Here is a 72,089-nt window from a genome sequence, read left to right on the forward strand (position 1 = left end):
AGTTTGTTCATTTTCTGATGTTTGCAGGAAATACTTAAAATGATTTCAAAGTAAAAATGTTAAAATGTAAACAAAAAACAAACTAAGAAAACAAAACAAAACAAAATGATAACATTCTAGAGAAACACCTGCAGGTGAATGTTTACAGAACCTATTCATAACACAAAACATGAGAACAACCACAAATCTGCACACTGATTTTTTTAAAGTATATGTTTTATTTTTTTATTTTTATTTTTTTAAGATTTTATTTATTCAACATACAAAGATCACAAGTAGGCAGAGAGGCAGGCAGAGAGAGGAGGAAGCAGGTTCCCTGTAGAGCAGAGAGCCTGGGGTGGGGCTAAATCCCAGGACCCTGGGATCATGACCTGAGCCGGAAGCAGAGGACTTAACCCACTGAGCAACAAAGGTGTGCCTGCACACTGATTTTTATGCCAGTTTTATATAATGACCAAGATTGAGGTGACACAGATATCCTCTAATTATGTTGCATATTCATTCACTGGGATCTTTTTTTAAATTTCTTTTCAGCGTAACAGTATTCATAGTTTTTGCACCACACCCAGGGCTCCATGCAATCCGTGCCCTCTCTAATACCCACCACCTGGTTCCCCCAACCTCCCACCCCTCGCCCTTTCAAAACCATCAGATTGTTTTTCAGAGTCCATAGTCTCTCATGGTTCACCTCCCCTTCCAATTTCCCTCAACTTCCTTCTCCTCTCCATCTCCTCTTGTCCTCCATGCTATTTGTTATGCTCCACAAATAAGTGAAACCATACGATAATTGACTCTCTCTGCTTGACTTATTTCACTCAGCATAATCTCTTCCACTCCTGTCCATGTTTCTACAAAAGTTGGGTATTCATCCTTTCTGATGGAGGCATAATACTCCGTAGTGTATATGGACCACATCTTCCTTATCCATCCGTCTGTTGAAGGGCATCTTGGTTCTTTCCACAGTTTGGCGACCGTGGCCATTGCTGTTATAAACATTGGGGTACAGATGGTCCTTCTATTCACTACATTTGTACCTTTGGGGAAAATACCCAGTAGTGCAATGGCAGGGTCATAAGGAAGCTCTATTTTTAATTTCTTGAGGAATCTCCACACTGTTTTCCAAAGTGACTGCACCAACTTGCATTCCCACCAACAGTGTAAGAGGGTTCCCCTATCTCCACATCTTCTCCAACACATGTTGTTTCCTGTCTTGCTAATTTTGGCCATTCTAACTGGTGTAAGGTGATATCCCAATGTGGTTTTAATTTGAATCTCCCTGATGGCTAGTGATGATGAATATTTTTTCATGTGTCTGATAGCCATTTGTATGTTTTTATTGGAGAAGTGTCTGTTCATATCTTCTGCCCATTTTTTTTAATTTTTTATAAACATATATTTATTTTTTCCCCAGGGGTACAGGTCTGTGAATCTCCAGGTTTACACACTTCACAGTACCCACCATAGCACATACCCTCCCCAATGTCCATAACCCCCCCCCAACCCCCCTCCCCCCAGCAACCCTCAGTTTGTTTTGTGAGATTAAGAGTCACTTATGGTTTGTCTCCCTCCCAATCCCAACTTGTTTCATTTACTCTTCTCCTACCCTATTAACCCCCCATGTTGCATCTCCTCTCCCTCATATCAGGGAGATCATATGATAGTTGTCTTTCTCTGATTGACTTATTTCGCTATGTCTGTTTTGTGTGTGTTGAGTTTGAAGAGTTCTTTATAGATCCTGAATATCAATCTTTTGTCTGTACTGTCATTTGCAAATATCTTCTCCCATTCCGTGGGTTGCCTCTTTGTTTTCTTGACTGTTTACTTTGCTGTACAGAAGCTTTTGATCTTGATGAAGTCCCAAAAGTTCATCTTCGCTCTTGTTTTCTTTGCCTTTGGAGACATATCTTGAAAGAAGTTGCTGTGGCTGATATCGAAGAAGTTGCAGCCTATGTTCTCCTCTAAGATTCTGATGCATTCCTGTCTCACGTTGAGGTCTTTTATCCATTTTGAGTTTATCTTTGTGTACGGTGTAAGAGAATGGTCAAGTTTCATTCTTCTACATATAGCTGTCCAGTTTTCCCAGAACCATTTATTGAAGAGACTTTCTTTTTTCCACTGTATATTTTTTCCTGTTTTGTTGAAGATTATTTGCCGTTAGAGTTGAGGGTGTATATCTGGGCTCTCTACTATGTTCCGTGGGTCTATATCTCTGTTTTTATGCCAGTACCATGCTGTCTTGGTGATCACAGCTTTGTAGTAAAGCTTGAAATCAGGTAACGTGATGCTCCCAATTTTATTTTTGTTTTTCAACATTTCCTTAGTAATTCAGGGTCTCTTCTGATTCCATACAAATTTTAGGATTATTTGCTCCAGCTCTTTGAAAAATACCGGTGGAATTGTGATTGGAATGGCATTAAAAGTATAGATTGCTCTAGGCAGTATAGACATTTTAACAATGTTTATTCTTCCGATCCAAGAGCATGGAATGGTCTTCCATCTTTTTGTGTCTTCTTCAATTTCTTTCATGAGTGTTCTGTAGTTCCTCGAGTACAGATCCTTTACCTCTTTGGTTAGGTTTATTCCAAGGTATCTAATGGTTCTTGGTGTTATAGTAAATGGGATCGATTCTCTAATTTCCCTTTCTGTATTTTCATTGTTAGTGTATAAGAAACCCTTGATTTCTGTACATTGACTCTGTATCCTGCCACGTTGCTGAATTGCTATATGAGTTATAGTAGTTTGGGTGTGGGGTCTTTTGGGTTTTCCATATAAAGAATCATGTCATCTGCGAAGAGAGAGAGTTTGACTTCCTCATTGCCAATTTGGATACTTTTTATTTCTCTTTGTTGTCTGACTGCTGTTGCTAGGATTTCTAATACTATGTTGAACAAGAGTGGTGAGAGTGGGCATCCTTGTCTTGTTCTGGATCTCAACGGGAAGGCTGCAAGCTTTTTTCCATTGAGGATGATATTTGCTGTGGGTCTTTCATAGATAGATTATATGAAGTTATAGAATGTTCTCTCTATTCCTATACTTTGAAGCATTTTATTCAGAAACTGATGCTGGATTTTGTCAAATGCTTTTTCTGCATCAATTGAGAGAACCATGTGGTTCTTCTCTCTTCTCTTATTAATTTGTTCTAACACATAGAGTGATTTTCAAATGTTGAACCATTCTTGTAGCCCAGGGATGAATCCCACCTGGTCATGGTGGATAATCTCTTTAATGTGCTGTTGAATCTTGTTTGCTAGGATCTTGTTGAGAAGCTTAGCATCCATATTCATCAGTGATATTGGTCTGAAATTCTCCTTTTTGGTACGTTCTTTGCCTGGTTTGGGGATCAGGGTAATGCTGGCTTCATAGAAAAAGTCTGGAAGTTTTCCTTCTGCTTCCATTTTTTGAAACAGCTTCAGGAGAATAGGTGTTATTTCTTCTTTGAAAGTTTGGTAGAATTCCCCAGGGAATCCATCAGGTCCTGGGCTCTTGTTTTTTGGTAGGTTTTTGATCACTACTTCAATCTCATTACTAGATATTGGTCTATTCAGGTTGTCATTTTCTTCCTGGTTCAATTTTGGGAGTTTATAGTATTCCGGGAATGCATCCATTTCATCTAGGTTGCTTAGCTTATTGGCATGTAATTGTTGATAATAACTTCTGATGATTTTTTCCACTTCCTTGGTGTTATTTGTGATCTCTCCAATTTCATTCATAATTTTATGAATTTGGGCTTTCTCTCTTTTCTTCTGGATTAGTGTGGCCAATGGTTTATCAATCTTACTGATTTTTTCAAAAAACCAGCTTCCAGTTTCATTGATACGTTCTACTGTATCTCTGGTTTCCACCTCATTGATCTCAGCTCTAATCTTGATTATTTCCCTTCTTATGTGTGGAGTTGGTTTGATTTGTTGTTGATTCTCCAGGTCTTTAAGGTGTAGAGACAGCTGGTGTATTCTGGATTTTTCAATTTTTTTTTGAGGGAGGCTTGGATGGCTATGTATTTCCCCCTTAGGACCGCCTTTGCTGTATCCCATAGGTTTTGGACTGAAGTGTCTTCATTCTCCTTGGTTTCCATGAATTATTTAAGTTCTTCCTAGATCTCCTGGTTGGTCCAAGCATTCTTAAGCAAGGTGGTCTTTAGCTTCCAGGTGTTTGAGTTCCTTCAGAACCTTTCCTTGTGATTGAGCTCCAGTTTCAAAGCATTGTGATCTGAGAATATGCAGGGAATAATCTCAGTCTTTTGGTATCAGTTGAGTCCTGATTTGTGACCCAGTATGTGGTCTATTCTTGAGAAGGTTCCATGTGTACTTGAGAAGAATGAGTATTCTGTTGTTTTAGGGTGGAATGTTCTGTATATATCTATGAGGTCCATCTGGTCCAATGTGTCATTCAATGCTCTTGTTTCTTTATTGATTTTCTGCTTCGATGATCTGTCTATTTCTGAAAGAGGCGTGTTAAGATCTCCTACTATTAATGTATTCATATCAATATGACTCTTTATCTTGATTAACAGTTTTCTTATGTAATTGGCTGCTCCCATATTGGGGGCATAGATATTTACAATTGTTAGATCATCTTGGTGGATAGTCCCTTTAAGAATGATGTAGTGTCCTTCTGTATCTCTGACTACAGTCTTTAGTTTAAAATCTAATTTGTCTGATATGAGAATCGCTACCCCGGCATTCTTTTGAGGTCCATTGGCATGAAAGATGCTTCTCCATCCCTTCACTTTCAGTCTGGGTGTATCTTTAGGTTCAAAATGTGTCTCTTGTATACAACATATGGATGTGTCTTGTCGTTTTATCCAATCTGCAACCCTGTGCCATTTTATGGGCGCATTTAGGCCATTCACATTGAGAGTGATTATTGATAGATACGTTTTTATTGACATCATGTTACTTTTGAAGTCTTTCTTTCTGTAGATTTGTCTCTGTATTTCTGTTCAATGATATTCTTAAGATTGTTCCTCTTTTATAGAACCCCCCTTAATATTTCCTGCAGTGTTGGCTTGGTGTTTGCATAGTCTTTTAAACCTTGCCAGTCTTGGAAACTCTTTATCTCTCCATCCATTTTGAATGTCAGTCTTGCTTGAAAGTCTTCTTGGCTGCCTGTTCTTCTCCTTTAGTGCCCTGAATATATCTTGCCAGCCCTTTCTGGCTTGCCAGGTCTCTTTGGACAGGTCTGACGTTATTCTGATGGGCTTTCCCCTGTAATTAAGGAGCCTCTTTGTCCTAGCGGCTTTCAAGAGATAGTATTTACAATTATGATTCCTAAATTTGACTACGGGGTGACTTGATGTTTGTTTTTTTTTTTTTTTTTTTTTGAATCTATAATCTTGGGTGGAGACCGTTCCCCCTCTAGTACATGAACGCTGGTTCCATTCGTGAGATTGGGAAAATTTTCATGAAGAACTTGTTCCACTATATCTTCTAGACCTCTTTCTTTCTCCTCCCCTTCAGGATTCCAATAATTCTGACATTGGGACATTTCATGGCATCATTTATTTCCGTGATTCCGTTTTTGTGGCTTCTAAGCTGTTTGTTCCAGGCTTCCTCCTGTTCCTTTCTCTCTATCTGTTTGTCCTCCATATCACTAATTCTATCTTCTGTCTCAGTTACTCTATCTTTGAGAGAATTTAGATTAGACTGGAACTCATTGAGAGCATTGTAATCCTCATCCCTGGTAGCTTTCAGCTCTGCCCTGACATTGTGAACATCTTCTCTGGTCGCTTTCAGTTCAGCCCTAATCAATTCCGTTTGGTCATCCATGGCTTTCTCCAACCTAGCTATTGCCTGGATAATTGTTAGCCTGAATTCTTTTTCCGACATATTGTCTATGTGGATAGCCGTTAGCTCTGTTGCAGAAGGTCCATCCTCTGTATTTTTCTTCTGTTGGGCATTCCTCCTCCTAGTCATTTTGGTGAGAGATGACTGAACAGATGTAGCTTGATGTATTGATAGTGGTGCAGTCAAGGTGCACCCTGGAATGCTTCTGATCAATCAGGCTTCCCCACCCAAACGAGAGCAAAAAGAAAAGAAAAATGAAAAAAAAAAAAAAGAGAGAAAGAGATGAGACAGGAAAAAAAAAAAAGGAAGATAAAAGAGAAGGTTCAGCCCATTTGGGTCCCAAGGTAAGATTGATGAAGTATACAAACAAAAACAGACAAACAAAAAGACTGATAAAAGTATATGACAAGAGGAAAAAATATATATATGCAAATAAAGGAAGAACCTTGTCAAAAAGAACCCCAAGTAAATATTTATATATTATCAGGACAAAGGCAAAAACACAGAAACACTGGCCGAAGAAAAAGATGGGAGAGTGGATATAAATTCTGTGTGGGTGAGGATGGTTGTTTTGATTCTTCCTGGATGTATCTTGATATCTTTGTTAAAGGACTCAACTTTCCTAAGATAAAGGGGAATTAAAAGTTCGTTTACTATAAGGGTAGCATTGATTGGGGAAAGGGGATTACCTTGAAGTTTAACTTCATATGAATATTATAAAATTAAAAAAAAGGGAATAAGCTAGATTAAACTAAACTAAAATTTAGAAAAAAAAGTTAAAAAATAGAAATGCAAAAGAAAAACACAGGCGTATGTATAACAAAGTTCAGGTTAAGGTTATTATGGAATTTTCTGTACTGGACATCTCACTGTGATGGTAAATAGATTTAAATATTATCCATATAAAAAAATGAACCAGAATAGTGGGATCGAGTTAAAAATAAAAGTTGTCCTATGAAGTAGTGGTGTTTTTTCTCTTATCGTCCTTTTTTTTCTTTTTCTTTCCTGGTTGGTTTTCTGGGGGAGGGGCCTGCCACGTGGGTTTTCAGTCAATGATGTTCCCTGAATTCAGTCCTCCTGCCCCCCTCAGGGGCTCTAAGGAAACCGGATTTTTCAGGCTTTTGTTCTCTGGAGGTTTTTATGTTTGTTCACTTTTTTTTTTCTCTCTCTCTTGCCTTGACCGCTTTTGATGGTTTTTGTAGGTTTAGAGGAAAGGAAACTGAACCCTGACCTGCCTCTCAGAATGAAGCCTCAGCCTGGTCCTCTGTGGGTGTTGCAGAGTCCATATCAATTCCCCCTTGGCCGCTGTCAGTGCAGGTCTCGAGTCGCGGTCCCTGGGAACGCAGGATCTTCTGCTTGTACCCAAAACTACGGCAGCGGCAGCTTTTTGGGCAGCTCCAGACCACCAGAGAGGTTCCAAGCAGTGATCACACACTGAGATTTTCCCGATGGCCAGGGCTGGGAGTGCCTGGTCTTTCTGTGTCTAAGAGCGCCAGGCTTGTGCGCACCGCTCTCAGGGGAGGGTGTGGGTCGTGCACGCATCTCAGTCTCTGAAACAATGGCGAGGGTCTAAGAGCGCTGGGCTGGGCCTTCGTGCACCTCACTGGGGGAGGGTGAGGGGCGCATGCGTCTCAGGCTCTATAGCACCACTTGGCGTTCTGCCATCTGGCGAGGCTCCTAGCCCCACACAGGAGCCAGACCCCACACGTTCTCGGGCATGCTGGCAGCTCAGGGACCAAGACCTGGTTTCTCTGCTGCACTCTCTCTGGCTCAGTGCCAGGGGAGGCTGTCCTGGGTCTGGGGACTTAAGTTCCTGTCCCTAGCCACCCAATTCCCACAATTTCCACCCCCGCCCCCACGATCCTTTGCTCTTTCTGAGTGCTTTCAACCAGTCTCCAAGTTTATGCTGGTCCCCAGATGCAGGGCACTCTCGTATTAGGGGTATTACTTTCCAATCGGTCATGTCTGGTGGCTCCCTCCCCCTTTTGTTTATCTTCCGATATCAGTCTGACGTTCCCACTCTGCTTTACCTGTCCACTGGCATCTGCTGTCCCTGTAGAGATCCAGACATGTATAATTCTGATCTCAGGCTGATTTCATGGTTGATTGGAGTTCTTTGGTAGGTAATCAGCTCACTTTAGGGTACGCCTAAAATGGCGCCTCCTCCTACTTCCCCACCATCTTGTCTCCCCCCTCATTCACTGGGATCTTAATCAAAATTTAAAATTAAGTAACTTTTGAGTCAAAAAATATATATGGATTTTAAATACATATTTCTCAGGGAAGAAGAACTTATAAAAGGCTCATTCTTATCATTGTTATTATATTACATTTTGGAAGGGCAGGAATCTAGAAGTGTTATAAAGCTTAGTGATTGACAGAAGGTAGAGGAAGGTGGAGGAAGAAGGTGAATGTATGAAGCACAGTAATTGTATTTACGGTGGTGTCACTCTTGTACATGACACTGTGATGATGCTCACATTACACTGCTGCATAATCACAGCTCACTAAAATCTAGGGCAGAGTAACAGTACCTTAGCGCATGCATAAAAGTCATTTAGGATATGGGGGGGTCCATGATGGAGTGCACAGTGTGATATTATACCATCTGCTGCTACAAATTTGTGAACCAGCCTCACAGAAGGGCTAGGACAGAAAGGTCCTGACCTGAGGGACTTTGGAAAGGAGGGTAACCTGTAGGTCCAAAGAGAAAACTGATTGTATGAGAGCCCCTTACTCCACGTGAGGCAGTTGTGTACCATGGAGTAAGTGATCAATAATTGTAATGTTTCTGGTTTGTGCTTGCAATTGAACAATGAGGTCAATGGTCATAGATGGTGAAAGCCAGTGTTCTCCATTCAGGAAAGGAAGTTCAAGTTTTGTGTGGGTCTCACCTTCTCCATAGCCAATGACATGGTCAGATTCATGCTTGTGGTTTTATTTATGGTTGTAAATCACACTTCAGCTGCAAGCATCAAGAAATTTTGAACAATAAAGATTTATTACTTATAAGACCTGGAAATTACACAGCAGACCTAGGGCCACAGATGGATATGATAGGCAGAGGAAAAGCCAGCCTGAGCCCTCCCACCAGGAATGTAGAAAGAGACCCAGTGGACAGAATAAGGGGTTGGGGATGTGAGACACAGAGAGAGACAGAGAGACCAACTTTCTTGGGTCCCACACTGAGTGTTCACATGGGAAGGTGCACTAGTGTACCTGGTTCATCACCCACAGCAGTGGTTCCAACCAAGTCTGGGTCAGGGGTCACTTCCATTGGTATTTCTTCTGTCTGTATCTGTCAGTACCTGATTTTTCTCAGACCACTTGATCTAACAGTATCACATGCTTGTGTTAGTTAAAATTTAGATAAATCCATTGCTAGTGTAGTCTCACTCTGTTAATGTTGCACTGGATAAATTTCATACTCAGAGATAAACGGCTCTTAGTAAAGAATTTGAATGAGGATGAAAAAAATCGATTCAGGCCATGCCCTCAGGAGAGTGCAGAATGACTCATAAATGCTCCTGGTCTGAGTGTTTCAATTTGTGGTTGGGATTCAGGCCCCATTTGCAGGTTGGAATTGTGTTTTCTATTCTAGGATCAACAGCCAAATATGAAAATTAGAAGTAATGCTATTTACAATCGTGTTAAAAATATGAAACACATAAGGATAAATCTGAGAGAATTTGAAAATTTTATGGGCTAAAAACTAAAAAAAAATAATAAGAAACATTAAAGATATAAGTAAACTACAAATACATCTTTCTCATGGGTCAAATATTCAATGTGGTGGAGATAACAATTCTCCCAGAACTGACTGATACCTTTGTTGCAAAAACTTCTAGTAAATGCACTTACAATGGTGGGGAAGTTCTGAAAAAAAAAATAGAAACACTAAAAAATTCTGTGACTGAATTTTAGCCTGGGGAGAATCCTGCATTCCATCCACAGGGCCTGCCTGTGGCTGAGGAGAAGGACGCTCAGGAAGTGGTTTGAAGTCAGAGGAAGTGAATCTGGGTGTAGCATGGTCACACTGCTTCTGCCTACAACATAGATGGGTAGTGGACCCGCTGTCTTGAGGGCTAATTCACAGAGTATGGGTGCAGAAGACCTGGGAGTGGGGGCCCCTGGGCACTGAGCCTCTGCAGACTCCCACAATGTGCATCTGTGCTGACAGTTCTGTTCATCACCTCTACTTGTTGAAGGACCCTGGACTTGAGACCTGTTGGAGAATCGCAACCAAAAGGGCACTATACAGGGGTGCCTGGGTGTCTCAGTGGGTTAAAGCCTCTGCCATCAGCTCAGATCATGATCCCAGAGGCCTGGGATCGAGCCCTACATAGGGTTCTCTGCTCAGCAGGGACCCTGCTTTCCCCTCCTCTCTCTCTGCCTGCCTCTCTGCCTACTTGTGATCTGTCTGTCAAATAAATAAATAATTTTTTTTAAAGGCACTTTACTGAGAAAGGCCCGAGCTGATTCAGAAGCTTTGACTCTACTTCCAAGTGATCCAAACGGAACCTGCACCCATAATTCCTGAGAAGACAATCTGAAGAAACTGATCATAGAATAGATCACCTCCAACAAATGCCTTGGTCTCTGTCAAAAAAGCATGAGGTTGTATCCCTACAACATATGGGGTGTTGTTTGCCTGGACTTGTGGGTTGTATGTAGTGGGAAGTATGCTTATTGGGGAAATCCTGTGTTCCCTGACATAGGCTTCCTCAAGACTCACATTCTTATGGCTTCCGTTGGACTCAGGATTCAGATTCCCCTGTTCCCCAACACTTATCATAAATTATTTCAGAGAAAAGGACCCAGGAAGGGGCCAGAAAGTTGGAGCTAATGATATAGATATGGAGTAGAGAAATAGACTGAGACACCTCTGCCTTAGTTATGGGACCTAAGGAACAAGAGTTTGGATTGTCTACACCACATTCTGGATTCCCCTCTTCCTCACTATCCCTAACACAACACAGGTAAGGGATCCTGATGCTCATGCACATCGAGGCATCCCTCCCCAGGTGTGCCTCACTCCCTCCGCTGTGTGGACCCTCCCCTGTGTGGACCCTCCCCTGGGATCACAGCACCTCTCCCTGCTGACTTGGCCTTCCTCAGGGACTGGGATCCCAGAACAGAAAGTCATTATCTACTGCCCTGGAAGAAGCAACCACAATGTGGCTCATAGGTGTAATTTTGATTCATCAGCACTTGAGATATGTCCTCAAAACTCTGGGCCCATAACAACCACATACTCTTGGGATATTTTTTCTCTTTATTGTTTCCATGTCACTCTTGATTGCATCTTAAGGATGAAGCTGAACACCACTAATGGACACAACGAAAAGGTCCCAGTATCCTTCCTGTGCCTCAGGCATGTGGGGGGAAGTGAGATTCAAGCTTCATGAGCACAATAGCAAATTTCATCTCTATATGCGGACAATGTTAGGTTGATTGTTTCTCCTTTTTTTGTCAGTGCTTCCTCATCTGATCAAGAGAGGAAATGAAAAATTAGTTTATATCTGGGCTTCTATGAGTCCCACCCCCACCTACATACATACAGTGAGTGCAGGTACAGCTGGAAATTACTCTGTTTATACTCAGATTTAAGCGATCTAATACTCAGTAGTTCAAACCTTTCTGCAACCTTGTTGGTAGTCCCAAGTTTTGTTCTCTGAATCCTCAAGTGATACAGCCTTTGAATAAAGTGAGCAGAGTCCCCAAATCTCCCCTCTCCACATAGTTTTTCTTTTTAAAGATATATTTATACTTACTTACTTACTTATTTGTTTGTTTATTTATTTATAGAAAGTGATACTGTGAGGGGAGGGACAGAGGGAGAGAGAGAATACCAAGCAGACTCTTATGACCCTGAAATCATGATTTGAGCTAAAATCAAATACTAGACACTCAACCAACCGGGCCACTCAGCACCACTCTCATATTTTATATCAGACTGGTTCCAGTTTCCAGGCTCTGCAGACATCCATCAATAATTTGAGGGTCTGAGCTCCAGAAATTTATCATCTACAGCAGAAGAAGCAGCAGTATATGGATGAATATTATGGCCTGGCAACAAAAGCATCCAGATTGAAACCCTAAACACATATAAGAAACATGATTTGGACCTGGGAGTTTTTGTTTCATTTTCCTCCCAGTTAGATTCTCTGGCTTCAGGTCTATCAAGGAATAAATCCAGAAGGTCTCTTACTTCCTGTCCTAAGATGAAGCTGACCTCTGAGTGCAAACATGGGACAATGTGGCCATAATATTCCAGATGAATGAGGAATCAAGATTCAGTCTCCCTCCACTCCCTGTGTCCCCTTCACTTTCCAGATATGTAGTGCACCTAACTACACATCGTCTACAAACTGTCCTCATCCTCTCAATATATACCCCCAAATCTAGGCCTTGACAACTACACTTTGTGATACTGTCTCACACTCACAGAAATTCTTTGATGCCCGGGTGGATATAGGAGCCACTTGAGGATTTGACAAGAAGACACAGGATCTGATAAAGTTAATGAAAAAAAAAAAAACCCTCCAGATTCTTCACTGAACATGAATGAGGAGGAAGGTGGAAGGTGGTCCATGGGAACACATGCAGCTTCTGGAGGAGATTGGGCTGACTAAGCATGTTTGGGGGGGAAGGAGATACTGAAGAATGGAGTATGATTTTAAGGCTGCCTTTAGGAACTGGATGGAATGTGAGTGAGCCCTTGGGGAGAAGCTTTGTGGGTAAGGGTGTAGAGATGAATCCCCAAGCTCACCCCTATGTGCAAAGTATCAACAGCCTCAGTGTTGCCACAGGTCATTCCTCTTCAGATTACAAGGCGGGGGGTGGGAGATCTTGCTGGGCTCTTTCAGATAGTTATCCAAGATTTCCCATCTCATGACCCTCTTTTCCTCATGCCGATTTCCACATAGGGATAAAATGCCTCATTATTCCCACATAACACATCCTCACAAGATCTCCAGAATGAGAGAGCTGTCTTCCTGGACTCACTATGTAGGAATCCGGCCTTCTGGAGGACTCAAGCAGAAAATACACACCAACTTCTTTGATATCATGATGGTGATATCAGAAAGGTAATTGTCTGATTTCTTGGGTGAAACACAAAGCTCATCCCTGGAATTGGAGCTGGGGTCAATCACATGTTGACATTTATTGGAGATGTGGGCCCAGATAGGAGAGGGAAAGGTCAAAATATTTGCTCAAGGGTCCTCACCATAGACATCACTCATCACTCCACCAATGATGCCGTCCACCCTCATCACTTGTTCATGTTAGTATTATGCACTGAGAGCTAGCCAGGGGACAGGGACCATGGGTTGCTTTTTCATAAAGTTGTATTTCCTACACCCAGACATTTCTAATCTCTTTCAAAACATAAGACATCTCATGAGCATCTCTTACATCTATCCCCCTATCAGATGAGGACCAGTCTCAGAGGTCCAGCACAGATCACTCTTGACACATACTCCATGAAGAGTCCCCTTCTTCTGCCATCCCAGTAAGTGATCTTCCAGGTCACCTCAGAGTCATTGATGAGCATCTACACCTCACAGGAGGTGCTCTCATACTCACCTTCTTCTATGTCCTGGGAGTAGGAATCAGAGTTAGCCTGACTCAAAGAGCCATATATCTGAGTCTCATACAAATAGACAATGGACAAGTGTGAAATATTGAACTCATATGTTAGTGAAGATATCAATAAAATGGTGATGCTTAAAAAGCAGGTAAAAAATCAAAGTATGTGCAGTTCACCAAGGAAATAGGTTTTGAAGAAATATTTTGTTATGTTGGAGATACACTGCTAATTTTAACAAGTGAGAAATCACATAAGAGGAAAAAAAAAAGTTTTTCCTCCATGGATAGGGACATGTCTTCATGGGGGCAAGTCAGTGCTCTTCACTTAATTCTGACCTAAAAGGAATCTGTGTAGAGACACCACCTCAGCTCTGACCCATAAACAACCAAGAGAACCATAGATAAACTCATCCTGAAGAGTCTGAGTAGAGCATGCATTCTTCCCTGAGGTGATAGGAGGTGATATAGGGAACACATAGAGTCAGAAAGTTGAGGATCTCATTTGCATGGACTGGCCCTAATGCAGGGGACAGTGGGCAGAGGGGTGAGGAGGCAGAAGCTATGTTTGATGGGCTCTGGTCCCCTTCATACAATGGTGTGTCCAAGGCTGGACACCAGGGGACGCTCAGGGCCCATTTATGAGGGTTCACAGTGAGTGATCAGCACTGGGACCTGCCACCTGGCACTGCTTGTGACTTCAACTCAGGGTTCACATCTGTGACCACCCAGCCCACATCTTCAGGCAGAAGAACCTGACTCAAGGCCATTGAGGAAAGTTGAGGATCTCATTTGCATGGATAGGCCCTCCCTCTCCCATAGAATGAAGAGGGGTAGAGATTAGGGGAGGATATGTTCAGCTCTAGGGCCACAGAAGGCAGGATCTGCAATGACTTCCACCATGGTCTGGTGCCCTCTCCTCCTCACCCTCCTCGCTCACTGCACAGGTGACTGGATGTGGGGACAGGGGGAAGGGACCCTGGGAAGACATATGTTGTCCTATTTCCTCCTCTTGTCTCTATACTCCAGCATCATTCTCTCTGTATCTCTCCCCCTTGCAGTGTCCTGGGCCCAGTCTGTGTTGACTCAGCCACCTTCCGTGTCTGGGTCCCTGGACCAGACAGTCACCATCTCCTGCACTGGTAGCAGCTCCAACATTAGGAATTATGCTCTTGCCTGGTACCAACAACTCCCAGGCACACCCCCTAAAACTGTCATCTATTGGGATGATAGCAGACCCTCTGGGATCCCCATTCGATTCTCTGGCTCCAGGTCTGGCATCTCAGGCACCCTGACCATCACTGGACTCCAGGCTGAGGATGAGGCTGAGTATTACTGCTCAGCATGGGACAATAGTCTCAGTGCTCACACAGTGCTCCAGCCCTGTGGGGAAGTGAGACAAAAACCTGCCCTCCTCACAGTGATGGGGTTACCTTGTGCAGACACCACCTTCTGCCGCGACCACTGCTTCCTTTTTTGTTTGACGTAAAACTGGGGTCTGAAACCCGCCCCTGTGAACTTTCTTTAGTATGTATCCTCATCTTCTCAGTTCTGTTGCTGAACCCTGTCCATGTAGACATCTGTTTCATGCAAACTGAACCTTAATTTCTGGATGCTGGGGCAGGTTACTCCAGGAACAGACTCCCTGAAGATTATGCTAATGACTGAGGGCTGCCATAGTGTAATACCACAGCCTAGATGGCTAAATCAATGTATCATTATTTTCTCACAGTTCTGGATGCTGATTGTCCAAATTCAAGGTGTTGTCAGTTTTGATTTTTTTTTTTTTTTGAGATCCTCTCTTTGGTTTGCAGATACTCAAGTGCTTTTGGGTCCTCACATGGCCCTTCCTCTGCATGCTCAAATCTAGAGTCTCTACCTCTTTTTATAAAGACACCAGCCCTATTTCTTAGGATAGCAACTTTATGACCTCATTTACCCATAATTACATCCTTCAGTGCCTTATCTCCAAACATGACAGTATGAGTTAGGGTTTCCATATCAGATTTTGAGAAGACACAGTTCAGTCCATATCAAGGGGTGAGGACAGACTCCAGGACCACAGAGTCCACCTGTGCCTACCTCAGGATACTCAAATATCCAGATCTCTCACTATATTCCAGACTTGGGTCTAGGAGCTCATCTCACAGTGCAGGAAATACAGGGTGGGTCCCTATGCTCAGAGGAATTACCTAGGGGAAGAGAGAGGACACACAAGCAAAATATATTGTGTCTCAAACTGACTTCCCACATGGGGATGAAATGTCTCTGCATTCACAGGTAACAACCACAGAAAAAAGCTTCTGGATGAGAGGAACTGGCCCTCCCTGGCTCACAGATCAAGAACCTTAGCTTTCAGGATGACTGGACCAGATCACTCCACTATCTTCCTTGACAATATGGTGACCAGGGAGAGGATTGTCTGATTGGTTTGGTTTGGGTAATACAGGACATGTTTTTTTGACTAACCATGTAGCTGAGAGACTTGGGGTCCAAATAGGAGAGGAAAATGATGGAAGTTTCACCAAATAGCTTCTCACCATCTGCATTCTTTTCCCTTCACCTTTCTTCTTTTTTTTTTTTAGACAAATTAGATTTTATTTATTTTTTTATTGTATTTTGTTCATCCTCTTTGAAATTAAGGTTGGGATATAGGCTGTGGACTCTGGTATCTGGAATACAGGAAACAGGCCTGGCTGTTCCCACTCCATAAAACTACACATTGTCTCCCTGAGCAGTCTGTTGTCTCTGCACCCATTCAATTTCAGGGCAAGACACCCTCACTTCCAAGCACAATGTGCTGATCTGAAGTTAAGGCAGTCTCATGAGGGGTAGAAAGCAGAAAAAATGTTGCTCATAGGATGGCCTCCTAAGTTCCCAGAAACTTCAGTGTGGCCACTTCCAAACACACCACACCTGGCTCCTCTCCTCCACCAGTCCCTCTGTCAGGTGAGGACCAGACTCAGGTACAAGTACAGAAACCACTTCTTTTGTCCACACACTTCATACAGGCCTCCACCTGCTCCCAGGCTCCCTCGGTCACCTCTGTGTCATTGCTGAGTTTCCCAAACTCATAGAGTCCTGGTTACAGGGATTGAAATCACAGTCTTTCTGACACTGATTCCACCATGACTTTGCCCCCCTGGGACACAAAGCCAACTATTAAGAGTTATAATTGAACTTTCCTAGTTTTTCCCCACCTTGGGCTCACCTTGTCGGTATCTTTCCAGAATGCTCCCTTTTAATTAACGGTATGTTATATCTTCAGGTCTTGTGTCATTTATTTTTCCAAGTTCTAGTCTCTTCCTTATATTTTCAAACCCTTTCCACCAATCAGATCATGATCCCAAACAATCACCTCCTGTCCATTGCCACACTAAAAGCACATGTGGAATGGATTTCAGGAAAATGTTTACTTCCTAGGAATCACTCCAGGACCTAAGAAAAGTCATTCTGAGGTTAAATATTTCAGACTCAGACAAAACAGTGTGACTAGACAGGGTAGACTGAGTAGAAAGATCCCTGGGATATTTCAGTCAATATCCTCCAAATGTGACTGACTGTAATTTTCAAAATATTGCAATCATGACTCTCTTATAAATAGAGTATCAACATGGGTCACAAAATTTGACTCCTATTTTACTTATGGAGCCAGAAAAATGGTAAAGTATTTTAAAAATTATTTTTTAAATTCAGTAATTAGATTCCCCCAAGATAAGTCAAAATAAGGGCAATTTCTGTGTTGAAGATGAGCTCTTTCATGTTTTAAAGGGTAGTAAATTATGAGTTTTGCACTTGATGGAAGGAGCATTGGGTGTTGAATGTAAGTGATGAATCATGAAACTCTACCTCTGAAACTAATAAAAAGTAAAATAAATAAAAATGATAAAATTTATAAATAAATTAAAAAATAAAATTAAAAAAATGAACTTTGGATTTATCTCCTCCTGTAAGAAAAATCAGCATTATTTCTTCATGTGAAATGTTAAAGGAGGCCATCTAGACATTAGAATGCCCCATGTTAGACTTCCCATCTGATCTCCTCCAAAGGGAAACTAATTTCCCTCCATCCTCATGCCCCTAGCCTTCCCTGCTCCCCTTTTGCCACATAGCTCTGGCCTGTCTTCCTTTCCAGGAGCCTCCACACATCATGCTGATCCAGTGAGCAAGCCCATTGACCCAACCAACCAAAGCCCACGTTGCTGGGCTCCTCGGACCCTTCTCTGCCTGAGTCTCCTGTTTCTGAATGCTCATGCCCTTATTGCTGAGGTTCCTCTTCCCCTGGGTCATGTTATTCATCTCTGTCTCCCTCTGTTTATACCCACCAAGTGGACTCTTCATCTAAACCCAAGGGACCTTTGAGTCATATTCTTGCCCCCTCTTCTCTCCTGTTGTCTCAGGTTCCCTTTTCCTGGGATGCCATCAGGCTCCATACCCTGATCCATGGGTGCAGCAGTGCAGTCTCTGGTCTCTCTGCATCCAGTGGTGAAGGTGAGGTAGGGAGGTCCCTATTTGCCTCCCCTACTCTTGCTTCTTCTTCAGTGGAAGGTCCATGAGGCAGGGGGTGAAGCTGTCAGGCTCAGAGTGACTTCCACTGTCAACCACTGCAGCCAACACCAGGCAGGGGTTGAATAAATAGTTACCATTGCAGACATTCCTCTCACCACTCAGGCCACATGACGCTGGGCCAGGATGGGGACCTGAAGCGGGGAGAGTCAGTTGTGTACATGCTCCCTTCTCTGCCTGGACACTGAGAGGGAAGAATCCAACTCCACTCTCAGGCCTCTGAGCTATGATGATTTGTTTGCCCAGGGACCAAAAGGGGGCACTGTTGGCCTGTTCTGTGGTCCTTACACAGCTGCTCAGTGAGGACCATTCAACCAAAGGAGCCTATATTTAGAGGCTGGGCCCTTTGCTCCCTGATGAGGACTCAGTGGCTGTAACATCTCTGGTCTTGCTGAGTCCCCTGAATAGGGACCTGTGTGTGATCTCAGCAGTATCCCCAAGGCTGAAGTCAACTACTATCATTCTCAGTGTGTGGTGTGAGTTGAGCTCCAGCACTAGGGATCAAGGAGGGGTTGTGTAGTCATTGGATGGACCCCATGTGCATGGACAGCCCCTCCTGTGACAGAGGATTGAGGAGGAAAGGAGACTGGGGATAGCCCACCCAACTGTGGGGACTGGAGCCTGTGTCACCATGCCCTGGATTTTTATCCCTTTGTCCTAATCTGTCACTGCACAAGTATGGATTGGCCTCAGGGACACAGACCAACCTATTGGCCTATGTCGGCCACTCTGGCTTAGAAGTTTGGATAAATTTAATCTGGTCCCTGATGAATCACCCTTAAATGTGTTTGCAGGTTCCATGTCCCAGTCTATGCTGACTCAGCCACCCTCCCTCTCTCTGCATCCCTGGGGTTATGAGCCAGATTCACCTGCACCATGAGCAGTGTGGGGACTTCTGCCTTACCCTGGTTCCAGCAGCAGCCAGGAAGCCCTCTCGAGCATCTGCTGAGGTGATACTCAGACTCAGCATTTCTCTGGGATACCCAGCCACATCTCTGGCTCCAAAGATGCCTTGGTCAATGCAGGGCTTTTGCTCATCTCTGGGCTGCAGCCTGGGGATGAGGCTGATGATTACTGTGCTACAATTCCTGACAGTGGGAGCTGCTTTCATTACTCACAGTGTCTCACATAATGAGGAAGTTGGTCAAAAATCTCTGGACCCAATAATCTTGTTTTTGATAATCTTTTCAGTAAAGAAACTTACCTGAAGAGACATAGCAAGGTTGTCTCTTCTGCATGATGATCTATCATTCAACAGGGAAAGAGAGTGTAATATAATGCATGTAGAGTGGACAAATGGGGAGATCCCAGGAAGACACAGACAGTTGATGTATCAGACCTTAACTGTACATCATCACTCAATCTGGAGAAGATGAACAGGAATAAGTACTATGTCTACAACTGAACATGCACAATACAGAATCATTCATCCACAATCAGTTTCACTATCTCATTCCATAAAGTGTGACCTAGGGTCACTGCTGATGTATCCACAGCTGATACACTGATGATAACCCTGGTCACAGGCACACTCTTCTCCCTCTGAACCATCTACACGTGAACTTGGACCAGATCCTACAGATTCCCTGACAACCCCCACATACTCTCCTGCTCTTCTCCTCTCTGCTCCTGCATCCCTCAGGCTTCAGTCTCTCCCTCTGGATTTTTCAGTCTGAACTAAACCTCCATGTCAGGGTTTCAGGGAAAACTGGAAATGATTGTGTTATAGATTCCATTCTCCAGGGTCCATATCTAGGGAGAAGAATAACCAGAAAAATATTTTGCATGGAACCCTTCATATTATTCATTTTGTTTCTGTCACTCAAGAGGACCTGGACTTCTGATCCAGAAAATTGTAAAAGGGTCTGCTCTCAAATTAGTCATCACTGCCTAAATAAATCCTTCCCCGTGGAGAACATAGGGCCCCAGGTTCAGTGATGGTCCCCTGGAGCCTAAAGCACATGTTAATATGGGACGTAATCCCCTGTTTTCTCAAGGCTGGGCTGTCACTCACTCAGGCATCCCCCTGACACCTTGAAAGAGGCTGGACTTCTGCTGAGAGAATCCTCCATTCTGACAACGGGCCACAGGGCTGTGATATCAGGGACATGGTTCTTCTTATCTCCAGCTCTCCTCCACTTGGATATGGGAACTTGGACAGAAACTTCCAGTCTAGTTGATCGTGGATAATAGAACTTCATTTGTCATGGGTGGCTGAGTGAGCAATTGTTCTGTCCTGAACATGCTGAACTCAAGGCACAGGGACTACAGTTATGTGCTCCCCTGTGTCCAGTCTGACCCCAAATCTTCCCTTCCTGGAGGCTCTGTGTTTGATAATTCTGTCTCTGAGATGGCTCTGAAGTTTATAGAAACAGTTTCTTCTTGGGATTCACAGTGCACCACATCAGCTTTTTTGTTGCAGGACCAGATTTTAGGAACAAGTTTATAGGCTCCTACTCAAGTGAAAACAGAAGGCAATTATTTCCTCCTTTTTCCCCATCCAAGCTTTTAACCATAAATTCCATCCATTTTCTCTCTGTGACAAATAGAGATCTGACAAAAGTACACTAGTCATTGTACTTGCACATCTCATTGTCATTGCCGCTGAGTTTAAATCAATCTGACTGAGTTAAATTTGGATAAACTAACCTGCATTCATTTCAAGTGTACAACTGGCAAAGTGGTTACTAATAAATAACATGTGTCACTGCATCACTGTCACATCAGCAGTGTCACTCCTTCCTTATAGGACCTCCCACAGGTTTGTCCCTTGTACTCTATGGTCAGTGCCACACACACTAACGTGACACTGACTTGTGTCTGTGCTGGGAGGACAGATCTTAGGAGGGAATCACTGCCCAGAGTGTCTGGAGAACGTTGTTAGGAGCAGGTGGAAACGGTGACAGATGACAAAGATGTTCAGTGAGTATCACCTCTCAGAATGCACGTCATGATTTCTACACACAACCTGGAGACAAAAGCTCTCCATCTCCTCCTGCTTGTGCTGGAAACCCCAGAGGAGTCACATAAAAGAAAAGGCTCCTCATCTTCCACCCAAGGGCCCGTGAGTCCATGGGGACCTGTCATTGCACTGAACTTCATCCTGATCTAAGGGGAGTTTGTGCAGAGACACTGTTTGAGTTCTGATCCATGAGAGCTATGGACAGACTCACTCTGAGGTTCTGAGTCCAGCATAAAGTCTGTCCTATGATGATGGGAGGACACATAAGGGGAGGCCTGGCCTGGCTCTAATGCAGTAGACAGTGGTTGGTGTAGTGTGAATGCCACTCTCTGATGAGCTCTGGTCAACATGTCACACAAGGATGTGTCTGAGTCTGGACATCAGGGGGTGCTTGTGTCCCATTTATCAGGGCTCAGAGGTGATCAGATGTGGGACGGGCCACCCGGCCCTAACTGTGTCTGGGTTCACAGCTGGAACATCCCCACCCCTGGCCCCACACAGACCTTCCTCTGCCCACACCCACGACATCCTCAGGCAGATGGACTTGACCCAGGATGGGAGAGGGTTCAGAGAGTTGGGAGTCTCATTTACATAGATGGGCCCGCCCACTCTCACAGTATGAAGAGGGAGAGAGAACTGAAGAGGCTCTGCTCAGCTGTGGGGCCACAGAAGGCAGGATCAGTGATGACTTGCACCATGGCCTGGTCCCCTCTCCTTCTCACGCTCCTCATTCACTGCACAGGTGACTGGATGTGGGTATAGGGGAAGGGTCCCTAAGGAGGACATATGAGGCCCTATTTCTCCTCTTGTCTGCAGACCACATCATCCTCTCTGTGTTTCTTCCCTTTGCAGGGTCCTGGGCCCAGTCTGTGCTGACTCAGCCACCCTCCGTGTCTGGGACCCTGGGTCAGAGGGTCACCATCTCCTGCACTGGAAGCAGCAACAATATTGGAGGTTATGGTGTAAGCTGGCAACAACAGCTCCCAGGAACAGCCCCCAGAACCATTATCTATGCTAATACCAATCGACCTTCAGGGGTTCCAGATCGATTCTCTGGCTCCAAGTCTGGCAGCACCGCTACCCTGACCATCACTGGACTCCAGCCTGAGGATGAGGCCGAGTATTACTGTACAGTATGGGACAATAGTCTCAGAGCTCACACAGTGTTACAGGCCTGTGGGGAAGTGAGACAAAAACCTACTTACCCATTTGCAAAGTGAATGAACACCCCAGAAGCTGCCTGCTTAGTCTCCCCCTGTGATTCTCCTTATTCTTTTATTGACACCCTGGCCCAGGTTGAACCTGGGGCACCCCCTGGGAATGGTGGTTGCTTCTCTCCTTTCTGCTCTCACAGTCACTCAGAGGAACCCATTTGTAGACAAAGGGTCTCAAAGGAAATAGAAAGTTTTTCCTCATGAGTTGGAACAATTTACTTCTAAGCTAGTGTATATTCATTTATCATCTTCTGATTTTTCAGTAAATGGAACTCTTTCAGGTCATGAGGCCAGCATGATCTCTCAGCACTGCTCCTGCTGTAGCTCTCTGTGCAGCTGGAATCATTTCTGGTTTAGCTTTAACCATAAGACCAGTTCTAGTTAGTGTTTGATGTTTGTATGGAATACATAAAAAATGCCAAACTCAAAATTATGAAAGCCCAAGTGGGGAAACACACACACACACAAGAAAACCTTTCTAAGGAAAAACCGTCATGTGAATGCTTATGGAAACTATTCATAATCTCACCTCAAAGCAGTAAAAAATCTGCACACTAATTTTCATACCAGCTTTTCATAACATGACCAAGGCTTGAAGTAACAAAGTTATCCTCCAATATGACGGGATATCAGTCAGAATGTAAAGGAAATATGCTCTCAATTCTGAAAATATGCATTAATTTTAAAGGTCCATTTCTTAGGAAAGAAGAACATCTAAAAGGCTGCATTATATGTAATTGTGGTTGTATCATATTTTGGATAAAGCAGGAATCCAGAGGCAGTAAAGAAGCCAGGGATTGACAGGAGGTGAGGATGGAGGAGGAGGGTGCATATGTGAAGCAGCGACTGTATTTATGGTGGTTTCACTCTTGTGCAGGGCACTGTGATGGTGGCCGCACTGTGTGGCTGGGTTGTCACAGCCCAGTAAACTCTACAGCATAGTGAAAGCATCTTAGTGCATGCGTAGAAACTCATTTAGGAGTCTGGAGTCCATGACAGAGGGCACAGTGTACTTTATCCCGTCCTCTGCTCTAAAAATATATGAACTTGCCTCACTGAAGAGGGAGGGAAGCAAGGAGTGGACCTGAGTAGTTTGAAAGGTGTTTTTCCAAAGGGGAAAAGAAACTGCACATGAGCCTCTTATTCCCACTGACAGAGTTGTGTCCCATGGGGTTAGTGGTCAGTAATGTGATGTTTCTAGCTGTGCCCGGAATTGAACAAATAAGTCAATAATTGCAGATGGTGGGAGCCAGTGTTCTCCCTTCAGGAACAGAAGTTCATGTTTTGTGCAGGTTTCAGCCTCTTCATAACCAGTGTTGTGGTTGGACCCGCTCTTGTGGTCCTTGTTATGACTGCAAGAAACCCTTCTGCTATAACACAGGAAACTTTGAAAAATGAAGGTATATTATTTACAAGACCTAGAAATTATACAATATAGCCACAGAGGTCATGGGAGGACAAAGCGAGCCTGTGCCCTCCCCACCAGGAGTGTGGACAGAGACCCAGGTGACAGAGGAATGACCTGGGGTGAGACACAGAGTTCAAGACACAGAGAGACAGAGAGAGACCAAATCTCTAGGGACCCACACTGTAGTCCTCGGGTGAAAGTTCACTGATCTCTTTGTCTTTCTGCTCCCAGCCCTGGGGATATTGCTGACACCCTGCCTCACTCTAATAGTGGAGAAGCATGGAGCCATGGAGGCAGTTGGAGACAGCTCTTGGGGAGGAGACACAGTGGGGGATTCTGAGTCAAGAGAGGCCATGAAGCTGAAGCCTAAGGAAGGCTGAGTGTACCTGTCTTCTGTGGAGACTGGGCAGGGGAACCATACACTGGAGTCAAGGGTGGGAGACTCTGCTCTGGGCTCTTGTTCCCTCATGTCTGTTAGCGGGGACCATGGTTGAGGGCAGCATGGGCACTGTGATCCTATCCCTGGGTCCATCGTGTGATGGCAGCTATGGAAACAGCTCCTGCCTGAGTCTGGGCCCAGGGTCAGTTGCTTTCATCTCAGGACCTCTAGAGCTCATCTGGGTCCTCAGAGTCTCCTCCCCATGACAGACACCAAAAAGAGGAAGTAGGGGTGCAGACTAGTGACCAGAATTCAGTGCCCCTCCCCCTGGGGACTGAAGGGGATGAGAGAGAGCCTGTAGCTCTGCCTCCCCATGACTGAAGTTCCTGCAGATGTGCAGGTGGGGTGAGAAGTTGGGTTCTTCTTTGTTCCCATTTCTTCATGATGCCCACCGTCTCAGGCACTTCAGCCTGACCTTGGACATTCATACTCATTCTCCTAAATGACTCCCCCTGCCCCTGGCATGTGAAAGTCTGCAAACATCACCACCAAACTCATCTTCATTGTCTTCAGCCCTCCCAGGAACATTTATGTGGGAAAGTCAAAGAGGGGTTGGTCTTATCTTATTCTTTCACCCAGCTCACCACTTGAGAGCCTGAGTAGAAGGTAGGTCGTCTCTAACACACATGCTGCACGAATGATGAAGGGACTGAATATGGGATCCAGCCTGGACTGAGAAACTCTGCTTCCAGAACTCCTGTCACCCACTCTGTACATGGAAACTGTCCGGGTTTCTGTCCCAGGCTCCTGTCCCTCCTATGTGTCCACATCTGCTCCAGAGACTGGTCACCCCAGCTGGACACCAGCATCACTGAGGTCATTGCTTACTGCCACTGAAGGTCAGGGTCCACCATTTCTGAGCTTTAAATTCTGTGTTTCTGCTTGTTTCCCAGATCTTCAACTCTTTCATGAACAGATAAGCATCTTACTATCTAATTTTCCACTGTAGTAAACAGCAGCATCACCCAATGGGTCAGTCAAAGAAGAAACCCCCAGTTCGCACTAAACTCTTCCACCTTCTCTCCCCGAGTTCCTTCTGCTCCACAATCCTGAGCATGTCCTTTGAGCACAGCTGCCTTCATCCCTGCCTCTTGTTTCCTGCATCAATTGTTCTTCCCAGACCACACAGGGTCTTCAGTCTGTTCAGACTGACCATCCTCCCATTCTGGGTTCACATTGTCACCAGATGGATTTCCTTCTATGAAATTGCCATGTCTCATCCTGGCTTGAGTGTATTATTGGGCTGTTTGAGTTTTCCTTCTATGACTCAATGTGCAGGACATGGTCACTCCTCTCTTGAGATGAACTTGGAAGGCCCTTCCTTGGAGGAGCTCTCTCAATGTCCCAGGAGGTGAGATAATCTCACTCTTTTGTATGATTTCAGTTTTCTGGACATTCCCATCCTCCTGGGAGTGCTTATTTCTTGATGACTTACCCTCATGTTGGAAGCTTCTCAAATTGCAGACATTGTATTCATGTTCTTTCAATCAGACTCAAAATAGTGCTTCACACAGTTGTTTGGGTCATTGTCGAAGACTGTTTAGAGATCTGGATGTCAACCTCAAGACGCTGAGGCTGCTGCAGCCAGGAATGCAACCAGCAGGGGGCGTTGTGAATCTAACTGGGCCCTGCAATGGGACCCTGCCAGCTGGGGGAGCCTCTGGCTTCAGGGCTGGGCAGAGGCTGAGCTCTCTCCTGTGGTCCCTGATGAGAACCACTAGCCTGGTTCCTCAGGGCCTGATGGAGGCTCCTGTGCACGATTCTGTGGGTGTCCCCACAGTTGCTCCCTCCATCCCCTCCTGGATCCCACTCAGAGCAGGCCTTCCTTTAGACTTGTTCTCAGGTCCTATCTCTGCTACTGAATCAGTAATCAAGTGGGGTCTGTGAGGGTCTGGAAGGGGAGGCAAATTTGCATTAAAAAGCATTTTCATTTCCCTGGGAGAAGTAGGGAGGATAAGACAAGCCTGTGACAGGCCAGCTTCACTGTGGGTTTCAGAGGCTGTGTCACCATGACTAGGACTCCTTTCCTCCTCTTGATCTTCTCTCTCTGATCAGGTAGGGCCATCATCTGACTTCTCAGGGAGACTCCCAGATACTATTAATGCCTAAGCAACAGAAACTCCCAGCATAAATGTCCTATCACCAATGAGTGACAGCCTTTGCAGTCTCTCTGTCCCAGCCTGTGCTGATCCAGCCACCCTCCTTCTGGGCATCTCCAGGAACAAAGGTCAGACTCATCAGCACCCTGAACAGCGACATCAGTCTTGGCAGCTATATAATGTACTGATACCAGTAGTAGCCAGGGAGCCCTCCCAGGTTTTCCCCGTACTAATACTCAGTCTCAGACAAGCAGTGGGGACATGGACAGAGAGAGAAGATCAAGAGGATGAGAGGAACCAGCAAGGGAGAAGACTGATGCTCCCCTCTCTCCCACTTGGAAGGGCCCTGAGCCTGCTCTGGCAGGACTGGGAGCAATGACCTTTCCAAGTGTGTGACTCTCCTCCACTGTGAGCCTTTAACCCCCTGGAGAAACTAGATGCTGGTCTCCCTCAGCCCCTGGGGAAGCCAAGTCATCTCCTCCTTCTTCCTCTGACTAGAACCATCACCAACCCAGAGTGATGCAGGGATTAGACATAGGGGGTGGTGGAAGAAGCATATTTGCATGAACATATATTCCTAAGAACAAAGGAGAAGAATGACGGAAACTTTGTGTTCCCAGTCCCAGAATGGGCCTCAGGAGGCTGTGGCATTATATTTCCTGCATGGCTCCATGTTCCTTTGCAACATACAATCTGCATGAAATCACTCTGTTACCCAAGTGCAGCTCACTGAAGAGTGCCTTCCCTCACTGCAGGTGGTGTTGCCATCTGAGTCTTACCTGATGTGGGATTCCAGAAGAGTCACCTGCTCCCTTCTTGGCATCTGGAGCAGCAGGAACACCCAACTCAGCACAATTAATATCCCTGTCCAGCTGACTAAATATCAAGTACAGTGGGAACAAGGTTCTTCTGATGGGGAGAAGTGCTGTGGGGTGTCTGGAGAGGAGTAAGGGGGTGGAACTCCCACAAAATGGAAGACACAAGGTGTGTAACAGATGACAATTTGTTCAACTCACAAGGACATCTCTGAGCTGACAATTTCCTGACCAGTGCCTGGATCAATCTCCTTCTCCTCCTCCTCTTCCTTTTCCTCCTCCTTCTTCTTCTACTTCTTCTTAAGATTTATTCTTATTTATTTATTTATTTATCTGGAGAGGCCAGAGGCGAGGGCAAACCTGAAGTCAGGGCCTGAGCCAAAATCACACGTCACACAGTTAACCGACTGAGATTCACAGGTGTCCCAGTGACTAGGTCAATTTTCTTGCTGGTTCTCTGTGCCTGTCCAGCTTCCTCATGCCCTCAGCCAGTCATTCCACCACATTCCGCAGATTCCTCAGACAACTCCCCTCTGAGAAGCAGGTACTATATGCTGGGAACTTGCAATCAAGTTAGGCAGGAGTCCTTTCTCTACTCCTTAGATGCTCCTCTCTCCTCCTATGCTTCCTTGTTTCACCGTCTTCCTGTGCCATGGCATCCCTAAAACTCTGATAGCCTACTCCAAAGAGTAATTGAACAGTCCCTATCCCACTCTATTTCTCAGTGGATGGAGCAGGGGGTCCTACCTTCACTTGGAATTCCTTGAGGGACCTCTCTCCCCTTTTGCCAACATTTCAAGTCATAGCTCTTCCCTGGACCATGTTCCTCTCAATCCCTTCCGAGAATTTGTTCCTTATTTCTGTTTCCACCTTCCCCTTCTCATACCTACCCTTGTCCATGACCAGAACCAGATATGGGACCCACACGTGGAATCATATTTGGTCACAAACAACTTCCCCATACAGAGAAGACGCATCATCCCATGGGGGCCAATGTTCTGGTGAAGATCCATGTGTCTTCTTGAGTGTCCTCATTCAGTTCCTTCCTCACATGGAGATCTCAGAGGTGGGACAGACACACAGGTCTGGGGGAGAACTGATGGTTTTTGGCAATCTCCTCACCTAAGGGTTCACTTCAATGATCCCCATCCCCTCAACATGAATTACCCTCTAGCAAGCATCCATGAACTTTGGTCATGCACATGTCAGATCCTACTAATATCTATTTATTTTTTATGTTGGCCAAATTATTAATATTATATGTGAAAATGATGCATTGATGAATATCTGGCTCTCTCTGTAGAGGATAAATGCACTATAAGTTGTATAAGTTAAAAACATAACTGAAAAAGTCTCAGGTTTGGAGTATATGAATCAATGAAATAAAAGTATAATTATCTTTGGATAATTTATACTAAGCATTGTTTATGCTTTTAACTGCACAGTCCCAATGTAACTATAATATTGAATTAGTGCGGTGGAATGCATTTTTTCCTTCATCTTCACATAATCCAACTGTCCATGGTGGGTGTCAAAGCTTGAAAGGTTATCTTTGGATGTCACTGACCCTCTCAGAAAAAGAGGAGTCTGGGTCCACCAGGAAGTTGGTTGGAGATGATGGGGCCTGGAGTAGGGAGTGGGGAGCTGGTCAACCAACAGAGAGGGCCTGGGTATGGGGAGGTTGGTGTCCTCTCCCAGGTACCGCACCCTGAGGAGACAGAGAGCTGGAAGCAGAGCTCTCCTCTCTGTCCTGACAGAATCACTGGTTTAGAAGCACAGAGTGGACTCCTTCCTGAGCCTCCCAATTACTTCTTTACCTGCACTAGTCAGAAAATGGTGCTTCCAAAATTTGTGTTTCACAAATAACTACATAAGTTCTAGAACATATTAATGAGTTATTTCTCAAACTAAAAATTAAAAAAAATAAACTTTATGCATTTCTGATTTATCCATAAGTATTGTAGGCAGTGCAGGTTCAATTTAGTTTTTACACTCATCCTGTTTTCAGAGTCTGGTTCAGAGTCTATTTTCAGAGTGATTCAGAGATCACTCATTTCATGCTCATGGATTCAGAGCTTCCTTCTCATAGTCCTGCCTGCTAAATTACATGTTCCTACTCTTCCAAAAGATAGAACAAGTTCTATTATCACCCATAAGCTGTATCTGTCTAGCATCAACTACAGGAGTTCATGTAGTAAATTCCCTACAACAACCAGGCGATTTTCTCTACATTGACAGCGAAGCCCCCAAGGATATTAAATAATAACATCAACAGCAACAACAACATCATCATCAACAACAACAACAACCAATTCTGTTTAAGGTAACATCAAAAAGAATAGAACTTTTAGGAGTCAACTTAACCAAGTGGGGGAAAAGTCCTGTAAACTGAAAAGTGCAAAGGATTGCCGAAAATACTAAGAAGATTTAAGTAAGTGAGAGGAGCCCACATCCATCGGTTGGATGACTTAATATTGTGAACGTGTAATCAACAACACCCAAATCCATCTCCACATTCAATGCTGTCCTTCCATGAGCTTGTTGCCCCCAGTTTAATCCCACAATGTCTACTGCTCACCCCCTGCTTGTTGGAGGGTTTTGAATAAATGTCTGTTCTTTGGATTCAGATATTAGACACTCAATCCCCATGAGTTCCACATTAGTCCATGAGGGTTTTCAGTGTAGGAGAGATAGAAGAACCCCTCAACTGGGGAGGGCTCCCTTTACAGTAATGTTCGGTGTATACCAATCTTCATACTAATTAAAATTATAAAATTTATTTAAAAAGTATTAATTATATAAGAGAGTCAAATATGTAAGCATCTTTCAGGCTAAATTTCAAGGAAACTTTAAGCCCAGAAAAGTCAGCAGGAGTAGAAGAACCACTTCCCTGGCACCATTCTGTTCTCATGGCAGAGACTGGCTAATAAGTCCTTGTACTGCAGGCTCAGGGGACCTCACAGGAGAATCTAAAACCACACAACAGCAACAACTGTCAAACTAGATGATTAGTCCATGTAGAATTACTACAAGTTGTGAACCACCTCTAGCAAGCATCCCTGAACTTTGGTCATGCACATGTCAGATCCTACTAATATCTATTTATTTTTTATGTTGGCTTGGTTTTTTACTTGGTTCAAGATGACAGTAGATTGATTATGACCCAAGCTCCTGGAAGAGGTAAACCCCAATGTCAGGTAATCCTGAAATATCTGCTAACATAAGCAGTGTGCAACACACCATGTATTTAGCCATCCAGAGATCCAGAAATCATTACAGACCTGGGAAAAAACTGTCAGCCCAAACACCACAGAGGGCACCTCTTCATTCTGCTGCTCTGGGCAGTGGCATCATTCTACATCCAATTACACAAGTCTGGACACCTTTCCAAGAGCACTGGGAGGTGTCAGAGGCCCTGGAGAGCTTGGTGTCTCAGCCCAGCAGGTGCCGCTGTGGGACTGGACTGGTGAGGACAGGCTTCTGGTCCAAGGTAACTAGGGAAATACTCTAATAATTCTGGCACACTTGGCAGGCAGTGTCTTCACTGTTGTGTGACTGCAGCTCCTGTGTCCCCGCAGCAGCATGGGGACTCAGTTCTGACTCACTCCCTCCTTCCTGCCTCACTCTTTACCCCAAGGCATCCTTGCCCAGGCTGGTGCTCAGACTGACACAGAAAGGCCCACACCTGAAATTGGAAGGGGAGGTGAACAATGAGACTATGGACTCTGAAAAACAATCTGAAGGGTTTGAAGAGGTGGGGTGGTGGGAGGTTGGGGGAACCAGGTGGTGGGTATTAGAGAGGGCACGGATTGCATGGAGCACTGGGTGTGGTACATAAACAATGAATACTGTTATGCTGAAAATAAATTTAAAAAAATTAATTAAAAAAAAAAAAGAAAGGCCCACACCTGGAGAAGTTGTATCATGAAAATAACTCACCTGCCATGCTACCTGGGTCTAGAGCAATACATCTCTGGGCAGGGGAGGGGGAATGCCAACAGTGTGGCCTCAGCCAGCAAAACTCTGGGGCTTCTCTGTCATGCCATACTTCTTCTATCACCTCCTCCCTCATAGACAAGAGTTCCCTTTAGGCCTGAAGAGAAAAATATCCTGGGGTGGGGGAGGCATTTGCCCTACTTTGCTCCCAAACAAAGCCTCATTCTGTCTGTCACCTTATAACCTCCAGCTTTCCTTCCAGGGCCCTGTCAGACTGTGCTATCCAGGGCATTGGGGTCTTGGTTAGGGGGGAAAGGAAAAATTTGTATATATTTCATATTTATTATAAATTATAAGTAAATATAACATATTATAAAATATTACATTATATATAATATATATTATAAAATCTGTATAGTATGTATACATCATATTAACATACATTAAATGTTTATAATATATTGAATGAATATGAATATAATTATATTATATATATTCTAGTAAATATTGATATAATATCTAATATAAAATACTATAGATTATATATAAACATTTTATCATATGTATGTTACAAGTTGCATGGTACATATACATATCATATATTATCAGTTTTACATTTAAGTACTATAAGTTATATACAGAGGGCGGGAGAAGAAAGTGGGAATGCATGTGGGAATTAATGTGAGTTTGTTTCATCCTGAGTTAAATTTGGAGACAGAGCCTGGTGTGTACACACAAAGGAATCTGTACTTGCAGCAAATAAGGACATCACAGGGAATAACTTGCACAACCTTAACTCTGAGAACAGGAGAGAGTCAGTTCTTTTTATTTAGTATTTGGAATGAATATTCATAAGGGGAGCTTTGTCACCCCATGTCAAGGGTGGAATAAGGTGAGCCAGGAGGACTGAGAACACGGGCCTCTACAGGCATCCTCTGCTATGTTACTGGAGGCTGGGCTCTTCCTAGTGCAGAGACTCGCACATTATAATGAAGCAGAGGTGGCTGTCCCACAAGGGGAAGGGGGGAAGGGGAAGGAGAACCTGTTCCCGGAGCCAGATTACACTGGAAGTGTTTGGGTTCCTTATCTAGGGTAGGAATTGTGGAGCCTGGTTCCTTGGAAATAGCATTGAGGGTTTCACCACTGATTTTCTGTCTCTGATGTGGTTAGACTATTTCTTGGCCTGGGAAAGACTGCCAATTTTTGCATTCCCTTTGTTTCCTTAAGATCTTTAATTAATGAACTTTTTTTTTTTCCATTTCTTCTTAATTCTGACACCTCTTAGGAAGATCTACAAGATGTGTGCTGGGAAAGTTGATCTGCTGGGGCAAAGATCACGGGAAATAGCTGGGGGTCTTAACTGACTTCTCTTGTGTCAGGAGAGCTATATCCCAATTTTTGTTTGTTTGGTTAGTTTTGTTTTCCCCTGGGGACCCCTAGGTTTTTCTGCTCACACATGGATCCACTTAGGGGATTCCTTGTGTATCAAGATTGTCCTTTGGAAATGAAAAGCCCAGCCAAAAAACAGTTCTCTTCTGGGACAACCAACATCACCCTAGAGTCAGCAGGAGTTAGTGTGTGTGGGGGTCTGCTTCCTCCTTTCAACATTGTGAGGGGCTCCTGGATTCTGGGTCTTCTCCAACACCCAGTTTCCCAACCCTTGTGCTCACCACTGTCTTTAGACTTCTCAGTAAAAAGGATACTTCTGACTCATGATGACTTGAGAAAGTCTATGATAGTTTTTCAGGGTTCCCTTCAAGGTCTGGGATCCTGGCTAATTACTTGACTCACCAATTTATTCATGATGAAATATATTTCATTATTTCTCAAACTCAGGATTTTAGTTGCTCTTTCTAAGGAATATGATATTGGACATTCTTTCTTTTTTTTTTAATTTATTTTCAGCATAACAGTATTCATTGTTTTTGCACCACACCCAGTGCTCCACGCATTCCGTGCGCTCTCTAATACCCACCACCTAGTTCCCCCAACCTCCCACCACCCGCCGCTTCAAACCCCACAGATTGTTTTTCAGAGTCCATAGTCTCTCATGGTTCACTTCTCCTTCCAATTTCCCCCAACTCCCTTATCCTAACTCCCCTTGTCCTCCATGCTATTTGTTATGCTCCACAAATAAGTGAAACCATATAATTGACTCTCTCTGCTTGACTTATTTCACTCAGCATAATCTCTTCAGTCCCGTCCATGTTGCTACAAAAGTTGGGTATTCATCCTTTCTGATGGTGGCATAATACTCCATAGTGTATATGGACCACATCTTCCTTATCCATTCCTCTGTTGAAGGGCATCTTGGTTCTTTCCACGGTTTGGTGACCATGGCCATTGCTGCTGTAAACATTGGGGTACAGATGGCCCTTCTTTTCACTACATCTGTATCTTTGGGGTAAATACCCAGGAGTGCAATGGCAGGGTCATAGGGAAGCTCTATTTTTAAATTATTGAGGAATCTCCACACTGTTTTCCAAAGTGGCTGCACCAACTTACATTCCCACCAACAGTGTAAGAGGGTTCCTCTTTCTCCACATCCCCTCCAACACATGTTGTTTCCTGTCTTGCTAATTTTGGCCATTCTAACTGGTGTAAGGTGATATCTCAATGTGGTTTTAATTTGAATCTCCCTGATGGCTAGTGATGATGAACATTTTTTCATGTGTCTGATAGCCATTTGTATGTATTCATTGGAGAAGTGTCTGTTCATATCTTCTGCCCAATTTTGATATGATTATCTGTTTTGTGTGTGTTGAGTTTCAAGTGTTCTTTATAGATCCTGGATATCAACCTTTTGTCTGTACTGTCATTTGCAAATATCTTCTCCCATTCCGTGGGTTGCCTCTTTGTTTTCTTGACTGTTTACTTTGCTGTTGATTTTGATGAAGCTTTTGATTTTGATGAAGTCCCAAAAGTTCATTTTCACTTTTGTTTCCTTTGCCTTTGGAGATATATCTTGAAAGAAGTTGCTGTGGCTGATATCGAAGAGGTTACTGCCTATGTTCTCCTCTAGGATTCTGATGGATTCCTGTGTCACGTTGAGGTCTTTTAGCCATTTTGAGTTTATCTTTGTGTATGGAGTAAGAGAATGGTCAAGTTTCATTCTTCTACATATAGCTGTCCAGTTTTCCCAGAACCATTTATTGAAGAGACTGTCTTTTTTCCACTGTATATTTTTTCCTGTTTTGTCAAAGATTATTTGACCACAGAGTTGAGGGTCCATATCTGGGCTCTCTACTCTGGTCCACAGGTCTATGTGTCTGTTTTTATGCCAGTACCATGCTGTCTTGGTGATCACAGCTTTGTAGTAAAGCTTGAAATCAGGTAACGTGATGCCCCCAGTTTTATTTTTGTTTTTCAGCATTTCATTAGCGATTCAGTGTCTCTTCTGATTCCATACAAATTTTAGGATTATTTGCTCCAGCTCTTTGAAAAATACCGGTGGAATTTTGATTAGAATGGCATTAACAGTATAGATTTCTCTAGGCAGTATAGACATTTTAACAATGTTTATTCTTCCGATCCAAGAGCATGGAATGGTCTTCCATCTTTGTGTGTCTTCTTCAATTTCTTTCATGAGTATTCTGTAGTTCCTTGCGTACAGATCCTTTACCTCTTTGGTTAGGTTTAATTCCCAGATATCTTATGGTTCTTGGTGCTATAGTAAATGGGATCTATTCTCTAATTTCCCTTTCTGTATTTTCATTGTTAGTGTATAAGAAAGCCAATGATTTCTGTATATTGACTTTGTATCCTGCCACATTACTGAATTGCTATATGAGTTCTAGTAGTATGGGGGTGGAGTCTTTTGGGTTTTCCATATAAAGAATCATGTCATCTGCCAAGAAAGAGAGTTTGACTTCTTCATTGCAGATTTGGATACCTTTTATTTCTCTTTGTTGTCTGATTGCTGTTTCTAGGACCTCTAATACTATGTTGAACAGGAGTGGTGAGAGTGGGCATCGTTGTCGTATTCTCGATCTCAACGGGAAGGCTGCAAGCTTTTTCCCATTGAGGATGATATTTGTTGTGGGTCTTTCATAGATAGATTTTATGAAGTTCAGGAATGTTCCCTTTATCCCTATACTTTGAAGCGTTTTAATCAGGAACGGATGCTGGGTTTTGTCAAATGCTTTTTCTGCATCAATTGAGAGGACCATGTGGTTCTTCTCTCTTCTCATATTAATTTGTTCTATCACACTGATTGATTTTCGAATGTTGAACCATCCTTGTAGCACAGGCATGAATCCCACCTGGTCATGGTGGATAATCTCTTTAATCTGCTGTTGGATCCTGTTTGCTAGGATATTGTTGAGAATCTTAGCATCCATATTCATCAGTGATATTGGTCTGAAATTCTCCTTTTTGGTAGGGTCTTTGCCTGGTTTGGGGATCAGGGTAATGCTGGCTTCATAGAAAGAGTCTGGAAGTTTTCCTTCTGCTTCCATTTTTTGAGAGAGCTTCAGGAGAGTAGGTGTTATTTCTTCTTTGAAAGTTTGGTAGAATTCCCCAGGGAATCCATTAGTTCCTGAGCTCTTGTTTTTTGGTAGGTTTTTGATCACTGCTTCAATCTCGTTACTAGATATAGGTCTATTCACGTTGTCAATTTCCTTCTGGTTCAATTTTGGGAGTATATAGTACTCCAGGAATGCATCAATTTCATCTAGGTTGCTTAGCTTATTGGCATATAACTGTTGATAATAACTTTTGATGATTGTTTCTACTGCCTTGTTGTTTGTTGTGATGTCTGCCTTTTCATTCATAATTTTATGAATTTGGGCTTTCTCTCTTTTCTTCTGGATTAGTGTGGTCAATGGTTTATTGATCTTATTGATTCTTTCAAAAAACCAGCTTCCAGTTTCATTGATACGTTCTACTGTATCTCTGGTTTCTACCTCATTGATCTCAGCTCTAATCTTGATTATTTCCCTTCTTCTGTGTGGAGTTGGTTTGATTTGTTGTTGATTCTCCAGGTCTTTAAGGTGTAGAGACAACTGGTGTGTTCTGGATTTTTTCCATTTTTTGGAGGGAGGCTTGGATGGCTATGTATTTCCCCCTTAGGACCGCCTTTGCTGTATCCCATAGGTTTTGGACCGAAGTGTCTTCATTCTCATTGGTTTCCAAGAATTGTTTCAGTTCTTCTTTGATCTCCTGGTTGATCCAAGCATTCTTAAGCAAGGTGGTCTTTAGCTTCCAGGTGTTTGAGTTCCTTCTGAACTTTTCCTTGTGATTGAGCTCCAGTTTCAAAGCATTGTGATCTGAGAATATGCAGGGAATAATCTCAGTCTTTTGGTATCAGTTGAGTCCTGATTTATGACCCAGTATGTGGTCTATTCTTGAGAAGGTTCCATGTGCACTTGAGAAGAATGAGTATTCTGTTGTTTTAGGGTGGAATGTTCTGTATATATCTATGAGGTCCATCTGGTCCAATGTGTCATTCAATGCTCTTGTTTCTTTATTGATTTTCTGTTTCGGTGATCTGTCTATTTCACAGAGAGGTGTGTTAAGATCTCCTACTATTAATGTATTCATATAAATATGACTCTTTATCTTGATTAACAGTTTTCTTATGTAATTGGCTGCTCCCATATTGGGGGCATAGATATTTACAATTGTTAGATCATCTTGGTGGATAGTACCTTTAAGAATGATGTAGTGTCCTTCTGTATCTCTGACTACAGTCTTTAGTTTAAAATCTAATTTATCTGATATGAGAATTGCTACCCCGGAGTTCTTTTGAGGTCCATTGGCATGAAAGATGCTTCTCCATCCCTTCACTTTCAGTCTGGGTGTATCTTTAGGTTCAAAATGGGTCTCTTGTAGACAACATATGGATGGGTCCTGTTGTTTTATCCAATCTGCAACTCTGTGCCATTTTATGGGCACATTTAGGCCATTCACATTGAGAGTGATTATTGATAGATACGTTTTTATTGACATCGTGTTACCTTTGAAGTCTTTCTTTCTGTAGATAGTCTCTGTATTTCTGTTCAATGCTATTCTTAGGATTTTTCCTCTTTTATAGAATCCCCCTTAATATTTCCTGCAGTGTTGACTTGGTGGTTGCATAGTCTTTTAAGCCTTGCTGGTCTTGGAAACTCTTTATCTCTCCATCCATTTTGAATGTCAGTCTTGCTGGATAATGTATTCTTGGCTGCATGTTCTTCTCATCTAGTGCCCTGAATATATCTTGCCAGCCCTTTCTGGCTTGCCAGGTCTCTTTGGACAGGTCTGACGTTATTCTGATGGGCTTTCCCCTGTAATTAAGGAGCCTCTTTGTCCTAGCGGCTTTCAAACACTATACCTACAATTATGATTCCTCCATTTGTGTATCAGGTGCCTTGATTTTTTTTGGAATCTATAATATTGGGTAGAGACCGTTTGGCCTCTAGTACATGAACGCTGGTTCCATTCGCGAGATTGGGACAATTTTCATGAAGAACTTGTTCCACTATTTCTTCTAGACTTCTTTCTTTCTCCTCCCCTTCAGGGATTTCAATAATTCTGACGTTGGAATGTTTCATGGCATCATGTATTTCCCTGATTCTGTTTTCATGGTTTCTAAGCTGTTTGTTCCAGGCTTCCTCTTGATCCTCTCTCTCTATCTGTTTGTCCTCCAGATCACTAATTCTATCTTCTGTCTCAGTTACCCTAGCTTTGAGAGAATTTAGATTAGATTGGAACTCATTGAGAGCATTGTGAACCTCAGCCCTGGTAGCTTTTAGCTCTGCCCTAACATTGTGAACACCCTGTCTGGTCACTTTCAGCTTGGCCCTAATCAATTCTGTTTGGTCATCCATGGCTTTCTCCAACCTAGCTATTGCCTGGATAACTGTTAGCCTGAATTCTCTTTCCGACATATTGTCTATGTTGATAGCCATTAGCTCTGTTGCAGAAGGTCCATCCTCTGTATTTTTCTTCTGTTGGGCATTCCTCCTGCTAGTCATTTTGGTGAGAGATGACTGAACAGATGTAGCTGGTTGTTTCGACCGTTGTGCAGTCTGGGTGCACCCTGGAACACTTCTGAGCAATGAGGATTCCCCAACCAAATGAGAGAAAAAGGAAAAGAAAAAGAAAAAAAGAGAGAGAGAGAGAGAGAGAGAGACAGGAAAGAAAGGGAAGATGAAAGAGAAGGTTCAGCCCAAATGGGCCCCAAGGTAAGATTTAGGAAGTATACAAACAAAAACAGACAAACAAAAAGACTGATAAAAGTATATAACAAGAGAAAAAAATTATATATATGCAAATAAAGGAAGAACCTTGTCAAAAAGAACCCCAAGTGTAAGATTTCTATACTATCAGGACAAACACAAAAACACAGAAACACTGGTGGAAGAAAAAGATGGGAGAGTGGTTATAAATTCTCAGTGTGTGCGAGGAAGGTTGTTTTGATTCTTCCTGGATGTATTTTGATATCTTTGTTAAAGGACTCAACTTTCCTAGGCTAAAGGGGGAATAAAAATTGGTTTACCTATATGGGTAGTATTGACTGGGAAAGGGGATTACTTTGAAGTTTAACTCTATATGAATATTAAAAAATAAAAATAAAAAAGGAATAAAGTAGACTAAACTAAATAAAATTAAAAAAAAATTCAAAAAATAGAAATGCAAAAGAAAAACACGTATGTATGTATAAAAAAGTTCAGGTTAAAAGGTTATTATGGAATTTGATTACTGGACAGCTCGCTGTGATGGTAAATAGGTTAAAAAATTATCTATATAAAAAAATGAGCAGAATAGTGGGAACAAATTAAAAATAAAAGTTGTCCTATGAAGTAGTGGTGGTGGTTCTCTTGTAGTCTTTTTTTTCTTTTTCTTTCCTGGTTGGTTTTCTGGGAGAGGGACCTGCCAATTGGGTTTTCAATCAATGATGTTCCCTGAGTTAAGTCCTCCAGTCCCCCTCAAGGGGGTGGGCTCTGAGGAAACTGTTTTTTACAGGCTTTTGTTCTCTGGAGGTTTTTATGTTTGTTCACCTTTTTTTTTTTTTTCCCCTCTTGCCTTGACCGCTTTTGATGGTTTTTGTAGTTTTAGAGAAAAGCAAACTGCACCCTGACCTCCCTCTCAGAGAGAAGCCTCAGTCGGGCTACAGAGCCCATATAAATCCCCCCTTGGCTGCTGGCAGAGCAGGTTCTGAGTCACGGTCCCTGGGGATGCAGGATCTTTTGCTTGTACCCAAAACCAAAGCAACAGCAGCTTTTTGGGCAGCTCCAGACCACCAGAGAGGTTCCAAGCAGCGATTGCACACTGAGAATTTCCCGCTGGCCTGGGCTGGGAGTGTCTGGTCTTTCTGGGTCTAAGAGCGCCCCGCTTGTGCGCACCTCTCTCAGGGGAGGTTGTGGGTCACATGCGTGTTTCAGGCTCTGAGAGCGGGGTGCAGGTCTGAAAGCACCAGGCTGGGCCTTCACGCACCTCTCTCAGGGGAGAGTTTGGGGCGCGTGTCTCAGGACCTCTCTCAGGGGAGGGTGAGGGGCATGCCTGTCTTAGGCTCTGTAGCAGGGCTTGGCGTTCTGCACTCTGGCTTGGCTCCCAGCCCCTCATAGGAGCCAGACCCCACGCAATCTCAGGCACACTGGCGGCTCAGGGACCAAGACCTGTTTTCTCAGCTGCACTCTCTCTGGCTCAGTGCCAGGGTAGGCTGTCCTGGGTCCGGGGACTTAAGCCCCTGTCCCTAGCCGCCTGGATTCCCACAATTCCCCCCCCCACCCCCACCTCGTGATTCTTTGCTCTTTTGGAGTGCTTTCAACCTGTCTCCAAGTTAATGCTGGTCCCCAGATGCAGGGCACTCTCCTATTAGCGGTATTACTTTCCAACAGGTCGCCTCTGGTGGCTCCCTCCCTCTTTTGTTTATCTTCCGATATCAGTCCTATGTTCCCACTCTGCTTTACTTGCCCACTGGCGTCTTCTGCTCCTGTAGAGATCCAGACGTGTATAATTCTGATCTCATGCTGATTTCATGGGTGATCGGAGTTCTTTGGTAGGTAATCAGCTCACTTTAGGGTACAGGTTGATAAGGCGCCTCCTCCTACTTCCCTGCCATCTTTTCTCCCCGCCCCCCAACCAGGCTACAATATTTTATCACAAAAACATCATCATGTTCTTCTTCTCTGTCTTTGTCAGACACCTGAGGACACAAGGAACTGTGAGTTTTGCTGTGGTGTGTGGTAGGAAGATGGTATCTGTATGCTTGCCCCATGCCCTGTGCTGCTTGATAACATAAGACACGATAGACATAGGTCATGTGTCTGCAGAGATTAAAACAAAACAAAACAAACAAAGAAACAAAAAAGACAAATTTCTTGTCTCACAATAAGACCTGACTCCTGATTCAGTGAATTATTAACAGGTTTATTCTCACATCAGTTCTTGCAGCTGACATAAACCCCCCTTTTCATTAAAAGCCTTTGAAATGTTTACCTCTAAATGCAGGATACTGGATCTTGGAGGTTGTTTGCTTATTTTTTTTCCCAAAGATTTTACTTATTTATTTGACAGAGATCATAAGTAGGCAGAGAGGCTGGCAGAGAGAGAGAGGGAAGCAGACTCCCTGCTGAGCAGAGAGCCCAATGCTGGGCTCCATCCCAGTACCCAGGGACCATGACCTGAGCTGAAGGCAGAGGCTTTAACCCACTGAGCCACCCAGGTGCCCCGGATCTTGGAGGTTTTTAAAGGGAATTATCATAGAGAAATTCCTCAGAGTGTTTAAGAGCCTCACAAGGAAGAGGGGGCCTCTTAATCACATTTCTGTGTACACACACACACACACACACACACAAATTTACACACAAACAGCTCTTTATTCTCTGTATGTGACTAATGCGTTGGTATATGTGCTTCTGGGGTTCATTGTATCTCCAGAAGCCAGGGTCAACATGGGCTCACCCAGCCATTTTCAGTGTCACAATCTCCAGGAGGCAGAATCTTCATCAGCAGGAAAACCCAGGGGCAGGGAGTGTTACTGGGATCCTGTCATCACACAACCAGGATGTGCCCTGAGCCCTGGCTCTCTGGGATGATGCTGACACTCAGAAATCCCAGGAGGAATTTTTGTCACCATGGGAATCTCATCCCTTCAACACCTGTGGGCTAGAGTCAGCATCTGAGGCTGACCAGTACATTGATTATGAGACTAGAGCCTCAGTGTTGCTCCCAAGGAGTTTAAAACCCTTGGGAACAAGAGACAGAACCTCCTCATGTTCTCAGAGCTGGACTGTCACTCCATCAGTCATGCCAGTGACACCTCCAACCAGTTTGCACTCTGATGGAAAGTCATCTTCCCTAAACCAGGGTCAAAAGCTATGTGACCTCAGGGAAAACATCCTCTTATCTCCATCATTCCTTGAATCAGATGTGGGATATTTGACAGAAACTTAGGGGTCCATTTTGCCTAAAGTAGCAGAAATTCATTGCTGTAGTCATGGGTGGGTGAATGAATTACTGCTCTACCTTGGACTTCCTGGACACAAGTTGCAGGGACTAGAGCTGTGCCCACCACAGAGAGTGGTCTGACCCCAAATCTCTTCATCCTGTAACCTCTGTCTCTGTTTGGCAATTTTGTCAGTAGGATGGTTCTTAGTTTATAGGAAGAGGCCACTTAATTGGTTTTACTGGGCACGAGGTTGACCTTTCCTACCTGGGAGACCAGACACATGGTACAAATAAAAGATTTTAGAAAAAGCATATTCTACTGAGAACAGAAGACATTCCTGTCCCACTGTTCTCCATCCATATTTTTAACCACTCTTTCCACCAATTTTCTCTCTGCAATAAGCACAGATAAGGGAAACTACACTAGTGATGGTATCTGCATCTTCACAATAATTTTGTCATTTAGTTTAAATCAATCTTACTGAATGGAATTATGGAGAAAATAGCACACATTTATTTTAACTATGAGGTTAGCTCAGTGGTGACTGAAATATACACTCTTTCACCAGGTCTCTGTCAGAGCATCTGTATCTCTCACTCCTTTCTTCCTAGAACTTCAAACATGTTTGCCCTTTGTGCTCTGACATCAGTGCAACACACAGCCTCATGTGGCAAGGCTCCTGAAGACTTATGTCTGTGTGCTTTGAGGAGAGATCCTAGGAGGGAATTATGGCCCCAGTACGTGGTGAACTCTTGTTTCAAGCAGATGGAAAGATTGAGGAGCAAAAGAGAACAAAAATGTTCAGTATGTAACCATTGAAGGAATGCACATGAGGGCTTCTGCCTATAAACTGGGAAGACGAACTCCCCATCTCCTCAAGGCTGCAGGAACCTCAGAGGATGAGGAGCTGTGGAAATCAGGGAGCTGGCCGATAGGAGGAAAATCCATGAATCCTGCACAAAAGGGGCCATAAGTCCATTGGGAACTGTCAGTTCTTTGGTATTGATGCTTACCTATAAGGAATTTGTATAAAAGACACCGTATCAGTCCTGAACCACAGCAAAACAAGGAGTAGTTGGACAGAATAACCCTGAAGACACTTAGTAGCACCTATAGTGATCCCTGAATTAATAAGAATCGTCATATAGGGACACTTGGCTTGGCCCTAAAGAAGGAAAGAGTGGAGAGCATAGGGGAGACAGAATTGTCTGTTGGGTTCTGATCACCATTATCTCAGACAATACTGTGTCTGTGTCTAGGCACTAGGGGGCACTCATGGTTTGTCATTGAGTTTCACCTGTGATTAGAGCTCCTTTCCTGCCCACCACCCTTACTTGCTCAAATAGAAGGACCTGACCCTTGAGCACTTAGGGGCCAGAGACTTGGGTGTTTCATTTGCATGGTTGGTCCCACCCTCTCTCAGGGATTGAATAAGGGAAGAGAGAGATTAGGGGATGCTCTGCACAGTTGTGGGGCCCCAGAAGATAGGATCTGTTATGACCTCCACCATGGCCTGGTACACTCTCCTCCTCACCCTCCTTGCTCACTGCACAGGTGATTAGATGTGGAGACAGGGGAAGGGACCCTAAGAAGACAGATGGGGCCCTGCTTCCTTCTCTTGTTTCTAGACCCCAGCATCACCTCTGTGTTTCTTCCTCTTCCAGCGTCCTGGGCCCAGTCTGTGCTGACTCAACCATCCTCGCTGTCTGGGTCCCCTGGCCAGAGGGTCACCATCTCTTGCACTGGAGGAAGCACCAACATTGGTGGTGGTTATGCTGTGTCCTGGTACCAACAGCACCCAGGAAAGGCCCTAAATCCATCATATATAACACTAGCAGTAGACCCTCAGGGGTCCCTGAACGGTTTTCTGGCTCTAGATCTGGCAACACTGGCTCCCTCACCATCACTGGACTCAAGACTGAGGATGAGGCTGATTATTACTGTTCAACATGGGACAAGAGTCTCACAGGTCACACAGTGCTCCAGGTCTGTGGGGAAGTGAGACAATAACCTGTTGTTTCCCCAGCAATGGAGGTCCCCTTGCAGCCTACAGTGATTGGCCATATCAGCTACTTCCTTTGTTTATTCTAAACTGTAGTCTGAGACCATCTCATGGAACTTTGACTACAAAATAGTCCACATTTCTTAAATTCAGACCCCTGGGTTTGTCTTTTGCAGGAAATTATTGTAAGATTTTCTCATATTGAGGAGAAATTCCTGGGCTCCATGGGCAATCTGCCCTGGGGACAGATTCTGTGACTGGACAGAAACAGACACAGAAACAGGCACAGAGACCAAGTGTGCCTAACTAAAGATAAAATCCTATCCAGTTAATACACTTCCATACTACTTAATGAACATCTATTATGTGCCACACTTGAGTAGCTATACAGGACACAGGTAGACATGATAGGAAGGGTCTCCATGCCCAGGGCGCTGATGGTGTCTGGGGGAAGAAAGTGGCCACAGAACCCAAACTTGTTGTAAAGGAAAGCTTTATCACAGGAGCATGAGTGGTGAAGTTGTTGGAGTTGGAATGGAGTATTGCAGAGGTTGACAGGGAACCCGAGAATCTGATGTCCAGTACTGATATCCTGGTTTTGCACCAGTGATGAAGTAGCAGGTGGGGAGTGTGGAGATGTGACCAGATGAGTTGTGCCCCAGGCAGACTAGGAGTTCTGGACAAGGGATGGAGGAATGAGGAATATCAGGGTCCTTATGAATAGGAGTAAGCCAGGACTGAGAATGGGGATGTGGAGGAGGACAAGGTGGGATGAAGATTGGGAACATTGTGTTGAGGGGCTTCTCCAGCTGGGACAATGTTAAGACCCATCTGTGATTCAGGATGACTTCCACCTCATGCTAATAGGATTAGCCCCTACAAGGGGAATGTTTATCAGGACTCCTAGGAATGCACCTCTCTGCTTACTCTTGTCTTTGATGAAACTTCACCAGTGTCTGATTTTTGGGAAGTATTTCCTTTATTCTTCAAATCTATTTATCTGGAAAAAGGTTCAATTTGACATTTGTCAAATTAATAGGAGAAAATAAAATTTAATAGACAGCATAAAGGGAATCCATACAGATATGGAGAATTCCAAAGACAGCCAGCCAACATGGCACTTATTTGACCAAAGGAGACATTGGAGTCTGAGTACAATGAGGAGAAAGAGCATTAGCAGGAAGGTGAAAGATGTGTGGAAAACACATTGCCCTACTTTCTAGATACAGGAACCTCTGTTAATATCTCTCTTCCTGGTACAAGCAGGCAGTTTGGGGGAAGCTATAGAACTTTCCATAAAACAGCAGAACCATGAGAGACTGTGGACTCTGAGAAACAAACTGAGGGATTTGGAAGGGATGGGGTGGGGAGTTGGGTAAACCTGGTGGTGCTATTTTGGAGGGCACACATTGCATGGAACACTGGTTTTGGTGCATAAACAATGAATTCTAGAATACTGAAAAGGAATTTAAAAAATAAAAAAATATAACTCTAAAAATACAGTTGAATTTCATTTACTTTTTAAAAATTTAAATTCAATTATCCAACATACAGCATATCATTAGTTTCAGATGTCGTGTTCAATAATTTGTCATTTGGGAGTAACACCTGGTGATCATCGCATCACATGCCCTCTTAATGCCCATTACCAAATTACTCATCCCCACCACTGACCTCCCCTCCAGCAACCCTCAACTTGTTTCCTATAATTAAGAGATTCTCATGGTTTTTCTCCTTCTCTGTTGGATATTGGGAATTTTCTAATTTTTTTTTGAGAAAGGTTTGTATTGCTATATACTTCCCTCTCAAAACTGCATTTGCTTATCCCAAAGATTATGAGAAGTCATGTTTTCATTTTCTATTGTTTCCATGATATTTTTTTAAAGATTTTTATTTATTTTTAAGATTTTTATTTATTTTTATTTTAAGATTTTTATTTATTTTTAAAGATTTTATTTATTTATTTGACAGACAGAGATCACAAGTAGCAGAGAGGCAGGCAGAGAGAGAGAGAGGAGGAAACAGGCTCTCTGCCAAGCAGAGAGCCCAATGCGGGGCTCGATCCCAGGACTCTGGGATCATGACCTGAGCTGAAGGCAGAGGCTTTAACCCACTGAGCCACCCAGGCGCCCCTGTTTCCATGGTATTTTTAATTCTAATTCCTAGTTGACCCATTTACTCCTTTGTATGATTTTCTTGAACTTCCAAGTGTTTGAGTTCCTTCTAAATTTTCGCTTGTGATTAAGTTCAAGTATCAAATCATTGTGGTCTGAAAAATATACAGGAAATAGTCCACGTTATCTGGTACCACGTGAGACCTGATATGTGAACCAATATGTAATCTATTCTAGATAATGACCCATAGGAGAATAAGAATGTGGATTCTGTGGCGTTAAGTTCCTATGTTCTGTATATATCTGTGAAGTCCATATCGTCCAGTGTGTCACAGAAAGCCCCTGTTTCCTTGTTGATATTCTCCTTAGATGATCTCTCATTGTTCCAAATAAGCTGTTAAATCCCTTGCTATTATTGTATTAATATTAATGTGTTTCATTAATTTGGTTATTAATTGGTCTATATAATTGGCTCTTCCCATGTTTTCCAAAGTGGCTGTACCAGCTTGCATTCCCTTTAACAGTAGAAGAGGGCTCCCATTTCTGCACATCCTCTTCAACATTTGCTGTTCCTGCATTGTTAATTTTGGTCATTCTAACTGGTATAAGGTGATATCTCAATGTGATTTTGATTTGAATTTCCATGACAGCATTTACATGTGTCTGTTGGCCATTTGCATGCCTTCTTTGGAGAAGTGTATGTTCATGTTTTCTGTCCATTTTTTAACTTGATAATTTGTTATTTGGGTGTTGAGTTTGAGAAGTTCATTATAGATCTTGGATACCAGCCCTTTGTCTGTAGTGTCACATGCAAATACCTTCTCCCATTCCATGGGTTGCCTCTTTGTTTTGCTGACTGGTTCCTTTGCTGACTGGTTCCAAGAAGCTTTTTATCTTGCTGAATTCCCAAAAGTTCACTTTCACTTTTGTCTCCCTTGTCTTTGGAGCTGTGTATTGAAAGAACTTGCTGTGGCCAATGTCAAAGATGTTACTGCCTATGTTCTCCTCTAAGAATTTGATGGACTTCTGTCTCACCTTGAAGTATTTCATACATTTTGATTTTATCTTCATGTATGGTGTAAGAGAATGGTCAAGTTTCAGTCTCCTATACATAGCTGTCCAATTTTACCAGCACCACTTATTGAACTGTCTGTCTTTTTGTCATGAGCATTTTCCCTGCTTTGTCGATGATTATTTGGTCATAGAGTTGAGGGTCCACACCTGGGCTCTATTTCTGTTCCATTGATCTATGTATCTGTTTTTCTTTTGTTTTGTTTTGTGTTTGGGAGGGAACATTCCCATCCTCTCTTGGTGATCACAGCTATAACTTACCTATGTAATTTAGGTTTTAACTTATATTTCAAATATTATCTCACATTTAAAAATATACTCTTTATGAATATATGGCTCTTAGCATAAAGAATCAATACTGAATGAATTATATTACTTGTTAAATTGTAATTGAAAATATCTCCATAATGGAACATATTAATAAATAAAATAAAAGTATCATTAACCTATAATAATGTATGATCCGAATGATATAGGTTACTAACTGCACAACTTGATTGATCTTCCAATGAAAAGTAAATGATTGTACTGGAATATATATATTTTGTCTTCCTCCAATTAATCCAAAAGTCCAAGGCAGGCTTTAAGCTTGTGGGGTTCTCCCAAGATTCACTAATCTCAGAAAAGATGAGGGTCTCATGAGGAGGTGGGAGAGATGCCAGAGGCTGAGAAAGGGAGTGGGAGTTAGTCAATCAGAATAGAAGGGTTGGGTGTAGGGAGGTCAGTGTCTTCTCCCAGGAGCCACATCCTGAGGAAGCAGAAATCTGGAAGCAGAGCTCTCCTCTCAGTACTGACAGAACCACATGGTCAGGAACAAAGAGGAATATATTACTTCCTTCCTGGCACCAATCAGAAGATGCTTGGTCCTTGTGAAATACATGTTTCAAAAATGACTTCACAAGTCCTTGAACACATAAAGAAGATGTTTCTCAAATATAAATAGACCCCCCAAGGGAAAAAACAAAACAAAACTTTAGCTTGTCTTTTTCCACCATAATTAGATGACATAGCATAGTTATTTTCCTTCTCCTGCATAGTGTCCTCCCTCTGAGATGGCCCTTTTCATGGCCATCAATGCAGAACTTCCCTTTCATATTCCCTCCTGCTTCATTCCTTGTTCCTACTATTTCAAAATAGAGAACAAACTCTAGCATCAACCCTAAATGGGATCTATCTAATATCTCCTAACATGGTAATAATTAAGGAGCAATTCCCTACAACAATTATGTGGTTGTCTCTACACTAATATTGAGGATGTCCAAAAAGATACTTAAAAACAATTCCATTTAAGATAACATTAAAATGAATAACATGTTTAGGACTGAACTTAACCAAGTAGGAAAAAGACTTGTAAAATGGAAACTATAAATTATTGCTGAAAAAGATTTTAAAAGTGAGAGGACACTATAACCAAATATTGAATGACTTAATATTATGAAACTACAACCAATATTATTCAAGTCCATCTCCACATTTGGTGCCCTCCTACCATGACTTTTCTGTCCCTATCTTATCTCACAATGTACACTGTTCACTCCCTGTCATTCCTTATTTGGGAAGATGGTACATATAAATCTCTGTTTATTGGAAACACATTATAGACACCCCCATGAATTCCATGGAGCTCTGAACAAAACACCTTTGTTAGGGCCCAATGTGTGTAGAGGAAAAGGCAAAGAGGGTTTTCAGTGCAGGAGAGAGGGAAGAACACTTCAGAAGTGAAGAGAACTCCATTTGTAGTGATGTTCTATTTATATCAATTATCATACTGAGTTAATAACAAAAGTAGTCTGAAAACATTAAATATATCATAGAGTCAAATAAATAAGAATTCCAGGCTAACATTCAAGGAAAAAATTGAACCCAGTGAAGTAGGTGAGAGCAAAAGACACAATTTCCCTCATGATATTATATTGTCAAAGCAAACATAGGCTGAAAATTCCTTGCAGTGAGGGTTGAGGACCTGACAGGATAATCTAAACCCAATGAGAAAACAACAATTGTCATATTGTAATATGAGTCCATGAGAATTATTATGATGTTGGTACCCTGAGAACTTTAAGGCCTTTACTTTGTTCAAGATGATTGTAGACTGGTAATGACCCCAGGCAACTAGAAGAAGCAAACTCCAATGTTAGGTAATCCTGAAATATCTTGTAATATAAGCACTGAGCAGTCCATCATGTATTTAGCTGTTTGGAGAGCAATTTTTATTTGAAAAAAAGAAATAAATAAATAAATAAAGAAAGAAAGAAAGAAAGAAAGAAAAGAAAGAAAATATCTCAGCCCCAAACACCACAGGGGCATCTTCTCATTCTACTGCTGCCCTGGGCAGTGACATTGGCATTATCCTGTTGTCCAGTCTGGACGCATTTCCAGGAGTGCTGGCTGGTGTCAGAGGGGTTGGTGGACTAAGCATCTGAGTCCAGCAGAGGGCACCTGGCATAGGTGCTGTGAGAATTGTGTTCTGGGCCAGGTCACTAGGAAAATATACTAATTCTTGCACACTTAGCATGCAGTGTCTTCACTGAATTGTGATTCTGCAGCACAGGGGCCTCTGGAGCCACATGAGTGATCACCTCTGGCTCACTTTGTCATGTCACCTTTCATCGTCCATTCTCATGAAGTCAGTGTTCAGGATGGTGTTCAGACAGGGACAGAAAATGCCACACCTGGATGAATTTGCCTATTGAAAAAATCACCTGCAATGCTACCTGGGTATAGGACAAGAGACCCCTGGGAGGGGAAGATGTTAATGTCTACAAGGAGCAGAGCTCTGGGGCTTCTTTCTCCTGTCCTGATTTCTCCTTCACCTACTCCCTCATAGACAGGAAGTTCCCTTCAGGGCTGAGAGAAAAAATGCAGATGGGTGTCCTTTGCACTGATTTGCTCCCATCATCACACAGGATGGTCAACACCTTATTGTTTCTGTCACCTTGTAGTCTTTAGCTCTCCTGTAGAGTCCTAAGTTGGACTATGCTATTCTATCCCTCATAATAACTGAGTCTATGTTAGAGAAAAATAAAATTTACTTAACCACTAATCATTATTTATAAATGTTATATATTATAAAACCTTATTACATAAAATATGTAAACACTATACAAACATATATGTTAAGTATATCATGCATTATATTATATTTTGATTCATAAATTGTAGATGCTGCAATAATATGTAGGTATCACATATAATATAAAATATTTTATATTATATATAAATGCATGCACTATATTATGATAGGTATTGAGTTTTATATATGTCACTAATTATATATTATATATGTTATATGTATGTCCTTTACTTATTTAAAAGAGTGGGAGAGAGAATGTAGCCCAAATAGATATTCTGACACTAGGAAAACAATGAAATGTAAACCAGCATGCACAGCATCCTATGAACACAGCTGATAAGTACAAGTAAATCCATGGTATACAGACAGACATTCACCTAAACCCAGGGAGGACTGGAGATGACTAAAATCTCTTGATAATGTGCACGCAGACCTTGGGGAAAGCAAGTAAGACCCACGGAGTCATATGTCAGAAGCCTTGAGCAGAGAGAGAGCTTGTGAGTTTCCAGAGGTGCTTCCCTGACACAATGTGTGATAAGAACATGAAGTTATAGACCCAGTGAACCAGGATTCACTGATACTCTAGAGCCTGGTGAACATGTGAATCAGTCCAGCCCTCAGCAATGAAGAACACAGCCTAGAGAAAGCTTTTCCCTGGGTCCAGGTGACCAATCCAAGGGCCACTAGGAGTCTATCCTCTCTAGGGCTGGCTCAGGGATCCTTACAAATGTCAGGGAGTCTTGCTGATTACTGTGATCTCCCAATTTATTCATGATGGAATATATAGTAAATGCTTTAGCTCTCACACTGTCAGGATTTTCGTTGTTATTTCTAAATAATATGTTATTGGTAATTTACTTCTATACTTTATAGAAACTACGGAAGATGTTATTGTGTTATTCAGATATTTCAAATATTTTCTGCAATTCATTATTTTTCTCTATAGTTTAAAATTGTCCTTATTTTCAAATTTGATGCAAAAAATATTACATACTTTTCTACACTATATCAAAGAATCCTTTCTTTGAAGGATTAAAATATTTGATGAGAAATCTTTGTGTAATATGAATTCAGCTCTTAAGCACAATCAGAAATGCAAATAGTAAACTCATGGATTACATGAAACACACAATGTGCCAGCGATTCTTTTTTTTTTTAATTTCTTTTCAGTGTACCAGAATTCATTGTTCATGCACACACCCAGTGCTCCATGCAATACGTGCCCTCCATAATACCCACCACCAGGCTGACCCAACTTCCCACCTCCTGCCCCTTCAAAACCCTCAGACTGTTTTTCAGAGTCCATAGTCTCTCATGGTTCATCTGCCCCTCCAATTTCCCTCTACTCCCTTCTCCTCTCCATCTCCCTATAACCTCCGTGTTATTTCTATGCTCCAAAAATGTGTCAGTGATTCTTAAATTAATATAAAATAATATTTTGTTTCCCAATTTGATGAACACTGATTTTGTTGCTGAACTTCAAAGATAACTGGAGAAATGTTATCTTTCTCCTTCTCCTCAATCATAATACCCTCACTTGCTCTCCCCATTCCTTCTGCTCCATAGGATACTGTTCAACAAAGGGGATTTAAATGTTCCATGATGATCACACCAACTGATTCAGACACTATGTCATTTCTAATTCTGATTATGAGTCTCATGTTTTCCTAATTTATCATCTAATGATGAGAGAAATGCCCTAATTTATTGGTGAGATTATTACTTTTATTCTAAAATACTGCAGGAACTTTGAAGTGACCCACATTATTGATGGCTTCTTAGAGCAGAAGACAACTGGTATTCTGAGTCTGACAATGCAGTTCTGCATGTGAACTCCATCACTGGTCCCCCACAGCTACTATTGGAGACAGTTTCAAGGACTGTGTCAGTAGTGGACCATTTCCCTTCACACAGCCACATATGGCTCTGTGATTTTCCACTGGGTTTATGACTGGAGAAAAGAGGGCCCACTAATCTCTCACAAATGACAGAATTAGGGATTTCAGTGGGGAGGGAAAAGTTCCAGGCATGGGTTTAGATTTGGGATGAACTAGAAGCAATAACAGGAGGTTGAGAACACACCCATATCCTCATACTGTTTTCAGGATTTCCAGCAAAGAAACTTGATTCTGAGTTGACAAAAGTTCCAGGGGAGCCCCTTTGGTGAAGGACCACACCCTGTCATTCAGTATCCCAGTCACCCTAAAGGCACTGGTCTGTGTGAGCTCCCAGCATCTGCCTCTTTCATGATCTCCCCAAGGGGACATCATGGTGACACTGGGTTTTGGAGAAAGAGGATATTGTTTTCTATGAAATACATGAAAAGACCCCAGAGACACCCCGCACCAGCTTAGAAGTCCAAAAAGGACATGTACAGTGAGGGTCCCCATGATTGCCAGTCTTATGCACTTCTCAGTGTCCTCTCTAATGGCTTACAGTAGAGCAAGAGACTCTAGATCTGTGGGGGGCCACATAAAAGTAATTTCTCAGGGTGATTCTTGTCTCCCATAACAGGAACTATCTCTCTTGATTTTAGGGAAAGATTATCAGATTGTGGTGACCAAAGAGCCATCACTATCAATGTCTCTAAGAAAAACATCATACTCATTTTTGGTCCTACATCTGGACCAGTCACTACCAGTTACTAACCTGACTGATATTAACAGAGCCCAGACCAGGCTCTCCTTATCTGCCAAATAGCCATCCCTCTGAGGTCCCTGATCACATCTGTGGATCCATCTCTGGGAATAAAACCACCCTTAACATCATTGGGGCTCAGCATGAAGATGAGGCTGACTATTGCTGTATGCTCTATGTGGGTGGTGGTATTTACACAGTGGCTTAAATATATGGGAAAGTGCATCCAGAATCTCTCATGTGGTCAGAATGACTCAGCCCACAGAAGCAGGAGAGGAAGTATTTGGGGGGAAATTCACCACCACCATGGGAAGTGAGGATCCCTGGTCCAATTATCCGACTCAGTGGTTCATGGGCATGTGCTCCATCCCATTTATCCTAGGGTGTGTTACTCTCTCCAGTGTGACCCTTCAATACCAGGATTCCTCTCTTCCTCTCTGCCTAGATTGATGGGAAGGGGACTCAAACACGATGAGACTCAGAGACCTCACTGCTCATTGTGAGGTATTTCTGATTCAAATGCATCAACAAATAAGCCCTCTGAAGTATAGCACATTTCAGACATCAAGAAGTAAAAAAAGTCTCAAATATACAATATAACCTTACACCTAAAGAAGCTAGAAAAAGAATAGCAAATAAAGCCTAAATCCAGCACAGAAATGGAAATAAAGATTAGAACAGAAATCAATGATACAGAATTAAAATTAAAAATACCACAGAGCAGATTAACAAAATAAGGATTAGTTCTCTCAAAGAATTAATAACATTGCTAAACCCCTAGTCAGATATATATATATATATATATAGATATATATATATCTATATATATATATATATCTATATATATATATATATATCCCTAATAAATAAAATCATGAATGAAAGAAAAGAGAAAGCACTGAGCACTTTAGAAATACAAATAATTATAACAAAATAGTATGGCAATTATATGCCAATGAATTGGGCAATCTGGATGACATGGATGCATTCCTAGAAGCATAAGCTACCAAAACTGAAACAAGAAGAAATACAAAATCTGAACAGACCTATATCTAGCAATGGGTTTGGATTAGTAACCAAAAATCTCCCAACAAACAACAGTCCAGGGCTGCATGGCTTCCCAGGGGAATTCTACCAAACACTTAAAGGAGAATTAATACCTATTCTTTGGAAAATGTTCTATAAATTTTAAATGGAATGGAAACCTCCAAACCCATTCTATGAATCCAGTATTTCCTTGATCCCCAAACAAAGACAAAGGTCCCATGAAAAAAGAGAATACAGACCAATATCCCTTATGAACATGGATGCAAATATTCTAAACAAGATATTGGGTAATAGGATCCAACAGTACACTAAAAAAATAATTCACCACGGGTAAGTGGGCTTCAAGAGTGGGTCAACATCGGGAAATCAATATGATACACCACATTAATAAAATAAAGAACATAAACCATATGATCTTCTCAGTTGGTGCAGAAAAAACATTTGACAAAATACAGCATCCTTTCTTGACAAAACTCTCCATAGTGTAGGGATAGAAGGAACATACCTCAAGATCATAAAATGCACCTATGAAAAGCCCACAGTGACTATCATCTCAATGGGGAAAAACAAAGATTTTCCTCTCAGGTCAGAAACACAACAGGGATGTCCACTCTTACCACTGTTATTCAACACAGAACTGGATATCCTAGTCTCAGCAATTGATAATAAAAAGAAATAAAAGCCATGGAAATCAGCAAGGAAGAAGTCAAACTTTAACTCATTGCAAATGACATGATACTCTATTAGGAAAACCAAAAAGACTCCACCCTAAAATTGCTGGAACTCTTACAGGAATTAATTTATTTCATTATTCTATTCTCTTCTATTCTATTTTACTTTTTCAGTGTTTCAAGATTCATTGTTTATGCACCACACCCAGTGCTCCATGCAGTACATGCCCTCCTTAATACCCACCACCAGGAATTCATTTTCTATTTTATATTTTAATTATGTTCTGTTTGCCACCATTGGTTTCATTAGTTTCAGATGTTGTGCATCATTAGTTTCAGGTGTTGGAGAGGATGTGGGGAAAGGGGAGACCTCTTACATTGTTGGTGGGAATGCAAGTTGGTGCAGTCACTTTGGAGAACAGTGTGGAGATTCCTCAAGAAATTGAAAGTAGAGCTTCCCTGTGACCCTGCCATTGCACTACTGGGTATTTACCCCAAAGATACAGATGTAGTGAAAAGAAGGGCCATCTGTACCCCAATGTTTATAGCAGCAATGACCATGGTCGCCAAACTGTGGAAAGAACCAAGATGCCCTTCAACGGACGAATGGATAAGGAAGCTGTGGTCCATATACACTATGAAGTATTATGCCTCCATCAGAAAGGATGAATACCCAACTTTTGTAGCAACATGGACAGGACTGGAAGAGATGATGCTGAGTGAAATAAGTCAAGCAGAGAGAGTCAATTATCATATGGTTTCACTTATTTGTGGAGCATAACAAATAACATGGAGGACATGGGGAAATGGAGAGGAGAAGGGAGTTGAGGGAAATTGGAAGGGGAGGTGAACCTTGAGAGACTATGGACTCTGAAAAACAATCTGAGGGGTTTGATGGGGTGGGGGGTGGGAGGTTGGGGGATCCACGTGGTGGGTATTAGGGAGGGCACGTATTGCATGGAGCACTGGGTGTGGTGTAAAAACAATGAATACTGTTATGCCAAAAAGAAATTAAAATAATAATAATAATAAAATAAAATTAAGTAATTTATCAGTTGGATATAATACCCAGTGTTTATCACATCACATGTCTAACTTAATACCCATCACCCAGGTGCCCCATCCCCCTCCCCACTCCCCTCCAGCATCCCTCAGTACCTTTTCCATAGTTAAGAATCTCTCATGGTTTTTCTCCCTCTCTGATTTCTTCCTCTTCAGTTTTCAGCAATGTAGCAGGGTATAAAATCAATACACATAAATCAGTTGCATTTCTATAGACTAGTAATGAGACAGAAGGAAGAGAAATTAAGAAACTGATCCCATTTTCAATTACACCAAAATCCATAAGATAACCAGGAACAATCTAACCAAAGAGGTAAATTTTCTGTACTGTGAAAACTAAAATAATGATAATAATAATAATAATAATAACAAAAGCAAAAACAAACAAACAAATACACAAAAATATGAAAGTAATTGCAGAAGACACAAAGAAATGGATTGGCAAATGATGTGTGCTACACATAGAATCTACATATTCAACAAAATCTCTATCAATATATCATCAACATTTTACATAGAGCTGGAACAAGTAACCCTAAAACTTGTATGGAACAAAAAAGAGCCTGGATAGCCAAAGGAATGCTGAAAAAGAAAACTGAAGATGGTGTCATCAGTTTCAGGAATTAAGGTATATTAAAATGCTGTAATGATCAAATAGTATATTACTGGCACAAAAACAGGCATATAGATCAAAGGAACAGAATAAAGAACCTGGAAATGGACCCTCTACTCTAAGGACAACTAATCTTTGATAAAGCAAGAAAGATAGACCAATTGTGGGGGGAAGCTTCCTCAACAACTGATGTTGGGATAATTGGACAGTCACATAGGGAAGAACGAAATCGGACTATTTTCTTACACCAATCACAAAAAACAACCTCAAAATGGATCAAAGACCTCAATGTGAGATAGGATCCATCAAAATCCTTGAGAAAAATGCTGGCAACAACCTCTTTGACCTTGGCCAGAAGAAAGACTTCAAAGACAAGGGGAACAATTGCAAAAATGAACTATTGGGACTTCATGAAGATAAAAGGTTTTGCCCAGCAAAGGAAACAGTAATCAAAGCAAAAAGACAGCCTACGAAACAGGAGAAGATATTTGTAAATGTCTTACCAGATAAAGGGCTTGAATCCAAAATCTATAGAGAACTTACCAAACTAACCACCCCAGAAAACAAAGAATCCAGTCAATAAATGGGAAGAGGATATGAACAGACATTCACCCAAAGAAAACATAGAAATGGCTAACAGGCATATGAAAAAAAAAATCCAACATTACTGAGCATCAGGGAAATACAAATAAAAACCACAGTGCAATATCACCTCACAACAGTCAGAATGGCTGAAACTAACAGGTTAGGAAATAACAGATGTTGGAAAGGATGCAGAAAAAGGGGAACCCTCTTATACTGCTGGAGGGATGGCAACCTGTTACAGCCAATTGTAAAAACAGTAAGGAGGTTCAACAAAATGTTAAAAATGCAGGTACTCTAGGACCCAACAATTGCAATTCTAGGTTTTTACACAAAGGTTACAAACATAGTGATCCGAAAGGGCACCTGAACCACAGTGTTCATAGCAGCGATGTCCACTAATACTAAAATGTGGAAAAAGTGTAGATGTCCATTGACAGATGAATGGATAAAGATGTGATATACTATATATATATATACATATATATATATATATAATGTAAATTTTACCATTTGCAACAATGTGGATAGAACTAAAGGGAACTAAATAAGTAAAATAGAGAAAGTTATCATATGACTTCACTCATATGTGGAATTTAAGAAACACATCAGAGGATCATGGGGGAAGTCAAGGAAAAATTAAACAAGATGAAATCAAATAGGGAGAAAAACCATAGGGGGTTCTTAACTATAGGAAAAAAAAAATTCCTGAAGGTCGCTTCAGGGGAGGGAGTAGGAGGATAGGCAACTGGGTATTGGGCCTTAAGGAGAATGCTTAATGTAATGAGCACTAGGTTTTATATGCAACTGATGAATCACTAAACTCAGCCTCTGAAACTAATAATGCACTATAGGTTTTTTTGAGTTAAAATAACAAAGAGTCAGGAAAATGAATCCTTGAGAGAGAAAGAAGAATTTACTGTCACTAACACTAGGGTTACTCAGTTGCTGAAATTACAGGATATATATTTTTCGGCAACAATCCTAAAATCTATATGATAAGCCGCTACACTCTTGCAACAAATGGAGAAGAAATGTAGTATTGAATAGAACTCAGTGAAATAAGTCAAGCAGAGAGAGTCAATTATCATATGGTTTCACTTATTTGTGGAGCATAACAAATAGCATGGAGGACAAGGGGAGATGGAGAGGAGAAGGGAGTTGAGGGAAATTGGAAGGGGAGGTGAACCATGAGAGACTATGGACTCTGAAAAACAATCTGAGGGTTTTGAAGGGGCGGGGGGTGGGAGGTTGGGGGAACCAGGTGGTGGGTATTAGAGAGGGCACGGATTGCATGGAGCACTGGGTGTGGTGCAAAAACAATGAATACTGTTACACTGAAAAAAAAAAAAAACTCATCAAAACAAAAAAATGCAAATACAGAAATAAAAAATATAATAGGAGAAATTAATAAAGGAAACTCTTTGAACAATCTTAAAAGTAGGTAACACTTATTTATTATTTCTTTGTTTATTGAAAGCACAAATAAGCTACATCCTTCTGTGTATTTCCCAACATCATGGATAGTCTCCTGAGGATGTCACCAGGGGGCGCTATGAACCTGCTCAGTGCAGGCAAACCCTGAAACCAACTGAAATGGTTCCACCTGACTGGTGCCTGTGCACCTGCTAACTGCCTGAGTGAGAGGTGACAGCAGCTGCTTCCTCACAGGGCACAAATTCAGAGCTCTCGACCGCCCAGACATCCTCTTGGGGGCGGAGGGGAAGCTATTAGCTGGACTGAGGACCTAGAATCAAAGGGCATTATGGACTCATTTACATAATGCACTGCCAAACACACCCTTTACCACAAAAGCTCAGGAGGAGATAAAGGACACATCCCAGAGACCAGCAACAGCTGTAAGGTCAGGGGATCTGTGGAAAATCCATACCATGACCTGCACTCTTCTTTTCCACCTCCCGTCCTCACATATTGCCCTTTTTCATGGAGATTTCAGAGGTCAGCCTTTGGAGGGATCCCTCTGCCTTTATTCTCCATTCTTAACATGTATCTATTTTTTTTTAAAGATTTTATTTATTTGACAGAGATCACAAGTAGGCAGAGAGGCAGGCAGAGAGAGAGAGAGGAAGGGAAGCAGGCTCCCCACTGAGTGGAGAGCCCGATGCAGGGCTCGATCCCAGGACCCTAAGATCATGACCTGAGCCGAAGGCAGAGGCTTTAGTCCACTGAGCCACCCAGGCGCCCCACATGTATCTATTTTTATAATAGGGACACGTTCTCAGGCTGTGGTTACTTGGAAACCCTCACTGACTATGTTCCCCAGGAGGGACAGTGACTGTGACGTGTTTCTCCAGCACTGGAGCAGTTAGCAATGCTCACTATCCATACTGCCAGCAGATGCTTGCTCAAGTCCCGAGGACATTGGTTTAGGATATAAGCAATAAACAGTACTGGACCCCCACCAAGTTTTCAGGTTCCCTCTTTTGGAGCTAAGCTCCCCTGACTATTCTATGTGCTTTAGCCTGAGGACAAGGCTGAACACCACTGGTGGCTACTCTCAGAGTGGTGCTTGTTGCAGTGACAGACCCAGTGAGGAAGGAAGATAAAACTTCTTTCACCAAGTGTGGGTACAACTGTGATGGTGTGATATTGGCATCCCATGACCAGACACTTGACTTATCAGGATAAACTAACCGTCAATGCAGGGATGAGGTTGGGATAGGTCTGAACTGATTAATATTCATGTTTGAGTCTTAAAGTGGAGAAAAAATATGAACGTCTTGGCAGGAACTGGTACACAAAAGCAGAATTCATTTATTTTGTATTAGAGAAGCAACACTATCTGTTAAATCAGAACTAAGAATTTAAGCCAAATACATTTCCATCAGAAAAATCTGCAATATTTTTTGCCAGCTCAGAACAAATGACGGAAACCATCCTTTTGTGTGTTGATCAAGGTTTTTTTAAATTAGTTTCCATTTCAATGCAAAGCAAGTAAATCACATAATTTGTAAGACAATGAACGAATATAAACTTTTTTGGAAATGATTATTCTCTAAAATTCTACATGAAAATTGTCAACCCAAAGTAGGTATGCTGAGTTCTAAAACATTTAACCCAATAATATGACTTTATTTGAAAAAAGGATTGCTGTAGATATAATTAGTTAAGATGCTCGCCTCACAATCCTATGCAACTGGTGTCCTTATAACTATTCATCCATATGGAGATGAGAAGTCTACATGGATAGAAGGAGTCAGAGATTGAAGTTTGACCTGAAAGGCAGGGAAAGCTAAAAATTGTCCTCAAACCACTGAAAGCATGAAGGGACAAGGAAGGATTCCCCTATTAGTTTCAGGGGGACAAGTCCCTAACTTTTGGAATTTGGACTTCTAGCCTCTAGAAGAGGAAGATGATACATTTCTTCTGTTAAGATACCTAGTCTGTGTGTTTTGTTATGGTAGTACTAGGACAGCAATACACCCAATGTCAATGTACGCAAATATGGAAGTGTCCATAATAAGTGAAGAAATGCAGATTGAAAGTGAAATTATTTCTCATTTATAAAATTGGCAAATATTGTTTCAGACTGATGTATTATCTGTTATCATATATGGGCTAATAGAAAATCTTACACATTGATGGTGAAATGACAAATTGGTGAATCAATTCAGGAACTTAATTTTCAAAAATTTTAATCAAAATATTATTTAAATACATGGTTTGAATCATTATATTTAGAAAACAATTATTAAAGAAAATTACAGAACTATGACGCTTAAGAATGAATACACAAGTACGTCCTGTCAGAGTCATTGATAATGACAATTAACTGAAACTGACATGAATGGTTGTCATTGGAAAAGAGGCCAAATTACAATAAATCATCTTATGGAAGAAAGATGAACTATGAATCCAAATCATAGAAACCTACATGTACCTTTGAACAAAGATCACCAATTATATTTTATGTGGATATCCTGGTCATGGTCAAATGGAACACAAAATCAAGACCTCATAATGTAGTAATGTAGTAATAATATATATTATTTAATATATATATATACACACTAAATATATATATGTTTAGTGTATATATATATGTGTATATACATATATATATATGTGTATATACACACAGAGAGAGAGAGAGAGAGAGAGATTCTACAGCACATCCTTTAAAGTATGAACAGTTATCCATTCAGGAAGTAAGTGGCAGTGGGACAGGAGAGTGTGTTTTCAGTGGATGACATCATATTAATTTTATAGAACACTTAGACAAATGGTACTAAATACCAATCCTTGTACTGAGATGATTTACAAAATTAGATTTCCAAAATCTTAAATACATCACAGAGTTAATACAAAATAATTATGATAAGAATAAAAAATTATTAAAGGGTAAATGAGTATCCACAGAAGTTATCAAGGACAAAATAATGTTGTCTCACACAGCAAAACATTCTTTTGGCAAAGACAGATACAAATACAAGTCACATACTGCGGGGCCTGGTGAACATAAGAGGAGACCCTGACAACAAGAACAATAACCAAGTAAGTCCACCTGTAAGGGTAACCCAGATAGAATTATCTGGGATGGCATGAATAAACTTCTCTGGAAAAATTCAAGCCTTGAGCTTAAATCAAGTAAATTAGGTTCTAGTAATGAAACCAGGGACAAGGAAGAAGCAAAGTCAGGTAATCAGATAATTCTGAAATACCATTCAACATAAATATTTTACTTAGCTGTCTATCTGAGGGTGTTGATGACCTGGAAAAATGAATAGCTGAACTCAAGAGAACTGACCTGCTCATTCTACTGTCCTGGGGGTTGACGTCAGAAAGGTTCACCTGAAAGGTCAAAAAGTCCTTCCAGGACTGCTTCGTTGGAGTGTGACATGGGCTGGGGGCGGGAAGCTTGGTGTCTTAGGCCAGCAAAGGGCACTGGTGGGCTGCTTCTGAGAGCTCAGGGATTTGGTCACGTAGACCAGGAAAATCTATCACTGGACCCCTGAACACTTGGGCAAGTGGAGTCCTCACTGTGTGTGACTTTCCTGCACATGGGCTCCCAGGAAACACAACAGCCCTTAGCTCTGAATCACACATGCTTCATATTCCATCCTCCACTGTTTCACGGAGTAAACTGTCCTGACCTGATTTTCATGGAAAGATAGATGAATAGGATGATTCTACAACAAAAATAAATTGAGTTCCTGAACTTGATCTGCAATGGTCCCTGCAAAAATGGTAGGACTCAGCAGGGGAGGGACAGTCTCCATGCCAACAATCAAGTCTTGACAAGTAGAGTTTAAAGGCTTCTCCACCATGACTTGGTTTATTCTCTTCACTTGCTTACTGATTAAATAGAGAGTTTCCTTTAGGGGAAAGTGAAAGTGTGGGGAAGTGAGGAAGGGCATTGGCTCTGTCTTTTGCTCCTATGATCTGGGCACAGGTGACTGTCATCCCATTATTTGTGTCTCCTTCTGACCCTCGTTCCATGGTTTTGAGACAGATGGACCTGGTTCTGCCATCCACAGGGTCTAAATCTCTGTTTAAAATATGATTTAAGGGGTGCCTGTGTTGCTCAGTTGGTTAAGCATCTGTCTTCTCTCCAGGTCATGATCCTGGAGTCCTGCATCAGGTTTCCTCCTCAGCGAGGAGTTCGCTTCTCCCTCGGACCCTCCTTCCTCATGCTCTCTCTCTCATTCTCTCTTTCTCAAATAAATAAATAAAATCTTTAAAATATAAAAAATTAAAGATGGTTTAAAATATATATTAAAAGAGAGAACATGTATCCTAAACTCATATTCTCACTGTAGAAAATCAGCAGAGAGTGTACCAACCAATAGGAAGAGTATTGGATATGAAAATTAGGGGATAATCTCTTTCATGAACATAGCTGATAGTAGCATAAATGACTCAATACATGAGCCACTAGATTCATGTTATCTCAGAAAAAAAAATTACTTTGCTCACTAGGGAGGACCGTGACTGAGACTAGTTGTGTGCAGTCTCTAGTGATCAGGAACATGGATTATGGGGGACCGGATGTGAAGAGATACAGAGCCATATGTCAGAAGCCCCAAACAAGATAGAGCTCCTTCTGACCAAATACTGCTTCCCTGATACTCTGTGGAAAGAACAGTGAAGTCACCAGACACACCACAAGTGACAGTGATCTCTAGAGCTCATGATCAGACTGTATCAGCATGTCTTCTCAGATACAAACCCTGCCCAGAGAAAGCTCCTATTTGATTCATTCAGGACCACTCAGGACCCACATGGGGTGTTTCTCTATCATCCTTCTGTGTGTGAGGGCTCCTGGCATCCTGGGTTCTTCTCTCATTTCCAACCCATCAATCCAGCCATTCTTCTCTGGATGCAGATCTCCATCCAGATCTCCCTTGTGGGAAAGTGAATGAGACACTGGTGTCTGGGGAAAGCCGGGGATAATGTGTCCAGGTGGCCACCTTCAGGGTGCTGGCTGCTAACTATGACTTCTAAATGTGGTCTTGATGAAATCTGCAGTATGTGAATGAGCCCTTTATCTGCAATCATTTCATTTGTCATTTGGTATATATATTTATCATTTATGCCAATACTTTATAGTGACTTATGAAAGGATATGGTTCGTATTTTCAGTTTTCCAATTCATTTTTTTCTTGCGTATCAATACTGGCCCTCCCTTCAAAATTTGAATAGCTATGAGGGTACAGTTGGTCTCTAAAGTATCCAGTGCATTTAGAAAATTTTTAAGTATGAGTATTTTTCTGTTATATAAGCTGCAGTTCTCAAACACATTCAAAGAACCAGGGAAGGTATCCTGCAAGGTTTATCAAACCAACAATTTACTAGTGATTCCAAAATGACTGCCAATGATTTGTAACTCATCCGGGGATAAGTACCAGCCTGGAGCCTCATCCATCCCCATCACCCTCCTATTAGGCCTCCTAACTACTAGGCCCTTCTCCAGTCTGCTAGGTACTTCTGCTCCTCAGTTTGAAGGGAAAGGGAATGGAAAATGCACCTTGATAGTCACATCCACTTGTTCACACAGCATCCTCTATTTTCATTCTTTTTTTAAACATTTCATTTAGTTATTTTTTTAGGTAAATTTTATGCTCAATATGGGACTTGAACTCACGACCCTGCAATCAAACATCACATGTTATGTGGACTGAGCCAGTCAGGCACAAAGTGTCCTTCTCATTTCTGATCATAAGACACACATGTTTCTACTTGTTATATCCTATCAGCCTGGGTCACCATGGCCTGAATTCCTGACCTCATTATCCCCTATCACTGCACAGGTGCAGACAGGACTTGGGGAGGAGGACAATCCTCCAGCCTTTATCAGCCACACTATCTTAGAGGCATGAGGAAATGTACCTTGGTCTCTGTTCCACACAATCCATGAGTGCCTGTGTTTGCAGGTTCCCTCTTGCAGCCTGTGCTGACTCAGTTGTGTTCCCTCCCTGCATCCCTGGTATCATCAGCTAGACTCACCTGAACCCTGAGGAATGACTTCAGTGTTGACAACTATGCTATAACCTAGTTCCAGCAGAAGAAAGGGAGCCCTCCCTGGTATCTCCCTTACTGCTAAACAGACTCATATAAGTACCAAAGCTACTGGGTCCCCGGTCGCTTCTCTGAATCTAAAGATGCCTCGGCCAATGCAGGGCTTCTCTTCACCTCTGGGATGCAGCCTGAGGATGATGCTGATGATTACTGTGCTACAGCTCATGGCACTGTTAGAAGCTACCATTACTCACAGTGTCTTGGATAATAGGGAAGTGAGACATAAATCCCTATGCACATGGATAATGGTGTGAACTTTTTTTTTTTCCCAGTAAGAAACTTATCTGGAGTAACATGCAAGGGGGGGGGCACTTATCTGCAGAAAGATCTGCCATTAAATAAGGGAAACAAACATTTATTTTGAAAGAAAAGTAAGAGAAAATTGGGCATCCAAGAATTATACTAATGGATCAGGTGAGAGTCCAGATCTACATCCCCACAAGGTCTGGAGAATGAATACGTACTGCCCAGTGAACATTATCCACAATCAGTTTCACCATCTTACTCCAGAAAATGTGACCTTGAGTCAAACTGATGTTTCCACAGCAATGTATTGACAATAACCCTGGTCACAGACATAGTCTGCTATCTCTGAAAGAGTTATTCATTAGTTTGGACCAGATCTTACTGACTCTCCATGACAACACTCCCCACACTCTCCTTCCTCTTCTCCTTTCTGATCCCCTTCACCTCAAGCCTTCAGGTTCTGTTTCTGACTCTTGAGGTCTGAATTGATTTATCCTCACGGGATTTCAGAGAACACTGAAAATGATCTTGCTCTATTTTCCTTTGTCCAGTTTCCATCTCTAGGGAAGAGAATGAACAGAAAATAGAGCTGCCTTCAACCCATCATATACTCCTTCCTGCTGTCAACCCCAGGCTCTGCATTTCTGCTTCCGACATGCCAAGTCAGTCCTTTTAATATGAAAGTAAAATTAATACATTCTTCCAAAAAGTGCTGTGTTTATCCTAATTTTCAATATTTGTACACAGAGTATATTGATTTTTCTCCTCCTTCACAAATAACTAATCCCTACCTATGGGGAGAATTGAAAGAATCCATGGATGTAGGATCACCTGCAGATTTCAAAATATAAAATAATTTTACTCATGTCCCTGTTTCCTCAGTGCTGAGGGAACTTCTGGGAAAGGATAATTCAGGAAACCAGAAAGGAATCAACCAAGAAGAAAGAAATCAGCTTCCTGCACAGAAATGGCTATGTGTCTGTGTCTAACCATCACTGCTCTAGACCTGATCTTCATCTCTTCTGTCTACAAGAGTCTCTACCTCAGTCCTGACTCTAGAGCAGCCAAGTGAGCTCCACTATGTGGAATGAGAGTAGAGCAAAAGTGTCTCCTGAGGTGACGGGAGGCCCTATAAGGAAGCACATGGCATGTCACTTAGGAAGGTGACAGTGGACAGTGCAGTGGGGAGGCAGGAGTTCTCTCTGATGGCCTGTTTTGTCACCATGTCACACAATGCTGGGTCTGGGCCTGGATCTCAGGGGGATCCAGTCATCTGATTCTGAGGTTCAAGGATTGATCAGAGCAGGGATCTGCCAACTGGCACAACCTGTGCCCTCTGCTCAGGGCTCACAGCTGTGGCCACCCTCCAGTCCCCACACAGCTTCTCCCCTGCCCTTGCCCCTGATATTGTCAGACAGAGGAACCTAACCCAAAGTCAGCGAGGGGTGAGGAAGCTGGGGTCTCCTTTGAATAGTTGGGCCCTCTCCCTCTCAGACGCTGAAGAAGGGAAGGGAGAGATTAGGGGAATTTCAGCTCCATTTTGGGACCTCAGAAGGCAGGATCAGTGATGGCTTCCACTATGGCCTCATCCTCATCCTCATCCACTATGGTTCTCCTCCTCAAGCTCATTGCTTACTGCACATGTTATAATATATGGGAACAAGAGAAAGGTCCCTGGGAAAATATGGGAGTTCTTATTCTTCTTCTTGTCTCCTGAAGTGAGCAATACCGTCTCTGAGTCTCTCTCACTTTCAAGGGTCCTGGGCTGTCCTCAGTTACTGGGGACCTGGTCCAGAATGTCACCATCTCCTGCACTGGAAGCACGTACATCCATAGTTTTGTTGCAAATTCATACTGAGAACTCCCAGGAAAGGCTCTTAAACAACTCAAACATGCTGGTAACAATTAACCCTCAGTTATCCCTGACCGATTTTCTGGCTCCAATGCTGGTGACTCAGGCTCTCTGATCCTCACTGGGCTCTAGGCTTAAAATTAAGCTGATTATTACTGCCAGTCATATGATCCTAGCCTCGGAGTTCACACAATATTTCAGGTGTGTAGGGAAGTGAGACAAAAACCTGCTGCCCCTGCAGCAATGGGGCTTCCTATGCAACTCCAGCTTTTTGGATAAGTAGGCTGCTGCTATCTTGATATAAACTTGAGTACCAGATCCATCTTAAGGAATTTGTCCACAAAGTCTTTCCATAGTCTCTTAAAATTTCCCTTGAAGCCTGTCCTTGGGAACAATATATTGTGTGATTTACTCAAACTGAGCACAAATTCCTGGGTTCCAGGGGCAGACTGTCCTGAAGAGACAGTCCATGACAGCTCAGGATAGAAACAGTGTCACAGCATCCACCTCTATCTGAATCAGGACACATCAGGAGTGTCCAAAATGTGTCCTGGTAACAAAAGCTCCCATGAATGGGGGACCAAATCCTCATCTAATGGGTTAGACCTTCTGGAAGTGTTGGTCCATTGTCTGACACCATGTCTAGCAACTCTGACTAGAAGATCATCACAGGGCTGAGTTCTAAGGATGATGCCATTTCTCACTGTCCCCTCACCCTTGTGACAGCATGTCAGGGTTAATCAAAGTCCCAGGCCCATGAAAATGGAATCCAGAACCCCTTTCTCATCTTCTTGGAGGGGGAGGCTCATGCACCTACTCAGGCCAGGCTATGTCTTCCGCTTCTGCTAATTCTGCTTTTGAAAACAAGGGTCCAAGTTCCATTCAGTGGGACAACCTAGGAATCATGGGTTCTCCCTCCCAATGTCCACAAAGACACTCACTGCAGCCCCTTCCTAGACAAGGAATCTCACAGGACAAAGAAAGTTCATCTCCCCCATCAGACTGGGGGCACAGAGTCTCCTTTTACAGAAGTTAGACTGGGTGTAGGAGGTCCAGTGTAGTGACATCACTCATCTTCTGAGGAATCCAGGATCTCCATTCTTCACCAATTACTTATTTCTAGAAGTTTTCATACATATTTAGTCCTCTTAATAGTCTTCAATAGAAATGCCTGTTCTTTTTGCTCACTGGGGTTAATTTTTATGTCACTATTGCACCAGCCTTGGGTTCTCTATGGCTGAATCATATTGTAGGCCTTTTGAAATAACTCTGTGTCTATTCCCATCATTACTGAGATCCAACTAGTAATTTTTCTTGTTCACTTCCATTGTGTAATACTTGCAGAAATACATTGAATAATAACAGTTTGGTCATATTTCCCATTCCTGAACTTGTAGAAATGTACTCCCTCCAGCCACCCATTAGCTAACTGCCTGGTTGTAGGAGTGATTTCTATCTGTGTGGGAAAGCATGTTTTATTTCAATATGAGTGTCTCTGTCTGTTTCTCTTTTATGTGGTTTTTATTAGGGATTTGATTTCAACTTAGTCAAAGGAATGTTCAAGGTCTAGTGAGATATTGGCATTTACATTTTTAAATTTATTAATATGATATCATATCTTAGAGCATTTATCAATATGTACTCTATATCTGCAATAACACACGATGGTCACTGTGCATGTATATATTAATCTGATAATAGAATCTCACTATTGACATGTTATTAGAACATATGTATCAATATTTCAAAATATTATGCAATTTTATTTTTCTGTATTTTATGTATCAAGTGTATGTAAGGCTGTTCTATTTCTTTCTATAAGGATTTAAATTATCATCTATTTCAAATATCACCAATATTTAGTGCTCCTTGCCTTATTAATTTTAGCCATTCTGACTGATGTGTGGTGGTATCTATTTGGGATCTTGATTTGTATTCCCCTAATGTCAAGTTATGTGGAGCATTTTTTCATATGTCTATTGGCCATTGGTAATTCTTCTTCAGAGAAATGTCTTCTCAGGTCTCCTACCCATTTCTTGACTGGATTATTTGTTTTTTGGGTGTTGGGTTTGATAAATTCTTTATAGATCTTGGATACCAGCCCCTTATCTGTGTGTCCTTTGCAAATATCTCTCCAGTTCTGCAGTTTAACTTTTACTTTTGTTGACTGTTTCTGTTGACATCAGGGCAGCCTTTTAACTTTATGAAGTCCCAATAGTTCTTTTATATTTCCCTTGCATTTTGAGAAGTTTCTAGCAAAAACTTCTGTGGCTGAGATGGAAGGGGTTGCTGCCTGTGTTCTCCTTTAGGATTTTGATATAATCCTATCTTACGGTCTGGTCTTTCATCCATTTTGAATTTATGTGTGTGTATGGTGTAAGATAATGGTCCAATTTTATTCTTCTGTACATAGCTCTCCAATATTCCAAGCACCATTTATTGAAGAGACTGTTTTTTTTGCATTGGATATTATTTCCTGATTTTCCAAAGATTAGATGACCATAGAGCTGAGGGTCCATTTCTGGGGTTTCTGCTTAGTTACATTGATTATGTGTTTGTTTTTGTGCCATCACCATACTGTCATGATGATTATAGCTCTGTAATAGAGATGCAAGCTTGATATTGTGATGCCAACGGTTTTGGTTTTCATTTTCAACATTTCTCTGGCAATCTGAGGTCTTCTCTGGTCTCATACATATTTTAAGATTATTTCCTTCAGCTCTGTGAAAAATGTGGATGGTATTTAAGAAAGGATCGCATTGAATGTGTAGATGGCTCTGGGTAGCATAGGCATTTTAACAATTTTTATTCTTCTATTGCATGAGCAGTGAATGCTTTTCCATTTCTTAGTGTCTTCCTCAATTTCTTTCATGAGTGTTCTATAGTTTTCTGATATAGATCATTTGCCTCTTTTGTTAGTTTTATTCATAGTTATCATATGGTTTGGGGTGTAATTTTAAATGAGATCAACTCCTTAATTTCTCTTTATTATGTTTCATTATTGGTCTATAGGAATGCAACTGATTTTTGTGCATTGACTTTATATACTACAATGTTGCTGAATTGCTGTATGAGCTCTATCAATTATTGGGTGGAGTATTTTGGGTTTTTGACACTAAATATCACGTTTTATGTGAGGAGTGAGATTTTGACTACTTTTTTGCCAATATCAATGCAGTTTATGTTCTTTTTGTTCTCTGATTGGTGAGGCTAGGACTTGTAGTACTATTTTGAGCAATGATTGTGATAGTGGACATTCCCACTATGTGCCTTACCTTAGGGGATAAGTTTCTCCCCCAATGAGACTGATATTCTCTGTGGGATTTTCATAGATGGCTTTTTGTTATATTGAGTTATTCTTCTCTCTACCCCTACACTTTGGAGAGTTTTAGTCAAGGAAGGATATTGTATTTTGTCAAATGTTTTTCTGCATCAATTGTGAAGATCATATGGTTCTTGTCCTTTCTTCTATTAATGTGATGTGTCACATACATTGATTTACAGATATTTAACAACCCCCATAGCCCTGAAATAAATCCCATTTTGTCATGATGAATATTACTTTAATGTACTGTTGGATCCTATTAACTAGCATCTTGGTGAGAATTTTGGCATCAGTGCACATTAGGGATATTAATCTATAATTCTCTTCATTAGAGTCTTTGTCTGGTTTTAGGATCCATGTAGTTGGCTTCATAAAATGAGTTTGGAATTTTTTGTTCTATTTCTTTTTTTTTTAAATCTTCAGAAGAATAGGTATTAGTTCCTCTTCCTAGTTTTTGACATATAGTGGCTCATAATATGGTAGTACAATTATTTGCTCATAATATAGTTATACAATTATTTTACGTTGGTTGTGATCTCTCCTCTTTCATTATTGATTTTGTTTTTCTGGTCCTTTTTTGTTTCTCTTTGATATGTCTGGTTAGGGGTTTATTCATCTTATTAATTCTTTCAAAGAATCAGCTTCTAGTTTCATTGATCTGTTCTAATATTCTTCTGCTCTAATCTTAATTGTTTCTTTTCTTCTGTGGGATTTAGGATTTATTTGCTCTTCTTTCTCTAGCTCCTTTCGGTGTAAGTTTAGCTTCTGTATTTGAGAATTGTTTCTTGAGAAAGGCTTATATTGTTATATATTTCCCTCGTAGATCCACCTTTTCTGCATCCCAAATATGTTGAACAGCTATATTTTCATTTTCATGTGTTTCCTTTATTTTTAACACCTTCTTTAATTTCCTGGTTGACCCATGTGTTCTTTGTTAGGATGCTCTTTAGCTTCCATGTATTTGAGTTCTTTCCAAATTTCCTTTATGATTGGGTTCAGGTTTCAAAGCATTATGATCTGAAAATATGCAGGGGATGATCCCAATCTTTTGGTATTGGTGGAGATCTGATTTGTGACCCAGGATGTGATATATTCTGGAGAATGTTCCATCCGCATATGAGAAGAAAGTGTACTCTCTTGCTTTAGGATGCAATATTCTGAATACACCTGTGAAGTCCATTTGGTCCAGTGTGTCATTCAAATCCCCCATTTCCTTATTGATCTTTTTTTTAATTTTTATCTTTTAAAAACATATATTTTTATCCCCAGGGGTACGGGTCTGTGAATCGCCAGGTTTACACACTTCACAGCACTCACCTTAGCACATACCCTCCCCAATGTGCATAACCACAACCCCCTCTCCCAATCCCCCTCCCCCCAGCAACCCTCAGTTTGTTTTGTGAGATTACGAGTCACTTATGGTTTGTCTCCCTCCCAATCCCATCTTGTTTCATTTAATCTTCTCCTACCCCCTTAACCCCCCATGTTGCATCTCCACTTCCTCATATCAGGGAGATCATATGATAGTTGTCTTTCTCCAATTGACTTATTTCGCTAAGCATGATATCCCCTAGTTCAATCCACATAGTTGCAAATGGCAAGATTTCATTTCTTTTGATGGCTGCATAGTATTGCATTGTGTATATATACCACTTCTTCTTTATCCATTCATCTGTTGATGGACATCTAGGTTCTTTCCATAGTTTGGCTATGGTAGACATTGCCAAACATTCGGGTGCATGTGTCCCTTTGTATCACTATGTTTGTATCTTTAGGGTAAATACCCAGTAGTGCAGTTGCTGGGTCATAGGGTAGCTCTATTTTCTACATTTTGAGGAACCTCCATGTTGTTTTCCAGAGTGGTTGCACCAGCTTGCATTCCCACCAACAGTGTAGGAGGGTTCCCCTTTCTCCGCATCCTCGCCAGCATCTGTCATTTCCTGACTTGTTAATTTTAGCCATTCTGACTGGTGTTAGGTGATATCTCATTGTGGTTTTGATTTGTATTTCCCTGATGCCAAGTGATATGGAGCACTTTTTCATATGTCTGTTGGCCATTTGGATGTCTTCTTTGCAGAAATGTCTGTTCATCTCTTCTGCCCATTTCTTGATTGGATTATTTGTTCTTTGGGTGTTGAGTTTGCTAAGTTCTTTATAGATTTTGGACTCTAGCCCTTTATCTGATATGTCGTTTGCAAATATCTTCTCCCATTCTGTCAGTTGTCTTTTGGTTTTGTGAACTGTTTCCCTTGCTGTGAAAAAGCTTTTGATCTTGAGAAAATCCCAATAGTTCATTTTTGCCCTTACTTCCCTTGCCTTTGGTGATGTTCCTAGGAAGATGTTGCTGCGGCTGAGGTCGAAGAGGTTGCTGCCTGTGTTCTCCTCAAGGATGTTGATGGATTCCTTTCTCACATTGAGGTCCTTCATCCATTTTGAGTCTATTTTCATGTGTGGTGTAAGGAAATGATCCAATTTCATTTTTCTGCATGTGGCTGTCCAATTTTCCCAACACCATTTATTGAAGAGGCTGTCTTTTTTCCATTGGACATTCTTTCCTGCTTTGTCAAAGATTAGTTGACCATAGAGTTGAGGGTCTATTTCTGGGTTATCTATTCTGTTCCATTGATCTATGTGTCTGTTTTTGTGCCAGTACCATGTTGTCTTGCTGATGACAGCTTTGTAATAGAGCTTGAAGTCCGGAATTGTGATGCCACCAACTTTGGCTTTCTTTTTCAGTATTCCTTTGGCTATTCGAAGTCTTCTCTGGTTCCATATAAATTTTAGGATTATTTGTTCCATTTCTTCAAAAAAAATGGATGGTATTTTGATAGGAATTGCATTAAATGTGTAGATTGCTTTAGGTAGCATAGACATTTTCACAATATTTATTCTTCCAATCCAGGAGCTTGGAACATTTTTCCATTTCTTTGTGTCTTCCTCAATTTCTTTCATGAGTATAGATTTCTGAGTATAGATTCTTAGTCTCTTTGATTAGGTTAATTCCTAGCTATCTTATAGTTTTGGGTGCAATTGTAAATGGGATTGACTCCTTAATTTCTCTTTCTTCT

General features: G+C 41.9%; 1 pseudogene and 2 gene segments (V, D, J or C); all 3 read left to right on the forward strand.

Annotated features, from left to right (window-relative positions):
* The first annotated feature begins 14,233 nt into the window (after positions 1-14,233).
* Positions 14,234-14,862, forward strand: LOC116882702. The segment is given in 2 exon segments: positions 14,234-14,320; positions 14,435-14,862. Coding segments are annotated over 2 exon segments (486 nt in total).
* A 6,672-nt stretch (positions 14,863-21,534) lies between these two features.
* LOC116882703 lies at positions 21,535-22,121 on the forward strand. The segment is given in 2 exon segments: positions 21,535-21,643; positions 21,754-22,121. Coding segments are annotated over 2 exon segments (426 nt in total).
* A 20,465-nt stretch (positions 22,122-42,586) lies between these two features.
* Positions 42,587-43,197, forward strand: LOC116882704 (annotated as a pseudogene).
* Positions 43,198-72,089: the final 28,892 nt, after the last annotated feature.

Source organism: Lontra canadensis, unplaced genomic scaffold, assembly GCF_010015895.1.
Source record: "Lontra canadensis isolate GAN:19392208 unplaced genomic scaffold, GSC_riverotter_1.0 scaffold87, whole genome shotgun sequence".
Lineage (NCBI taxonomy): Eukaryota > Metazoa > Chordata > Mammalia > Carnivora > Mustelidae > Lontra > Lontra canadensis.